General features: G+C 36.4%; 2 protein-coding genes, 1 long non-coding RNA gene and 2 pseudogenes across 7 annotated transcripts; 1 reads left to right on the plus strand and 4 right to left on the minus strand.

Moving 5' to 3' along the window:
- Positions 1-5,685: 5,685 nt before the first annotated feature.
- Positions 5,686-8,299, minus strand: LOC148266436 (uncharacterized; annotated as a pseudogene). Its single transcript, XR_015818495.1, has 2 exons — positions 7,615-8,299; positions 5,686-5,979 (listed from the first exon to the last, which is right to left on the minus strand). The product of XR_015818495.1 is annotated as an uncharacterized LOC148266436 (transcript).
- Positions 8,300-10,805: 2,506 nt separating this feature from the next.
- MAMYB (Duplicated homeodomain-like superfamily protein) lies at positions 10,806-35,761 on the plus strand. Of its 4 annotated transcripts, XR_015818496.1 has the most exons (5): positions 10,806-12,009; positions 18,360-19,568; positions 24,479-24,549; positions 35,138-35,241; positions 35,499-35,761. XR_015818496.1 is itself a non-coding variant. In XM_022051107.2 (2 exons), exon 1 carries the CDS (start codon positions 11,017-11,019, stop codon positions 11,968-11,970), a length of 954 nt encoding a protein of 317 aa, XP_021906799.1. In that variant the 5' UTR covers positions 10,806-11,016; the 3' UTR covers positions 11,971-12,009; positions 35,499-35,761. The 4 variants fall into 4 exon arrangements, 1 of the variants encoding a protein (XP_021906799.1); XR_015818497.1 differs by lacking the exon at positions 35,138-35,241; XR_015818498.1 differs by lacking the exons at positions 18,360-19,568; positions 35,138-35,241.
- A 1,334-nt stretch (positions 35,762-37,095) lies between these two features.
- Positions 37,096-48,853, minus strand: LOC110824930 (salicylic acid-binding protein 2-like). The gene is made up of 3 exons (XM_088218029.1): positions 48,445-48,853; positions 47,729-47,866; positions 37,096-37,467 (listed from the first exon to the last, which is right to left on the minus strand). Exons 1-3 carry the CDS (start codon positions 48,808-48,810, stop codon positions 37,186-37,188), a joined length of 786 nt encoding a protein of 261 aa, XP_088074155.1. The 5' UTR covers positions 48,811-48,853; the 3' UTR covers positions 37,096-37,185.
- A 2,909-nt stretch (positions 48,854-51,762) lies between these two features.
- LOC148266437 (uncharacterized) lies at positions 51,763-53,786 on the minus strand. The gene is made up of 3 exons (XR_015818770.1): positions 53,187-53,786; positions 52,846-52,942; positions 51,763-51,876 (listed from the first exon to the last, which is right to left on the minus strand). It is a non-coding gene; the product is annotated as an uncharacterized LOC148266437 (long non-coding RNA).
- A 15,837-nt stretch (positions 53,787-69,623) lies between these two features.
- On the minus strand, positions 69,624-70,247 carry LOC110806661 (methyl jasmonate esterase 1 pseudogene; annotated as a pseudogene).
- Positions 70,248-72,089: the final 1,842 nt, after the last annotated feature.

The following is a 72,089-nucleotide window of genomic DNA, read 5'->3' on the forward strand; positions in this document are numbered from 1 at the left end:
TATAACGCCTCATACGGAGCCATGCCAATGCTCGCTTGATAGCTGTTGTTGTAGGCAAACTCTATCAGGGGTAAATGGTCGTCCCAATGGCCCCCAGAGTCAAGGGCACAAGCTCGGAACATATCTTCCAGTGTACGAATTGTTCTTTCTGATTGTCCATTGGTCTGAGGATGGAAAGCAGTGCTGAGGGACAACTTTGTTCCCATGGCTTGCTGGAAGCTATTCCAAAATCGAGAAGTGAATCTGGGGTCCCTGTCGGATACCACTGTCACTGGGACTCCATGCAATCTAACTATCTCCCGGATATACATTCTTGTCAACTTGTCCAAGGAATCAGTCATTCTGATGGCCAATAAGTAGGAAGACTTAGTGAGTCGGTCAACAATTACCCATATAGCATCATGTCCTGATCGTGCCTTGGGTAGTCCCAATACGAAGTCCATGGTGATATGTTCCCAATTCCATTCTGGAATCGGTAAAGGCCGAAGTAACCCACCTGGGCGTTGATGTTCTGCTTTGACCCTCTGACATACCAAGCACTTAGATACAAAGTCAGCTATATCTCTCTTCATCTCATTCCACCAGAACCAAGGTCGCAAAGTTTGGTACATTTTGGTACTTCCTGGATACATGGCAAACTTTGAACTATGGGACTCCGTCAAGATGTCTCTTTTTAACTCACTGTCGTATGGGACACACACTCTGTCGTTGAAATTTTGAACTCACTCCCTGTTCTGCATCCTTCTTGCGGGTTACTAGGGCGGAGTCGACTGACTAGGCTTCCTTTATTCTTTGGATTAACTCGGGTTGGACTGCTAGGTGGCCCAAACATGTGGCCCTCTTCAGATCTCGCAGTCGAACCTGTTGCGTGGCCCCAATTGACCTGCATTCTGAAACCATCAAATGGGATAGGGTGCTTGCACTTTTCCTGCTGAGGGCATCGGCTACCACGTTGCCCTTACCTGGATAGTATAGGATATCACAATCATAGTCCTTGAGGAGTTCCATCCACCTTCTCTGACGCATTTTGAGATCCTTCTGAGTGAAGATGTGCTTTAAACTCTTATGATCGGTATAGATCTGAAAGGTCTCTCCATACAAATAATGGCGCCAGGTTTTCAAAGCGTGTATGATTGCGGCAAGCTCCAAGTCATGGGTAGGATAGTTCTTCTCATGATTCTTTAGCTGTCTGGACCCATATGCTATAACATTTCCATGCTGCATCAGGACACAACCCAGACCCAGATAAGAGGCATCACTATAAACTGTATACCCTCCTGATCCACTCGGTAGAGCTAGCACGGGTGCAGTAGTCAGTCGCTTCTTCAATTCTGAAAAACTCATTTCGCAGTCCTCATTCCATTCAAACTTTGCATTCTTCATTATGAGTCAGGTTAGAGGAGCTGCTAGGCTAGAGAACCCTTCGACGAACCGGCGGTAATAACCTGCCATCCCCAGAAAGCTGCAAATGTCCTTAACTGTTGTCAGCCTTTCCCAACCAAGTACCGCTTCAACCTTTTCGGGGTTCACTGATACTCCTTCCTTCGATATAACATGTCCTAGGAAGGCGGTTTGCTCAAGCCAGAATCCACACTTGCTCAACTTTGCATACAACTTCTTTTCCTTGAGGACCTGTAAGACTTGGGCAAGATGATGAGCATGTTCTTTTCTACTTTTTGAGTAGACTAAGATATCATCGATGAACACGATGACAAATTGATCCAAGAACACTCTGAAGATCCTGTTCATTAGATCCATAAAGATGGTCGGGGCGTTGGTTAGCTCAAACGGCATGACCAGGAACTCATAGTGTCCGTACCTGGTTCGGAATGCCGTCTTAGGGATGTCTTCTGTTCTTATCTTTACCTGATGGTAACCTGATCGTAGATCTATTTTAGAAAAGACTTGTGCACCCTGCAACTGATCGAAAATGTCATCAATCCGGGGAAGAGGATATTTGTTCTTAATTGTTACCTTGTTTATCCCTCTGTAATCAATGTACAGTCTCAACGTTCCATCTCCCTTCCTTGCAAAAGTAACTCCGGCACCCCAAGGGGAAACGCTGTGTCTAATGAAACCACTGTCTTGTAACTCAGTGATTTATTTCCTTAGTTCTTCCATCTCAATGCGGCTCATTCGGTAAGGAGCAACCGAGATGGGCTAGGTACCTGCCTGTAAGTCTATGGTGAACTCGACCTCTCTGTCCACTGGTAGACCAGGCAATTCATCCGGAAATACGTCTGAAAAGTCTCGGACTACTGGAATCTCTTGGATACAAACTTCCTTCTTGGGCTTACCTAGTTAGATAAAATACAAGATTAAGGCACTGGGAATTAAAAAAACTTGTCATCAGGGAAAATCAGTACTGAATGATTTTATTAACTTGTAAATGGCTCCTCGTTGGGAGGATTAAATACAACCTTTTTGTTAAAGCAGTCTATGGTGGCGTGATACGCCGCTAGCCAATCCATTCCTAGGATTACATTAAAATCCCCCGTGTCTAACCCTATCAGGTCTACCCTCAGTTTCCTATCTGCTATCTCCATGGCACATGCCCTGTAGATAATCTCTCCTAGCAATGTCTCTCCCCCAGCGGTAGATACAAGCAACAATGAACCAAGTCTATCAGGTGATACACAAATTTTGGAAGCAAGAACATGTGAAACAAAAGAATGTGATGCAGCAGTGTCAAACAAAACATGAGCAATGTGGCCAGATACAGCATACATACCATGTACCACGTCCGGGTCTGCGTCGGCATCCTTCTCGGTAAGGTTATAAACTCTGCCCTGGATTGGAGGCCTTCTTTGATTCTAGTTCCTCGGGCATTCCCTTGCATAATGCTGGGCACTGCCGCATATGCGACAGGTGTTGCTGAGGCAATAGCAGGGTCGGTCCCCGTGATCCCTGCCGCAGTGCTGGTAGATCTTCCCACGTGCTGCCCCCGTAGCCTGAGGAGGGGCCTGGATGGCGGGTCTGGGCCTCTTACTAGGTTGGACAGGCACGGTAGGTGCTGGCCTGCGGAGCGGGGCTGAGGGTCGAGAACTCCTCGTTAGCTGAGGGTGGGTGTCGAAGCTCCTTTCTATGATTTGCGCTTTTGCTAGGACTGCTGAATATGTCTCGAGCTCCATTACCAGTAAGTGCTGTCTAATCTCCGAGTGGAGACCCCACTGGAATTTCCTGGCCTTTCGGCCCTCATCCATCAATGTCTCCGGGGCATATCAGCCCAGCTCCAGGAACTTACGGGCATACTCCGACACTGTCATGTTTCCCTGGACCAATTGAGCAAACTCCATTTCCTTCAGGTGTCGGATGTGTTTAGGGAGATACTCCGCGTGGAAGGCAGCTAAGAACTGCTCCCAAGTAGCTGGTGTAGGCAGGGTGGTCCGCTTGAGCTCCCACCAGCGTACTGCTTCCCCTACCAGCATGTAGGAGGCAATGGCAGCCCTCTGCTCAGGAACTACTCCCAAGGTCTTAAAAGCTCTCTCAGTCTCTGCCAGCCAGTATTGGGCCTCTTCAAAAGAGGATCCCCCTGCAAAAGTAGAAGAGTTCAGTCTTCTGTACCTCTCTATGAAGCCGGGGTCGATCAAGGAAGGAGCGGGGTCCCGGGGTAGAGGGACTGGGGCCGGCTGAGGGTGAACTGGGGGGACCTGTGGTGGCACCTGCTGATGTGGTGGGGGTACTGGAATGTGCTGTGGTGGTGCCTGGTGGTACCGTGACTGGGGTACCGGGTCGTACCGCGGCTGTGGTGTCGGGTGGTACTGTGGGAGAGCAGGCTCCTGCCGGGGTGGCTCGGGATCAGCCTGCTGTAGCGGGGGCTCGACCAGCAATAGCGGAGGAGGTCCGGGTAACTCCCTTCTCTCCTCTCGCCTTTGCTGGGCAGCTACGAGAGCTTCCACCATCTCAAATAGTCTGTCTAAATCCTCCCGAAGCGAGTTATCTTGGGCCGCTCGGTTTAGTGGGGGCATTCCTCTCCTCATTTTCGTGTACCTGTATTCACAAGGAATGGTTGAGTAACGATCTATCGGTGAGTATTTCTATAAGGCACTATTGTGTAAGGGATGGGTCCGAGGAAATGCGGCTCTGATACCAACTGTAACAGCCCCGGAAATTTAGAATTGGAAAGGTATATATATAGATAAATAATCTGAATTTGCGGAAGCGTATTAAACATTGCAATTAACATCCCTTACACTAAAACAAAAAACGTGCTCAAAGTATAAAAGAACAAACTAACTAAAAGAGAAACTCGAAAATAAAAACTATAAATATAACTACGGAGTCTTTAGGCGTTCCCTTCGCCGTCTTCCTGCGGAACGGGCTCGGGAACAATGTCTTCCTGATCTGAAATGGTTAAATAAGGAATGAGCTACACCAGCCCAATAAAGACATCACACTATCTCACCGCCACGGAGGTAAATGTTGGTAGAAAACACAAAAAGACCAATGGAGCATAATTTATAACAAATTCTTTTATCAATAATAAAATCCTTTACTGTCCACTTACCTCGGTGAGATTCATAAAACAACATATGAAAGCAATAACATTATCATCATCATGAAATCATATGAACTTTATAACATAACATACATCACACCTTTACATTTCAATCATCAGAAAACAGATTTCATCTTTTACCAGCCTGACTAGATATCCTAGGAGATGGTGGACGGACCGAGTCCGTGGGGAACCCTACTGGGATTGTGGTCTCTCATACCGGACGGAGTATGGAGACCTTATGTGTTTTGGCGCCCATACCGGACGGAGTATGGGGACGGCCCGTTTCACCCTCATACCGGACGGGGTATTGAGGTTCATAATTTTAGCGCCCATACCGGACGGGGTATGGGGACGGCCCTGGAATCAGGTTATAAATGTTAAGGGTTCACGGGTAGCGGGACCCCTATGGATCCCCATGGATACTAGTAGGCTGGTAAAAGATGAAATCTGTTTTCTGATGATTGAAATGTAAAGGTGTGATGTATGTTATGTTATAAAGTTCATATGATTTCATGATGATGATAATGTTATTGCTTTCATATGTTGTTTTATGAATCTCACCGAGGTAAGTGGACATTAAAAGATTTTATTATTGATAAAGAATTTGTTATAAATTATGCTCTATTGGTCTTTTTGTATTTTCTACCCACCTTTACCTCTGTGGCGGTGAGATAGTGTGATGTCTTTACTGGGCTGGTGTAGCTCATTCTTTATTTAACCATTTCAGATCAGGAAGACATTGTTTCCGAACCCGTTCCGCAGGAAGACGGCGAAGAGGACGCCTAAAAACTCCGTAGTTATATTTATAGTTTTTATTTTCGAGTTTCTCTTTTAATTAATTTGTTCTTTTATACTTTGAGCACGTTTTTGGTTTTAGTGTAAGGGATGTTAATTGCAATGTTTAATACGCTTCCGCAAATTCAGATTATTTATCTATATATATGCCTTTCTAATTCTAAATTTTCGGGGCTGTTACAGAATAGATCTCCATGAACTGCACCTTCTACTTTGTAAATCATATAATTTATGAGGGTTTTTATTTCATATATAAGAAATAAGTAAACAAGGAATCAAATTATTTTTATGTAAAATGAGAGAAATTTGTAGAATGCGAGCAGTGAGAATGATTATTTAAATACCAAATTTAGAATTGAAATCTATTGATTACATAGAATATTTGCTAGACCAAAAACATTACTATATATGCAGTAGCTCAGAAACACAATGGTTTGAATGCTTTAATCGTCATTACACCTTTCATCATGTATATACTTTACTGATGTAGCCTTTGGAGTTGGTAATAGATGCACAAGTACCTATCTTTCAATTGTCCTTCAGTCCGGAGAGCTTAGCACCCCAAGTATATTAGTCACTTGAGCTTTCTGTATAAAGGAATGTCGATCGATGAATGAGCAAGCTATGTGATAATCATTCATCAGATATGACAGCTGCTTTGCTAAGTGTGAAGTGACAATGATCTGAAATGTTCATCTAAAGTTATAAGACAATTGTAAGAAGCTAAAGATATTTAATATTTGAAGAGTTTATTTCCAAATACAGTTCACAGAGTATCAATCAAAGAATTCACAGCACATGCTGAAAATTTAAAAATATCCCTTGGAGTAAAAATTCTAAAACACTTCTCAACTAAATTTGAAAAATAAGTATCATTCCTAGTAATGCTATGTTACTGTCTGCTTTCAGTTCCAGAGAAAAATCCAAATATAACAATGGAACAAACATGAAGAAGATCGAAGCAAAGAGGGGAAAGTTAAAGGTGCTCCTTAATCAAATAGAAAAGCAACTCACTTTTATAAGAACCCTGATTAAGTAGGCAAACCATACAAGAATTACAATGAAACGAGTCATGCAAATGGGGCTCCTTCAAATGATGAAAAAACTCTGAAAAATCAGAGAATAAGTACCTCAGTAGTGCTTCAGCACAAAATTACAAGCCAACCAATACACTGCTACTACGCCTGGTCACAATGCGCAGAAAATGTGAAACAAGGAACTACCGATTAGGCACACATCTTCACCTAATCGTTTTCATGGTGCACATATCCAGTAACTAAAAGCATAATATACTGACCTTCTATCTGTTATGATATTCTATCTTAGACAATCTAAATGTGTAGATATCTTTGCTGAATTTTTCCTTATTATGCCAGTTCTATGATTCAAACTGGCTGCAAGAGGTTCACTGTGGAACAATCAGGAGGATCTTTTCTTCTGAGAAACTTGCCCTATAAACGTTTCCTCTGAGCAGTACACTCTTGTTGGCCTCCTGAACATCAGAAGGATCTTTGCATAACAATTTCAGGTCAGCAGCACCCATCTTAATCGGCCAATGTAGAGGAATTCTTCTCCGACCGCATGTATCAATTCCAAAAAGCATAGTATACTGACTTTTTACCTGTTATGATATTCCATCTTAGACAATCTAAATGTGCAGATATCTTTGCTGAATTTTTCCTCATTATGCCAGTTTTATGAGTCATTGTACCAAGAAGAAAGATACTAAAACTGGCTGCAAGAGATTCACTTTGGAACAATCTTCTTAGAAAAGTACCTTTTCCTCCGAGAGCAGTGAGATTAATTATTCAAATACCAAATTTAGAAGTAAATTCATAAAACAAATCTAGAATGGAAATCTATTAATTACATAAAGTATTTGCTAGACCAAAAATATTGCCACTCAGAAATGGTTTGATACTTATGAAGTCTTATTACCCATTTCACCAACTATTAAAACAAATAACCAGCAAAAAATATAGAACAAGCAAGAGACTGTAATGAAGTTGAGCTAGCATATATAACAGAATTTTCTAATACATTAAATCTGTCTCTAATAGCCTATTCTGGTAAGAAGTTCAAGGGAGGATTACAAAATATGCAGACCCAGAAGACAAAAGTTTATACGGCTATATATATATATATATATATATATGCCATATAAAATTCATCCAAAAAGAAGCATCTTAACCCCAAACCCAAATCCTGTAACAAAAACAAAAGCATCAAGACTAATCATCATCCCTATCCCAATCCCAAGCCTGTAATTCCTTCCCCAGTAAGAAATTAACAAAAGCATCTACACAAGCATACTGAACCTGTTCATCACTAAGCCAGTAAGCCTCCCAATTACTCCTCCGAATCCGACTCGGTTTCTCCGCACCCTCGAAGACCAACAACTTCCTGCGCAACCCCCTCCTTTCCTCGGCAACATCCCGAAGCTCAATAACCCTCGAAACAGAAACTTCATGCACCGATTACCATAACAGAGACTCATCATTGTAATTCCGAACTCCCACAAACGTGTTTCTCTCATCATCGAGGAATCGACGGAGATAGGAGGGAACCGAAGAGGCATGAATGAGTTGAAAAACAAGACAATGACGACCAATGCAGAGTTGCAGGGTGGCGGCTTTAGGGTTACAGGAGGGAAACCATTGAACTCCGAGGCCTATGATAAGTTTGTGTCGGCGAGTTCGGTGTTTGCGAAGGAGATGATGGAGCCAGGATCTTGCGACAGAAGATTTTGAGGTGACTTTGGTGATGATGGAGTAACCGAAGAAGTTGACTGTGAATGTTCTTTCACGATGTGGGTTAGGATCATTGTGGGGTTGTATGTTTATGAACTGATCATTCATGGTGATTCTCTCTATCCTCTGGTTATGGAGTCGAGGGTTTGCAGAGAACTGGTTAATCAAATGCAAATGAAAATCCAATCCTCATATCCATGTATTAGAGTAGAGCTTTATAATTATATGTATAGTAGTTATATAGGAATAATGATTAAGAAGAAAACGTAGTAAACAAGAAATACCTGCTACTATTACAACTACAGAACATAAAACGACAGCGTTTTATTAATAATATTTATAGTTATATAGAAATAATAATAATTAAGAAGAGACGTTCGAAAATTAGAAAAACCTGCAGTAATAATACAGAAGACGGGACGACACAGTTTGCCGTTTCTTCTCCCCTCTATTATTATTTATTATTTGGCGTATATCTATATACATGTATATATATATATATATATTTGTTTCTCTTTTTCTTCTGTGGCGGGCTGGAGTTAGCCCTTGCCGCTGCATATACTATATATATGTATATATATTTTTTATCTTATTTTATTTTCTCCTTTTCTCTCTTCTTTAAATGCAGCAGGAGCCATGTTCTTCCTCCTATTGCATATATTGTATTTTTCTTTCTTTTTTTAACATTTTGTGTGTATATATATACACGTGTATATATATATATATATTTTTTTTTTTCTTTTTGCTTTTCAGCTGCTGCAGCCCACCCTTCCTCTGTCTTTTTTTATATATTTTGTTTTTTTTCTCCCTTTGGTATATATATATATATTTTTCCTTATTTTTTTTGCTTTGCCTTCCCTTTGTATCTACTTTTCTTTGGCATCAGGTGGGAGATATGTATGTATAACTATATCTATATATATATATATATATATATTTGGTGGCTTCGGCTCTTTGGTCCCCCTCTTTTTTTAATTCTTTCTAATTTTCAAATTTCATTTTACAAATTTGTTTACTGAATTTTTTTTAATTAATTTTTTATTGAAATATAATGACTTCACAACTCAAACTTTGTGATTTTTGTCCTTTCTAATTTTTATTTTTATTTATATTAATTTAATTATTTATGATTTAATCGTCAAATTAACATAACTACACACGCCAAATATTCGGGTTGTTACGTACTATTTATTTGAGTTATTTATTTAAGTAAAATTTAAATCCGTATGTTCACATTTCTTTTATGCCTCAATAAAACAAGATTAGTTGAAAGTGCACTTGTCTTGGCACTTTCATTTTTTTTTGTAATTTTCTCAAATATAATATCCTTAAATTGTACCATTAATGATGATAAAATTCATATGATTAGAACGATCTTACATCTTAAAATTTCTTTAATTATCATTAAAACTTTAAATTGTACTACTAAAAGACTGAGAATAATTATCATATATATATATATTTTTTTTTTTCAAATCTTAAAATTTGTGTCATTATTTAGCATAAGAATGAAATTGATATTTATAAATATGCTGGAACGGAAGAATTAATTGGGAGAATAACAAACCACAGTTAATACAACATGTGCATTGAACTAAATTATTAAATTCAAATTTCACCTCAAAACATTAAGTACAAACATTGGCCTTTACATTCTCCACGTAAATATCAACTTTTAAATCCGTAGTTTTAATTTAGTAATTAAAAGTTGACAATAAATTCTTTAAATAACAAATTTTTATTTAGACCGACATAAATTCACATAAAATACCATATGTGTGTATCTCATTCAACTTCTATAGATTCCATCAAATATCATACGAAAGACATACACACAACCATCTCATTTTTTTTTTTAAATAAATCAATGATAGAAGGAGTATTACTTTTTACGACATTATTTTTTTTATCAATTTATTTGAGAATGTTGGACATTCGCATTTAACAACAACATCAAAATTTGAATTTAAAATTTAAAATTTAAAATTTAAAAAAATTATTTAAAATTACATTAGTGAGACATTGTGGGCCATGGATAACACTTTATGGACAATGTGAAACTACCTTAACAAATGTTAGGTGTCGCGACGTCGCTCTTAACTTTAAGTGACCAAGTTATAAATTTATTTTTAAACTCAATGATATAATTTCATAATCGTTAAGTAATCAAAAAATCACAACACGAACCGTTTTAAAGAATCTATATTTACGGAGTACGCCCACAAGCATGAATAATAAAAGAATATATTTCTAAACCAACACTCAAATGATTTAACATAAAAAGTTGTTCTACTATATCTTACAAAAATAATTTAGGGATATCAAACTTTAGGGGTAGAAGATACTTTTCTAGCAAATCATAGGAGAGATATTAAAGCAAAAATATGTACGGATTCATAAAAGAATGCCGGTGTGTGTTGGCTTTGTAGTTTTTGATATCTCATTTTGATATATAGAAAATTTTTAATAAAGAATGAAAAATATATATATATATATATATTTTTTCTAATGATGAATTTTTAAATAAAAAATATTATTTTTTATTAGTTAAAAACTAATTATTCTTTTAACTTTATAATTTTTTTCAATTTTTAGTATGACCCATATATATATAAATAAGTTTGATAACTTTTTGAGACGTTATTAATCAATTTCCGAAAAGTTTTAGATTAAAAAACTCTTTAGCCGATGAGTCAGACACCATAGAAAACAAGTTTATATTATTAAAGCAGTCGTCAACATTCTTATAACACTGATCTTAAAAAAAGGATGTCGAAGCTCTATAAATTTCGGTTTCTACACTTTCTGTTTTGCCATTTTTTATTTATTGCTTTTAATTTATTCTAAAAGTTCAATTTAGTGTTAGTTTGTCCAAATAATTATTCCAAGTGAAAAGATTTCAAAACTCACTTCACCTTCTCTCTCTTCCGTTTAGGCCCAACATTTTCTCTGTATCAAAATTCAACAACCATGGAGTTCTTAGACGAGGACGCCAGACCTAGATTCCTCTACCAATCTCGTCCTGTCCCGTCTTCTCCCCACACTGATGATCAAAATCCCTCAAAGCCAAACAGGCTATATCTCTCCATTTTCCTCTCAATTTGTCTCCTTCTCTTCTTTCTCTCCCTTTTTTGTCTCCATAACGAGCCTTTCAAATCCCTCCTCATCTGGATCTCTCTATCCTTTCTCCTCGGCCCTTTTGCCCCATCCTCCCTCACCGGAGGTCACATTCGCGTCGGTCATGGTCCGATCCTCGAACAAGAATTCCCCGACCTCCAAACATCGGAAATAGATTCGGAATCGAAGAAGAAACCCGTCTACAAGCGAACAAAGCCGCAGAGATTCGAGTATCCGCTCGAGATTCCGTCGCAAATTGTCGAAAGCGCGAACAAGTCTTTGAAGAAAGATGGAAAAAGTGAATATACGAGTAGTGATAATGTGTTGGTGCGAAGCGAGGAAGAGGAGTGGAGTGAGGAGGATATGGAGATGTTGAAGAAACAGCTATTGAAAAATCCTGTAGGGAAGCCGGGAAGATGGGAGGTGATCGCCAAGGCGTTTAAGGGCAGATATAGAGTGGAGACTGTGATTAAGAAGGCGAAGGAGATGGGAGAGAAGAAATTGGATGATAGCGACGCATATGCTAGGTTTTTGAAGAATAGGAAGCCATTGGATACCAAAATTCACGAGACTGCGGATGACGGTGGAACCAAGAAAGAGAATGGCCGGGTTGGTGATGGATCAGAGTGGAGCTCAGGGGAGGATATTGCGTTGCTAAATGCCCTGAAAGCGTTCCCTAAGGATGTGCCGATGAGGTGGGAGAAGATTGAGGCCGCTGTGCCGGGAAAGTCCAAGGCGGCTTGTGTCAAGAGAGTTGCAGAGTTGAAAAGAGATTTCAGGAGCGGCAAAGCTGGTGCTGAGAGCTAGAAAAGTGCTCAGATTTTGTTCCCGTTTCTACTTGAGGAGGTATTTTCTTTACCTATACAGGATGGTTTTAGCAGTTTCATTCCTGGTTTATATTTGAGTTTTAAAGTGGAATTACGCATAATTCAATCTTAGAACGTGGTTCCACGGGCATTATTTTATTCTCACAGAAAAGAATTTGACATTTGGAAAAAATGAGATGTTCTCTATGTTGGTTGATCTTTTACCCTGTATCTTATTTCATTTGCTCATGAGAAACTGAGATGAGCTAATCACTAACTGGTTAAATGGCTAGTTGGCTTGTAATTCTTGCTTGTCTGTGCCAATACAAGAACTTTTCGCTTGTGCTTAATTCAACAAAATGATTTGTTTTTCTGTCTTGATGTTTCTTTTCCCATGTCTTACTATGTTACGCCTCTGAATTTGTCATTGTTGTTTAACTTTGCTTGAGCCTGTTGTGGGAGTTTCCAATGAATGTCTATATATAATTTCTATTAAGGGAAACCCTGTGTTTTGAAGTACCATGTATGGCTTTCTAGAGTTACCTAATTTCACCGCGTATAACTCCATTTTGTTACTATCTTTAGCTATATTTTCTGTCTTTAGCAATTAGAGTTAGTATTACGTGCTATCATTTTTACTGAATTTGACAATATTTTCTTAGTATTTTCCATTATCAACCATTACAGTCTTTGTTATTTTTGTTACTGTCTTTGGCTATTATTTGTAGTATCGTGTGTCTATAATTTGATACCATATATGGCCATCCATGATTGCTGATGGCTATTTACTGAATTTTATTTGACATTCAACCATGGCTATTGGTATTCAACAAATTGTGATGGATATATGTTGTAACAAATGGTAGGTAAAAAAGTAATAACTGATTATCAAAGATAGTACCTATTCATAATGAAAGACAATAACAATATAGTCATGTTGTGAAGAAGATAACAATAGTTGTTAAAGATGATAACAAATGATAGCCAATAATAGTTAATGATAATAACGAATGATAGCCAGAGATAATAAGAACTTAATAATCAAATATTATAACAATGAATAGCAGAAAATAGTAACAAAAAGATTGTAATATATTGTAATGTACCAGTACCTCAAGATACTTTGAGAATCAGGCTTGATTAGTCTGGAGTAAAGAGAAGAAAGAATCATAACATTGCAGAAATAGTTGGGCACACAACATATTAGTTTGTGGTTACATTTCCATAGGTTGATTATAACGTACAATAGAAAGCTTATTCTTTCTAGACTTTATACATACAAGTTCTTTTCATATTTCATGAGGAAATTGAGGTTTGATCTTAAATGCACAGACTACAATTTATTGACCTTAATCTTCTAAATTGTAGTATAGAAAATTCTGATATAGAAACTTGCAGACATTTGTAATTCTGCATTTGGTTGAATGCTGATTTAATTTCAATTTAATTCATAGTTTCGTATTGGTCTTAATATGCATAATTAGAGTATTACTTATTGTGTATGAGTTATCACCACCATTATCCCGAATTTTGTGATGATGAGAATTTAACTCTTCACGTGAAAAGTAGGAATTAGTCCTTACCATAAAGGAATTCTAGGTGAAGTGATAAGTTAAACACATTAGGTTCTAACTATGCACACTGAGAAATTTGTGAGTGGGTCTGCAGTGTTGGAAAGAGTATGGTAATTGGTAAGTAGTTGTAGTACAATTTCTTTTATGCATTATGAACTACAACTATTTACTTTGTCAAGAAAAGAAGTTGTAGCATAACTAGGTATCACTATGCAAGGTGAATTTTTACATGTTTCAGGTAGAACAATCTATATCTATGGACAAAACTTTATGAATAAACCGAGTATTATAGAGGAGCAGAGAACCAATATAAACACCTGGATGTAGTAAATGATATACCTTCTAGCTATAATAGCAAATAGCAAATGCTACCAAAGTGTCAATTCACATGGTGGAATTCAATATATATTTTGTAGTTAATAGTTTTCACAATGGCATAATAGCTATAGGGAAAGCAGGAAAGTTTGAGAAAGCATTTAATGCTCACATGCACATATCATAAATTTCTCTCAACTAAGCTGTGCATTTTCAGCAATAAACCTCTTGGACATATAAAGATGTATGTATTTGATATTGTCATTAAATTATAAATGACGGTTGCATTCTCGCCTCTCTTTTATTTGTTACTGTAATTTTCTTGCCCTTGAATTTTATCAAGGTTTTTTTTACGGGAAGGATGTAAAATAGTAAACTAGTGTAAAATAGTAAACTAGTTTCGAGGATTACTTGATGGACATTTAAATATGCCCATGGAGTGAGAAGTGAGGAATTGAAGACTTCAGCATAAGAGTACTCATGTTTAACAACCTAGGGAGATTTTTGTAATTAACTTTTGACTGAAGTTAATTCACATTAATCCGAGATCTTTCGAATAGTGTGATGAATGTTATAACTTATTGAAGAAATTGGTGGTATAATAAAAGTGGGATCTAATTTAAAGATAGAAAATTATCAAGTCTTTAGGTGATGAATGCAAGATATTTCCTATTAGACCATGAGTTGGAAGGAAATGGCACATTTCAATAGTCCTCCAAATGTGTGATGTACCTCAAAAGTTTTATCTCATGAAGATAGTGTTTTGTGCCACATTGAGTTCATATTGAGGCTATATCTTAATTTTATTTGCACAGAATGACTTTGAAAGGGTGTACCATTTGCGTTGTACCAAGAAAATATAGAGTTTAAAATTATATGCGAAAATGTATTCTTGGTACCAAGAAATTATATGGCCTTTTGATGGATTGGTTAAAGAAATTGAAATAGTCTTTATGGAACTTACATTATATTGATTAGAGTTTCATCCTCCATCAATTCTCCCAAGTCTTAAATATAGTCTAATAGAAACTGACTTTTTCTTTTTTGTGCTACGATATTGGTAGGATCACCTTTGGAAACCCATATTTTAAAGATAATCCACCATGTTTATAGATTTCATAATTAAAGATAGATTTGAATGACAATTCAATCACTAATAATTATGAATCCCTCTCGAAAATAATTAACTCGCTTGTTATTAATTTTGATGTGCTAATTTTAAAAATAAATTTGACTAATCTTGAAGATTTTGGAGAACACAAAGAAGCTTAGAAATTCTAACGGCTTGGTGGTGTCATAATCTTGAAAGCCTAAACTGAAGCCCAGAAAAGAATGGGAAGAAGAATGGCAAGGACATGTGAGAGAAGATTGACTAGAAAGATTTAAAAGAAAATTGGTAAAAGAGAAGACAGAGAGGGAACTTACAAGGGAACACTAGATTGTAAAAGAGGGACAACAATATGATATTATGTATCTTATATTGATAGAGATAAATCTTTTAACTAACAATTGATATCATTTTACTGGGTTCTTGGAGACACCTAATGACTAATTTGACCAAGGTTCATTAGAATAACTCCAGTCTCTTAATACTAAAATATAACTTATTTCATATAAGTTAAACTATGATGAAACTAAATTTAAGAGAACAACTCCTGCTATACTATTATGTTTAGACTCTCACTTGACACATAATAAAACTCCATGCAAAAATACTAATATTTAATAAGATCGTAGACTTCCTTATGACATTGCAATTTAGGATAACGACCTCATAAGGTTGCTTTATATACTCTGCAAACTTTTAATGTATACACTTACAGAAATATTAGTACAGATTAAGTCTTTGTTTATCTTATCAAAATCGATGCATTTAGTTCAACAAGAACGACATGCACGTAATGAAATTTTATTCATTTAGTACACCTCATGTAACATCTGGGTCCGAAAATTTGGTCCGGGATAATTTAGTATTAATAGAATAATAAATTAAAATAATTAAAATTTTAAATTTTTAATGAATTTTTGAAGAAAATTTGGTTTTGGATGTATTTAAAAATATTTTCGAAAATCAAGACCAAAGTAGAAATAATGGAGGACTTATTTGAAAAGAAATATGAAAAATTGGAGTAAAAATGAAATTAATGAAATTTTGGCCACATGAACCACCATGTCAGCAACGCGGCCGGTCTCCGTGCACCGTGTGGAAGGCACATGGACATGCGTCCACGGAGGCTATCTGTATGCCAACAGATCTAAAGTTCAGATCGCATCCCGCGCGCACGGACGACCCAGATCCGTTTCCCCTTCAGGTGTGATTGAACAGCTGGATTTGATCAAATCGTGCGGTCCAGATTAATTCTCCAAATAAGAGCGATCCAACGGCTGAGGATGAGCTACGTTTATTTGAATGGACAACTCAGATTTAATGAAGAGGAGTATTTAAACTCCCATTCATAAGAAACCCTAACCCTAACTGCTAAAGAGGAGATCGAAGAAGAAGAGGGGCGGCCGAAAAGTGAACTAGTTGTCGGAGAAGAAGATCGACAGCCATCGTCGCCGGACTGGAGCCACTACCGATGCCGAAAAGGTGAATTTTTTTTCCTTCTGTTTGAAATTGAATTTCGAACCTTCCCACACCCATATCAGAGCCAAAAAGCCAAAGAGTGAGCTAGAAAATGGGAGCGGAGCTTGACCGAGCCGCTGCAGTCGCGACTTGAAAACCCCTCGAATGAGCTCCTTACCGTTTCCTGTTTCTCTCACCTTTTTGACTTTCTTATTCCTCATCTCATTCTGTTGCAGGTTAGCCGAAAGGAAGCCCCAATCGCAAGAAAAGAACGGTGGAACCACTGCACCGAAAAATTCTTTCACTAGTAGGGTCTCGGTTCTTTCATTTTTCAGCCAATAAAGCTCTCTAACCCTGTTGTTTGTAGGTTTTCATGCAAAATCGGCAAAAAACAGTCAGACGGAAAGGAAGTGCCGCCGTGGGCGACAGAGTCGGCGGCGGAGCTTAGAGGCGGCGCCGTGCCGGAATCCTAAACAAGTCAAAAAGATTTTAAAATGCTCATTTAGGCATTTTTAGGGTATTTTATAATACGTAACGTGTTTTTTTGATTTTCGCATAAAAAAGTTGCGAAATCCGAGAACCGCTAGAAGGTGCAGTAAAAAAAAAATAATGTTTCAAATACCGATATGGGGTAAGAATCTCTCATCCTTTCCTCCCGTTACAATAAATTAAAGTTTAATAATTAATAACAATATATTTTGTAAAAAATTAGAAATCTCTAAATTAATTACAAGTCACTAGTGGAGCCGAAATCAGTCAGTGTATATTTGCCTTAGTTGTGTTGTCTATTTATTCCTATACTGCCTAAATTGCTTTTATTTATTGATTTAAATTACTTTCTCATTCATTAATTGCTGGCTGATTATTCTCACTTATTGACTGATTCGAAAAAAATGCCCTAATCACGTTTTCTTGATTTTTGTATTGTTTATTGGTATGACTTATTGTTTATATGTAAATATAAGATATTGGTATGTAATTGGTGATTGGTTGATAATGTGGATATATATATGAAAGGTTTATCGGGTACTCTGGAAAAAGGTGTACGGACTCGGTGCATAGAAAAAATCCTACCGTGGATATTTTCTTAGTCGAACAGGGTTGAGAAGTCCCATACCAGAAGGGTTAAGAGGTATAGTTCATCCTCATACCGGATGGGGTATTGAGGCGGTGGTATGTTTGGCGTCTATTGCTAGACAGGATATGGAGACGGTCGGTTAAATGATAAATTAGATATTAGGTCCACGCGTAGGGTGGATCCCTATGAACCCCCAGAGGTACTAGTAAGTGGGTAAGATGGTAAGTTTACTGCTATCATTCATTTAAATGTGTAATAAAGTGCTATCTTGGTTATTGTCTTCATAAGTCGGTTTTAGAAACTCATAAGGGTAAGTGTGAAAATAACAATTTTTATGTTAAATAAATTTATTTAAAAGGAGATAATGGCTTCATTGGTTGTTTTACGATTTTTACCAACATTTGGTTTTTTGTATCGGTATTAAACATGATATTCTTACTGGAGTAGTGTAGCTCATCCCCCTTATTTAACCATTTCAGAATAGAAAGATCAAAATTCAGATTCTGAACAATAAGAAGATTGCGAATAAAAGTTGTCTCTCGCATCCCATCAGAGTTACCCAGCGGAGGTTAACTCTATAGTAGTTTTAGTGTGTTTTCTTTTATTTATTTATTCCGTTAGTGAAAATTCTTTAAATGGACATTCTCGTAGCCCTATTGGACATCCTGATTTATTGTGTAAGGAATATAAATCCTAAACTCTTAATTGCTTCCACCATTACAATATGTATTCATTTCCTTAAGGTTTTTAGGCATTTACATTTGGTATCAAAGCCGTGTTCCTCAGAACCATTCCTTATATAAATATTAGAATCATTCAATATAACCCGACACTAAGCCTTTTCTTGTGGAATATAGGTACAAAGATATGAGGAGAGGAAGACCCCCACTAAATAGGGCAGCCTGGGATGGGTCACTTCGAGGGGATGTTGATCGGCTCTTCGAGATGTTAGAGAGACTTATCTTTGCCCAGTAGGCTCAAGAAGAGAGGAGGGAGTTGCCTGACCCTCCACCACTGCCACAGTATGAGCCACCCCTATAATGAAAAAATTCAGTGTCGCCACGATACAACCCTACTCCTCCATCGTATCATCTAACATCGCCATAGTATAATCCAATGCCCCCACCATACAATTAAGTGCCACCACAAGGCCACCCAGCCCTTCCCCAGCATAATCTAGTCCCTCTTCAATAGGATCCAGTTTCGCCCTTGATGGGCCTAGGCTATATTGAGAGGTACAAGAGACTTAGCCTATCTACTTTTTTAGGGGCATCCACTTTTGAAGAGACCGAGTATTGGTTAGCAAAGATAGAGAAGACCTTCGCAATTCTTGGGGTAGTTCCCGAACAGAAGGTTATACTTGTTACCTACATGTTTGTGGGTAAGGTAGGTCGCTAGTGGTAGCTAAAGCAGGCTACTCTGCCTATTCCAGTCACTTGGGAACAGTTCCTGACAGCTTTCAATGTAGAGTACCTCCTCAAGCATTTTCGACATTTGAAAGAGATAAAGTTTGCACATTTGGTTCAGGATGAGATGACAGTGTTTAAGTATGCCCAAAAATTTCTGAAGTTGTACTGATATTCTCCTGATAGCATGATGGACGAAGGCATAAAGGCAAGGAAGTTTGTATAGGGCCTCCGTCCTGAGATCAGACAACAACTGTATATATTCGAGCTCAACACCTATTCAGTACTTCTGGTTAAGGCATAGCTGATAGAGAGGAACCTTTGCATCTTTCTCCCAGCAATGGGCGATTCCAGACCCCCAGTTCCACACCACAGGCCAGCACTTGCTGTGCCGATTCAGCAGAACAAGAGCCCTAGGCCTGTGAATCAAGCTTCTCAATTTCTGGCAATAGGACGCGACATGACTTGCTAGTACTATGGCAACGATGATGAGGACCAACTTTGTTATTGCCTCAACAATACCTACCACATATGTGGAAGTGCCCAACACTATGCAAGAGAGTGCCTGCGGAATTAAAATCAGACTAGATCTCCAATTTAGGGTAGAGCCTTCACCCTCACCCCAGCAGGATGCTGAAGCCAATCCGGACATGATACATGGTACGTACACTATCTGTAATGACCTTGCACATGTTTTAATTGATAGTGATGCTTCACATTCTTTTGTTTCACATGCTTTTGTAAAAAAAATTGAATGTATTACTTGAAAATCTTGATTTTATACTGTTTGTGTCTACTCCTGTGAATGAGACACTACTAGAAAATGTCATATATAAAACTTGTATCATAGAAATAGTAGATAGAAAATTGAGTGTAGACTTGATAGCACTAGACACGAGAGATTTTGATGTAATTCTGGGGATGAATTGGTTAGTAGCGTATCACACTACCGTAGATTGTTTCATAAGAAGCTTGTATTCAATCTTCTTAATGAAGAGTCATTCACAAATTAATAAAATTTTTAGATATTATTCCCTCATGGTAACTTCATTATTTATATGATGCTTTAATTTAGTTCTTTTTTACATTAGACAAGTCTAAGAAAGAAATTTGTATTCAACAGATTTTTTTTGTCCAAAAATTCTCGAATGTATTTCTTGATGAACAACCTAGACTGCCGGTGGATAGAAAAGTTGAATTTACCATATATCTTCAGCCTGACACTCAGCCCATTTCAGTTGTCCCTTACCATATGAGTCGTGTTGAGATGTAGGAACTGAGGAAAAAATCAAAGAATTGGAAGATAGTGGGTTCATTCGATATAGTTTATCTCCTTGGGGTGCTAGAGTCATATTTGCAAGAAAAGTGGATGGGTCTCTGAGGTTGTGTATGGACTACAGGGGGTTGAATAAGGTCATAATCAAGAACAAGTATTCCCTCCACAGGATTGATGATCTTTCTGATCAGTTACAAGGTGCTAAGATTTTCACCAAGATTGACTTACGTTTGGGTTACCATCAGGTAAAAATCAGGACAGAGAACATCCCCAAGACGACCTTCAGAACCTGGTACAAGCACTATGAGTTCCTAATCATGCCATTTGGGTTAACCAATGTACCAACCATTTTTATAGACTTGATGAACAGGGTTTTCAAGTAGTTCTTGGATTAGTTCATCATAGTGTTTATTGATGATATCCTGATCTATTCAAAAAGCAGAGAGGAACACACTCAACATCTGACTCAGATTTTACAGGTTCTCGAAGAAAAGAAGTTATATGCAAAATTGAGCAAGTGTGGGTTTTGCCTTGAGCAAACTACCTTCTTAGGGCGCATAATATTAAAGGATGTGGTGCTAGTGAATCCCGATAAGGTTGAGACAGTAATGGGTTGGGAGAAATTGACTTCGATTAAGGAGATTTGTAACTTTTTGGGGATGACAGGTTATTACTGTAAGTTTTTGGAAGGGTTTTTAAGCCTATCCGCTCCCTTGACCGGACTTACAAAGAAGAACGTCAAGTTTTAGTGAAATGATAATTGTGAAATGAGCTTTACAGAACTCAAGAAGTGGTTGACTACCGCGCCAGTTTTAGCTCTGCCGAGTGGGACATGTGAATACATAGTGTACAGTGACGCTTCCTACCTAGGGTTGAGCTGTGTTCTGATGCACCACAGAAAGGTCATAGTATATGGGTCTGGGCAGTTGAAAAACCACAAAAAGAATTACCCCACCCACAACTTAGATTTTGTTGCTATTATCCACGTCTTGAAGATCTGGTACCATTACTTGTATGGGGGGACTTTTGAGATTTATACAGATAATAAGAGCTTGAAGCATATATTCATATAGAAGGATCTCAACATGCGTTAGAGGCGTTGGATAGAGCTCCTCAAAGACTACAATTGTAAGATCTTGTATCACCCAGGTAAGGACAATATGGTAGTCGACGCGCTCAGCAGGAAAAATACAGGTATGTTGGCTCACATATTGGTTTCTGAATGCATGGTAATAGAGGCTGCACAACAGATACAGTTTTAGGATTTAAAAAGGGCCACATACTTGGCCCATCTAGTTGTTCAACCTGAACTAATTCAAAGAATAAAGAAATCCCAACTGATTGATTCCACTATAGTAGCTCTTAGAAAGGATACAGAACATGGTGTAAATCCAGAATTTTGAGTCTCTACCGAAAGGTTGCTCAGGTTCTAGGACAAAGTGTGTTTTTCAAATGACAGTGAACTAAAAAAGGATATCATGACAGAGGCTCACAGTTCAGAGTTCACCATGCATCTTGAAAATACTAAGATGTATCAAAGCATGCGACCCTGATTCTGGTGGAGCGGGAGTAAAAAGAAAATTGCCGATTTCATCTCCAAGTGCCTTGTATGTCAGCAGGTTAAGGCAGAGTGTCAACTCCCAAGTGAACTACTTCAGCCATTACTAATACTAGAGTGAAAATAGGAACATATCACTATAGATTTTGTAACAGGGTTACTCAGATTTCAGGACAGGGTGTGTGTTCCAAATGATAGTGAACTAAAAAGAGATTTCATGATAGAGGCTCATAGTTCAAAGTTCACCAAGCATTTTGAAAGTACTAAGATGTATCAAAATATACGAACCCAATTTTGGTGGAATGGGATGAAAAGGAAAATTATCGATTTCGTCTCCTAGTGCCTTGTATGTCAGCAGGTTAAGACAGAGTATCAATGCCTAGGTGGGCTGCTTTAGCTATTACCAATATAGAAGTGGAAATGGGAACATATCATTATAGATTTTGTAATAGGGTTGCCTAAGGCACGCTCGGGGAATGATGCAATCTAGGTAATTGTTGATCGACTTACCAAATCTTCTCACTTCTTGACCATCAGAATGACCGACCCATTGGACAAGTTAGTAAGAATCTATATCCGAGAGATAGTCAGGCTAATGGAGTTCCGATGATAGTGATATCAGATAGAAACTCCAGGTTCACCTCTCAGTTTTGCTCAAGTTTTCAGCAAGCAGTGGGAACGAAATTGTCCCTTATCACAGCATTCCACCATCAAACAGATGGACAATCAGAATGAATCATTCGCACACTAGAGGATATGCTCAGGGCCTGTGTTTTAGATTTCGGAGGACATTAGGACGACCACCTATCCTTGATAGAATTTGCCTACAATAACAGTTATCAAACAAGTATCGGCACAGTCCTGTATGAGGCACTGTACGGCCGACCCTGTAGATCGCCGATTTGTTGGGAAGAGGTGGATGATAGGAAATTGATTGACCTAGACCTCTTAGATGAGACCACAACGAAGATAGTTAAAATCAGGAAGAACATCCAGACAACCTAGAGTAGATATAAAAGTTATGCGGACACCCAAAGGAGAGATTTGAAATTTGAGAAGGGCGATCGAGTATTTCTTAAGGTCACCCCCTTTAAGGGTATCAACAGGTTTGAAAAGAGGAAAAAGTTTTATCGGACCGTTTGAGATCTTGGATAGGGTTGGTACATCCGCTTACAGACTAGCACTACTTCCAAAGCTATCTAAAGTCCATAATGTATTCTATGTGTCTATGCTACACAAGTACAACCCAGATCCCTCATATATCTTATCTCATGAGCCACTTCCACTCAAGGAGGATCTATCCTATGAGGAACTACCGATTGGTATTTTAGGCCGGAAGCGCAGAGTGTTTCGCATTAGAGAAATTTTATTCGTCAAAGTCTTATGGCAGAATCACTCGAAGGACGAGGCCACTTGGGAGATAGAATTAGACTTCAAGGCTTAGTACCCCCAACTGTTTGACTAGTGAGATAGCGGCAAATTTGAGGAGCCAAATTTTTTCTTAAAGGGGGGAGAGTTGTAACACTCGACCTCAAAAATTTACTTCGGGATAATTTAATATTAATAGAATAATAAATTAAAATAATTTAAATTTAAATTTTTTGGGGTGAATTTTTGAAGAAAATTGGGTTTTGGATGCATTTGAAAATATTTTTTAAAATCAGGACCAAAGTAGAAATAAGGGAGGATTTATTTGAAAAGAAATCTGAAAAACTAGGGTAAAAATAAAATTAATGAAATTTTGGCCACGTGGACTACCGCGTTAGCAGCGCAGTCGGTCTTCGTGTGCCGTGTGGCAGACATGTGGACACACGTTCGCGCGAGAAGCCATGTGGGCGATCTGTGTCTAGTAGATCCAACTGCCCAAATTGAATCCTGTGTGCATGGACGGTCCATATCCGTTTCCTCTTCAGATACGATCGAATGGCTGGATTTGATAAGATTGTGTAGTCCAAATTAATTCTCCAAATAAGAGCGATCCAACGACTGGGGATGGACCACATCTCCTTGGATGGATGACCCAGATTTAATGAAGAAGAGTATTTAAACTCTTCTTCACAGGAAACTCTAACCCTAGCCACCAGAGAGGGGATTAGAGAAGAAGAAAAGGGGCGACTAGCAAGCGAATTAGTCGTTGGAGAAGAAGATCGACCACTGTCGTTGCCGCACCGAAGCCACCAACGATGCCGAAAAGGTAAAATATTTTCCCCTTCTGTTTGAAATTGAATTTCGAACCTCCTCACACCCATATCAGAGCCAAAAGGGCAAATGATGAGCCGAAAAATGCAAGCCAAGCTTGGTTGAATTGTTGCAGCTGTGACCCGAAAGCCTCTCTAATGAGCCCTTTCACTTTTCCCATTTCCCTCACTTTTTGATCTTTTTGTTTCTCGTCTCATTTTGTTGCAAGTTAACCAAAGGGAAGCCCCAATCGTAAGAAAGGAACGACAGAGCCACTGCCGAAAAACTCCTCTGCTGGTAGGGTCTCAGTTCTTCCCTTTTTCGACCGACAAAGGCTCTCTAACCTTGCGTTTTGCAGGTTTTTATGCAAAACTGGCCAAAACTAGTCAAAAACAGCGAGACTGAGAGTAAACACCGTCATGGGCAACAGAACCGGTGCCGGAGCTCGGCGGCGGCGCTATGACGGAATCCTAAATCGGCTGAAAAAATTTAAAAATGCTTATTTTGGCATTTTTGGGTATTTTGGAATACATAACTTTTATTTTTTTATTTTCGCAGAAAAAACTCAGAAACCAGAGAACCGTCAGGAGACACAGTGAAAAAGATGGTGTTTCGAACACCGATCTAGGGTAAGAATTTCTCATCTTTTTCCTCCATTACGGTAAATTAAAATTTAATAATTAATAACGGTATGTTATGTAAAAATTATAAACCCCTAAATTAATTACAGGTCAAGAGTGAAGTCGGAACTGGTTAGTGTATATTTCCCTAGCTGTGTTGTCTATTTATTTCTATACTCTCTAAATTGCTATTATTTATTGATTTAAATTACCTTCTTGTTCATTGATTGCTTGACTGATTATTCTCACCTATTGATTGATTTGGAGCAAATACCCTAATCACGTTTTATTTATTTTCGTATTGTATATTTACATGACCTACTATTGATATATAAATATGAAATATGGTGGTATGTAATTGGTGATTGATTGATAATGTGGAAATATGTATGAAAGGTTTATCGGGTACCGTAGGGAAGGGTGTACGGGTCCAGTGCATAGAGAAAATCCTACTGTAGATATTACCTTAGTCGAATGGAGCTGATAAGTCCCATATTGGAAGAGGTTGGGAGGTAAAGTTCATGTAACGGCCCCGGAAATTTAAATAAAATATATGTATTAAAAATCTCAAATGCATAAGCGTAATAAAAATTTGGTTAACATCCCTTACACAATAACCAAAACGTACTCAAAACATGAAAGAACAAACTAACTAAAAGAGATATTCGAAATAAGAATTATAAATATAACTATGAAGTCTTTAGGCGTCCCCTTCGCTGTCTTCCTGCGGAACGGGTTCGGGAACGTCTTCCTGATCTGAAATGGTTAAATAAGGAATGAGCTACACCAGCCCAGTAAATACATCACACTATCTCACCGCCACGGAAGTAAAGGTTGGTAGAAAACAAAAATGACAAATGGAGCATAATTTATAACAAACTCATTTATTAATGATAAAAATCTTTACTGTCCACTTACCTCGGTGAGATTCGTGAAAATAACATATGGAAATAATAACGCTATAACCATCATAAAATCATATATACTTTGTAACATAACACATGTTATACTTTTGCACTTTAGTAATCAGACAACAATTCTCCTCTTTTACCAGCCTATTAGTATTCATGGGGATTCATAGGGGGTCACCGCTACACGTGAACCATTAATATCAATAACCTGATTCTAGGGCCGTCCCCATACACCGTTCGGTATGGGCGCCAAAACCATAAACCTCAATACCCCGTCTGGTATGAGGGTGAAACGGGCCGTCCCCATACCCCGTCTGGTATGGGCGCCAAAACCATAAACCTCCATATCCCGTCCGGTATGAGAGTGAAACGGGCCGTCCCCATACCCCGTCTGGTATGGGCGCCAAAACCATAAACCTCTATACCCCGTCCGGTATGAGAGTGAAACGGGCCGTCCCCATACCCTGTCTGGTATGGGCGCCAAAACACATAAGGTCTCCATACCCCGTCCGGTATGAGAGACCACGTTCCCGGTAGGGTTCCCTACGAACCCGGTCCGTCCATCATCTCCCAAGATATCTAGTCAGGCTGTCTACATTATCCAATTATCAATTCACATAACCTTTTTGCCATTTTTCTTGGTCTCAAGCATCAAATCATACACAACATGTAAACTAATAATTGACACCAAACAAGACAACATAGTATCGGGTTAATCATAATATCAACCATAATAAAAGAAATCATGATTCATGCATACGAGACCATAAAATAAATACATCAGACATCATGCTGCATTTAATATTGAAAAATAGATCAAATAATAACAGACCAACACTGTGTCAGACTCGGGCTCCATTGGCAACCTTAATCAATTATACATCTATAAAGTCACAAAGTACAGTTTAGTTATTTATTTAGCTTTAATACCATGATAGGAAATAGGGTGAGGGGTCCTTACTTGTTTCGGGGTCTGAATTCGACTTTACAGTGCGTCTACAGGCTGTCCCTAATTTTTCTGAATTTTTTTCAAAAAAACTGAAACGCACTATCGGTACCTGCACGTGTCCCAAAAAATTCCAAATCAGACCTAGGGCCCCTTTTGGCCAATATCAGAATTCTGGCACGGCGGCTCCGCCATGCTCCGGCGACGGCGCCGCCGTCTGCGGTGGCGATCCGCCTCGGGTTGGCCGTTTTTGGCCGAATTCGGCTAACTTGCATTGGTCCCTACGACAAAACAACCCTAGGACCCTCGGTGGGCAAAAAAATCACGAAAAACCAAGACTTACCGACAGCGGTGCACTCGGGTGCGGCGGCTCCTCCGGCGTGAGTTGCGTTTTGATGTTTGGCTCTGATCAACCTGTAGAGAAAAGAACGATGATCACAATGGTATAAAATTTGCATCGAACGGAGGCCGGGAATGGCCTCATCAGAGGCAAAAACAGAGGGGGGGTTGCGGCGGCGCCGCTGGACTTCGGCTGGGTTTTCTGGCCGTTTGGCCATAGGCGGACTCAGCATCAAAAAACGAGCCAGGAGGAGAAAATTTACCTCGATCGGCGGCCGAAAACTTCCCTAGTGCGGTGGCGGGTGGCGGCGGCCGGCTCCTCCGGCGTCTGGTTCTTCTTCTCCAGCGAGGCACTGGCGGCTAGGGTTTAGTGGTCAGGTGTGGGTGGGGTTATTTATACCCTTTGCCTTTTAATCTCAACCGTCCATCAAGATTAAATATGGATCGTTCGATCGCGATTTAATTGGGAATAAATCTGGGCCGTCCATCGCTATGCAATCTGGATCATCCGTGCCTGATTGAATCTGGGCCGTCCGTACGCGTGAATCTAGGCCGTCCGTGCGCACGTTTGATTTGGGCCATCCGTGCACGCGGGAATGGATTTGGGCCGTCCGATCGCGCGCATGCGGATCACCCACGTGGTCCGTCCCCTAATCAGCGTTTCCTTGCCAAGTGGCGTGTCCTGGTTGGCCGGGGCTGCTGATCGGGCCGCTGACGTGGCTGCTGACGTGGCACAACTTTTTTAAATTACGTTTTGACCCCCGGTTTCCGATTTTCTTTTCAAAAACACCCCGAGAATTTAAATTTTCACCCTTTTTTCCCAAAATCAATTTCAATTAAATCCAAATAATATTTTTACGCAATTTTATCATTATTATTTTTTTTATTTTCATTTAATTAAATTAAATTAAATCAAATTAAATTAAATAAAAATCTAAAAAATTCAAATACAAAAAAAAAGAAAATAAAAATAATAAGAATAAAATTAAAATACTTGGGTTTTACAACTCTCCATCCCTTAAAGAAATGTGGTCCCCCAAATTTGCCTCTTACTCTTGGTCGAACAAATGGGGATACTGAGCTCTAAATTCTTATGGTAGCCTCCCTGGGTGTGTGGTTCTGCCACACTACCTTTACAAATGATATTTTCCAGTTGCGGAGTATTCTGCTCTTTCGGTCCGTGATACCGACTGATACTTCTTCATAAGACAAGTCTTCTTGGATTGGAAGCGGTTCATGAGCCAAGACATGAGAAGGGTTCGGGTTGTACTTACGTAGCATGGATACGTGGAACACGTTGTGGACTCTGGAGAGCTTTGGAGGCAGTACTAGTCTGTAGGCAGCAGTACCAATCCTGTCTAAGATTTCAAAGGGTCCAATATATCGGGGGTTTAATTTTCCCCTCCTGCCGAACCTACTAATTCCCTTGAAAGGAGTGACCTTAAAAAACACCCGGTCGCCTTTCTCAAACGCTAGGTCTCTCCTTCGGGTATCTGCATAACTCTTCTGCCTACTCTGAGCTGTCTGAATGTTCTTCTTGATTTTAACTATTTTGGACGTGGTCTCCTCTACTAACTCCGGGCCGAACAATCTTCTATTGTCCACTTCCTCCCAACAAATCGGTGATCTGCACGGGCGCCCATATAACGCCTCATATGGAGTCATGCCGATGCTAGCCTGGTAGCTGTTGTTGTAGGCAAACTCTATCAGAGGTAGATGGTCGTCCCAATGGCCCACAGAGTCCAGGACACAAGCTCAGAACATATCCTCAAGCGTACGAATTGTCCTCTCTGATTGTCCATCAGTCTGGGGATGGAAGGCAGTACTAAGAGACAGCTTTGTTCCCATAGCTTGCTGGAAGCTACTCCAAAACCGAGAAATGAACCTGGGATCCCTGTCGGATACTACTGTCACTGGAACCCCATGCAATCTGACTATCCCCCGGATATACATCATTGCCAACTTGTCCAATGAATCGGTCATCCTGATGGCTAGGAAGTGAGAAAACTTAGTAAGTCGGTCAACGATTACCCATATGGCATCATGTCCTGAACGTGCCTTGGGTAGTCCCGATATGAAGTCCATGGTGATATGTTCCCACTTCCACTCCGGGATCGGTAAAGGCTGAAGTAACCCACCTGGGCGCTGATGCTCTGCCTTGACCTGCTGACATATCAAGCATTTAGATACAAAGTCGGCTATGTCTCTCTTCATCCCATGCCACCAAAACCGGGGTCGCATGCTTTGGTACATTTTGGTACTTCCTGGATGCATGGCAAACTTCGAGCTATGGGACTCCGTCATGATGTCTCTTTTTAACTCACTGTCATCTGGGACACACCCTGTCTTGGAAACGAAGTAATCCATCAGCAGAGATTCAGAATTATGAGCTCCCTCCCTGTTTTGCATCCTTCTTGCGGGCTACCAGGGCGGGGTCAACTGTCTGGGCTTTCCTTATTCTCTGAATTAACTCGGGCCGGACTGTCAGGCGGCCCAAACATGTGACTCTCCTCAGATCCTGGAGTCGAACCTGTTGCGTGGCCCCAATTGGTCTGCATTCTGAAACTATCAAATGGGCTAAGATACCTGCACTTTTCCTGCTGAGAGCATCTGCTACCACGTTGCCATTACCCGGATGGTATAAGATATCACAATCATAGTCCTTAAAGAGTTCCATCCACCTTCTCTGACGCATGTTGAGATCCTTCTGAGTGAATATGTGTTTTAAACTCTTATGATCGGTATAGATCTGAAAGGTTTCTCCGTACAAATAATGGCGCTAGGTTTTCAAGGCGTGTATGATTGCGGCAAGCTCCAAGTCATGGGTGGGATAATTCTTCTCATAATTCTTTAACTGTCTGGACCCATATGCTATAACCTTTCCATGCTGCATCAGGACACAATCCAGGTCCAGATAGGAGGCATCACTATAAACTGTATATCCTCCTGATCCACTTGGTAAAGCCAGCACGGGTGCAGTAGTCAGCCGTTTCTTTAATTCTGAAAAACTTCTTTCGCAGTCCTCATTCCACTCAAACTTGGCATTCTTCTTTATGAGTCGGGTTAGAGGAGCTGCTAGACTGGAGAATCCTTCAACGAACCTGCGGTAATAACCTGCCATTCCCAGGAAGCTACGGATTTCCTTAACTGATGTCAGCTTTTTCCAGCCAAGTACCGCTTCAACCCTTTCGGGATTCACTGATACCGCTTCCTTCGATATGATGTGTCCTAGGAAGGCGGTCTGCTCAAGGCAGAATCCACACTTACTCAACTTCGCATATAACTTTTTATCTGTAAGGACCTGCAAAACTTGGGCAAGATGGTGAACATGTTCTTCTCTGCTTTTTGAGTAGACTAAGATATCATGAATGAACACGATAACAAATTGATCCAAGAACTCTCTGAAGACCCTGTTCATCAGATCCATAAAGATGGCCGGGGCATTGGTTAGCCTGAATGGCATGACTAGGAACTCATAGTGTCCGTACCTGTTTCGGAAGGCCGTCTTGGGGATGTCTTCTATTCTTATCTTCACCTGATGGTAACCTGATCGTAGGTCTATTTTAGAGAAGACCTGTGCACCCTGCAGCTGATCAAAGAGATCATCAATCCGGGGAAGGGATACTTGTTTTTGATCGTAACCTTGTTCAACCCTCTGTAATCAATGCACAGTCTCAACGTTCCATCTCCCTTCCTTGCAAAAGTGACTCCGGCACCCTAAGGGGACACACTGTGTCTAATAAAACCACTGTCTTGTAATTCAGTGATCTGTTTCCTCAGCTCTTCCATCTCAATGTGGCTCATGCGGTAAAGAGCAACCGAAATTGGCTGAGTACCTGGCTGTAGGTCTATAGTGAACTCGACTTCTCTGTCCACTAGCATACTGGGCAGTTCGTCTAGAAACACATCTGGGAAGTCTCGGACTATCGGAATCTCTTGAATACAAATTTCCTTCTTGGGCTTGCCTAATAAGAGGAAACAGCAAGATTAAGGCACTAGAAGTTAAGAAAACTTGCCATCAAGGAATAAGTACTGAATAATTTTATTAATTTGTAAATGACTCATCGTTAGGAGGATTGAATACAATCTTCTTGTTAAAGCAATCTATAGTGGCGTGATACGCTGCTAGCCAATCCATTCCTAAGATTACATCAAAATCTCCCGTGTCTAACTCTATCAGGTCTACACTTAGTTTTCTATTTGCTATCTCCACGCCACAAGCCCTATAGATAACTTCCCCTAGTAGTGTTTCACCCCCGGCAGTAGACACAAACAACAATGAATCAAGTTTATCAGGTGATACATTAATTTTGGAAGCAAAAGCATGTGAAACAAAATAGTGCGATGCACCAGTGTAAAATAAAACATGAGCAGTATGGTCACAGATAGTATACATACCCTGTACCACATCCGGGTCGGCGTCTGTATCCTGCTGGGTAAGGTTGTAAGCTCTGCCATGGATAGAAGGCCTTCCTTGATTCTGGTTCCTCGAGCATTCTCTTGCATAATGCTGGGCACTGCCACAAATGCGACAAGTGTTGTTGAGGCGGTAGTAGGGTCGGTCCTCGTGATCTTTCCCGCAGTACTGACAGATCTTCCCACGTGCTGCCCCTGGAGCTTGAGGAGGGGCCTGGATGGCTGGTCTGGGCCTCTTATTTGGTTGGGCAGGCGCAGTAGGTGCTGGCCTACGGAACGGAGCTGAGGCTCGGGAACTCCCTCCTGGCTGAGGACGGGTGCTGAAGCTTCTTTCCACGATCTGTGCCTTTGTTAGGACTACTGAAAATGTCTTGAGCTCCAGTGCTAACAAGTGTTGCCTGATCTCTGGGCAGAGACCCCACTGGAATCTCCTGGCCTTTCGGCCCTCATCCATCAATGTCTCCGGGGAGTATCGGCCCATCTCTAGGAACTTACGAGCATATTATGATACTGTCATGTTTCCCTGAACCAGTTGAACAAACTTTGTTTCCTTTAGGTGTCGGATGTGCTCAGGGAGATACTCCGCATGGAAGGCCGATATGAATTGCTCCCAAGTGACTGGTGTAGGCAGGGTGGTCTGCTTGAGCTCCCACCAATGTCCTGCTTCCCCTACCAGCATGTAGGAAGCAAGGGCAGCTCTCTGCTCAGGAATTACTCCCAAGGTCCTGAAAGCTTTCTCAGTCTCCGCCAGCCAGTATTGGGCCTCTTCAAAAGAGGATCCCCCTGCAAAGGTGGAGGGGTTCAATCTCCTGTACCTCTCTATGTAGCCCGAGTCGATCAAGGAAGGAGCGGGGTCCCGTGGAGGAGGGACTGGACCCGGCTGGGGATAGACTGGGGGGTCATGTGGTGGCACCTGTTGATATGATGGGGGCATTGGATTGTGCTGTGGCAGTGTCGGGTAGTACCGTGGCTGGGGCAGCGGGTTGTACTGCGGCAGTGGTGCCGGGTGGTACTATGGAGGAGCAGGCTCGTGCCGGGGTGGCTCGGGATCAGCCTACTGTAACGGAGGCTCAACCTACGGTAGTGGAGGAGGGTCGGGTAACTCCCTTCTCTCTTCTCGCCCTTGCTGGGCAGCTATGAATCCTTCCATCATCTCAAATAACCTGTCTACATCCTCCCGAAGTGAATTATCCCGGGTCGCTCGGTTTAGTGGGGGTCTTCCTCTCCTCATCTCTCTACACCTGCATTTCATAAGGAATGGTTGAGTAACAGTTTATCAGTAAATATTTCTCTAAGTATTATTGTGTAAGGGATGAGTCCGAGGAACGCGGCTCTGATACCAACTGTAACGGCCCCAGAAATTTAAATGAAATGTATGTATTAAAAATCTCAAATGCGGAAGCGTAATAAAAATTTGATTAACATCCCTTACACAATAACCAAAACGTACTCAAAACATGAAAGAACAAACTAACTAAAAGAGATACTCGAAATAAGAACTATAAATATAACTATGAAGTCTTTAGGCGTCTCCTTCGCCGTCTTCCTGCGGAACGGGCTCAGGAAAAACGTCTTCCTGATCTGAAATGGTTAAATAAGGAATGAGCTACACCAGCCTAGTAAAGACATCACACTATCTCACCGCCACAGAAGTAAAGATTGGTAGAAAACAAAAACGACTAATGGAGCATAATTTATAACAAACTCATTTATTAATGATAAAAACCTTTACTGTCCACTTATTACGGTGAGATTCGTGAAAATAACATATGAAAACAATAACGCTATAACCATCATAAAATCATATACACTTTGTAACATAACACATGTTATACTTTTGCACTTCAGTAATCAGACAACAATTCTCCTCTTTTACCAGCCTACTAGTATTCATGGGGATCCATAGGGGGTCACCGCTATACGTGAACCATTAATATCAATAACCTGATTCCAGGGTCGTTCCCATACCCCGTCCGGTATGGGCACCAAAACCATAAACCTCAATACCCCGTCCGGTATGAGGGTGAAACGGACCGTCCCCATACCCCGTTCGGTATGGGCGCCAAAACCATAAACCTCCATACCCCGTCCGGTATGAGGGTGAAACGGGCCGTCCCCATACCCCGTCCGGTATGGGCGCCAAAACACATAAGGTCTCCATACCCCGTCCGGTATGAGAGACCACGTTCTCGGTAGGGTTCCCTACAGACCCAGTCCCTCCATCATCTCCCAAGATATCTAGTCAGGCTGTCCACATTATCCAATTATCAATTCACATAACCTTTTTGCCCTTTTCCTTGGTCTCAATCATTCAATCATACACAACATGTAAACTAGTAATTCACACCAAACAAGACAACACAGTATCGGGTTAATCATAATATCAATCATAATAAAAGAAACCACGATTCATGCATACGAGACCATAAAATAAATACATCAGACATCATGCTGCATTTAATACTGAAAAATAGATCAAATAATAACAGACCAACATTGTGTCAAACTCGAGCTCCATTAGCAACCTTAATCAATTATACATCTATAAAGTCACAAAGTACAGTTTAGTTATTTATTTAGCTTTAATACCGTGATAGGAAATAGGGTGAGGGGTCCTTACTTGTTTCGGGGTCTGAATTCGACTCTACAGTGGGCCTACAGGCTGTCCCTAATTTCTCTGAATTTTTTCTGAAAAAACTGAAACGCACTACCGGTACCTGCACGTGTTCCAAAAAATTCCAAATTAAACCTAGGGCCCCTTTCGACCAATATGGAAATTCTGGCACGGCGGCTCCGCCGTGCTCTGGCGACGGCGTTGCCGTCTGCGGCGGCGATCCACCTCGGGTTGGCCATTTTTCGGCCAACTTGCATCGGTCCCTGCGAAAAAACAACCCTAGGACCCTCGGTGGGCCAAAAAATCACGAAAAACTGAGACTTACCGGCGGCGGTGCTCTCGGGTGCGGCGGCTCCTCCGGCGTGAGTCGCGTTTTGATGTTTGGCTTTGATCAACCTATAGAGAAAAGAACGGTGATCACAGTGGTATAAAATTTGCATTGAACGGAGGTCGGGAAGGGCCTCATCGGAGGCAAAAATAGAGGGGGGGTCGCAGCTGCGCCGCTGGACTTCGGCTGGATTCTCCGGCCGTTTGGCCGGTGGTTTGGCCATAGGCAGACTCAGCATCGAAAAACGAGCCAGGGGGAGAAACTTTACCCTGATCGGCGGTCGGAAACTTCCCCGGTGCGGCGGCGGGTGGCGGCAGCGGCCGGCTCCTCTGGCGTCTGGTTCTTCTTCTCCGGCGAGGCACTGGCGGCTAGGGTTTTGTGGTCAGGTGTGGGTGGGGTTATTTATACCCTTTGCCTTTTAATCTCAACCGTCCATCAAGATTAAATCTGGATCGTTCGATCGCGATTTAATTGGGATTAAATCTGGGCCGTCCATCGCGATGCAATCTGAACTGTCCGTACGCGTGAATCTGGGCCGTCTGTGCGCACGTTTAATTTGGGCCGTCTGTGCGCGCGAGAACGGATATGGGCCGTCCGATCGCGCGCACGCGGATCGCCCACATGGCCCGTCCTTTGGTCAGCGTTTCCTTGCCACGCGGCGGGTCCTAGTTGGCCGGGGCTGCTGACCGGGCCGCTGATGTGGCTGCTGATGTGGGTGCTGACGTGGCACAACTTTTTAAAATTACGTTTTGACCTCCGATTTCTGATTTTCTTTTCAAAAACATCCCCAGAATCCAAAATTTCACCTCTTTTTTCCAAAATCAATTTCAATTAAATCCAAATAATATATTTACCCAATTTTATCATTATTATTATTTTTATTTTCATTTAATTAAATTAAATTAAATAAAAATCTAAAAAATTCAAATACAAAAAAAAGAAAATAAAGATAATAAGAATAAAATTAAAATACTTGGGTGTTACAGTTCACCATCATACCGGATGAGGTACTGAGGCAATGGTTTGTTTGACACCCATTACAGGACGGGGTACGGGGACGACCGGTTAAATGATAAATTGAATATTGGGTCCACGCATATGGGAGATCCGTATGGGACCCCAGAGGTACTGATAAATGAGTAAGAAGGTAAATTTACTGTTATTGTTCATTTAAATGTATAATAAAATGCTATCCTGTTTATTATCTTCATAGATCAGTTTTAGAAACTCATAAGAGTAAATGTGAAAATAACAGTTTTTATATTAAATAAATTTATTTAAAAGGAGATAATGACTCAATTGGTTGTTTTACGATTTTACCAACTTTTGATTTTCCGTATCGGTGTTAAACGTGATATTCTTACTGAGATAGTGTAGTTCATCCCCCTTATTTAACTATTTCAGATCAGGAAGACCAAGATCCAGATCTTGAACAACAAGGTGGTTGCAAATAAAAGTTGTCTCCTGCATCTCATCAGAGTTGCCCAACGGAGATTAACTCTAGAGGATTTTTAGTGTGTTTTCTTTTAGTTATTTATTATGTTATTGAAACTTCCTTAAAGGGACATTCCCGTAGTCTTATTAGGTATCCCGATTCATTGTGTAAGGAATGTAAATTCTAAACTCTTAATTGCTTCAACAATTATAATATATATTCATTTCCTTAAGGTTTTGGGCATTTATACCTCATATCATAAGCAAATAATAAATGGAAGATTATTTGGAAACTCATTATCTTAGAATGAGTGCAACACTTCTATATGGCTTCTAGCATTTAATCACCTCTTAAAACAAAGAAAGAAAAAGAAGACACATTACTAGATAAGATCAATATGCCAATTTAAATAGCAAAAGTAGTTTGTTTGCATGTATTATAGGATTGCGGACTCTCATAATAGGTATAAGAAGGTTTAATTGGTGAAAAGCTCACTTTAATTACCTCTCTCATCAAGTTCTACACAAGAAAAATTCTCATTCTTTTTGTTTTGAATTTAATTCTTAGTGGATTAACTTGTACTTGTATCCATTGATATTGTATTTGATTCGGAGTTTAACCCCTGGTTATTCTCTTTACACTGAATTGTTTTTTACGTAAAATCTTGTGTTCACTTTTATTTTGTGGTTATTTTCTACTTATTATTTTTGTTTTCACTGTGCATTAATTTGGTTTGATAATCTTGTTATTAATTTATGCGAACTAATTTGAGAATTACCCTAATTTACGCAATTAATTATATTATCTATTCAGAATCCAACAAGTGGTATCCAAACTTGATAAATCTGTGGTATGAGATTAATTGGGTGTATTAGAATGGAGGAATGCACATGTACAATGATAAAATTGACAACTTCAAATTATTCAATTTTGAAGTTGAAGACGGAAGATTTTCTTTATTACAAAGATCTATGCAATCCTATTAAATTAAAAGCTACCAAACCATCTAGGAAATTAGATAATGATTGATAAAAAATGCACAAAAAGCTTTTGAACCATTCAGTGTTTACCACCACATAAGTAAAGAAGTTAATGCACATGACTTGTGAAAAAAATTAGATACTATGTACGATAGGAAAAATGCTCAGAATAAAGATTTTGTAATCAGAAAGCTAGTGAAACTGAAGTTGCAAGATAGACGATCAATAGCGAAACACTTGAGAGTGAGTTTCAAGATATGGTAAATCAACTAAATACCATGAAAGTAACTCTAGATGATGAAATGCAGACATTGTTGCTAGACAATTGGGAGACCTAAGTGGTGTATTTTAGTAACTCTACTTCAAATGGTGTTTTATCCTTAGTAAATGATACTCTCTATAATGAGGAGATTAGAAGGAATGACATGGGCATTGATACTTCATATGGTCTTGTCACAAAGAGCAGGGGTAGAAGTAATAATAGAAATCCTAATGCGAAATTCAGTTGTTATCATTTAAACAATCTCATTCACTTTGTAAATATGCAAAAGATTTAATGTCTTGAAAATTTTCATACTTGTTTAAATAAGAAGAAAATCAATTTATCACACCCTCAATATCATATATAGCTTAAATAAGCACTAGAACAAAGTCAACACTGAAATAGTAATGATAATCAACAATATTTATGTATTATTTGTGACAGGCAATCAGAAAGTTGTTGTGGTTTGGAAAACATAGGCATGTGATCTGAACCGTCGATTTCAATGACTTCTTTGACCCCACTTTTATTGATCATCCACCTTTGGAATTCCTTTGTTATTGCTTTGTCTTCATTGCAGACTATGAACACTCGTGTAACAGATCCGTACCCCTCATTAGAGAACTTCTTTGTCTTTGCCAAATCACTCATAAATAGTGATGATGGTCTAATCAAAGACTTTCCTAGCTCCAAATCCTTCAATTTAAATAATTTAAATCAAGAACAATGAAACATATTTAACATAAATATAATTGAAAGATTTTAGCTTATTTAAAAATCAATATTTTTTATAAAACAAATTTTGACAAATGCAATAAATATTAAAAATATTTCAACAATCATCTAACAATTAATTAATATATTACTTATAATTAAAAGAATCTTCTTATAATAAAATCTCTAAAATTATAATGAAGTTGTACGTGCTCATTTTCTGTTGCCTCGTTTTTAATGCGATGAATATCATCGTGAATTTTATATTTTTACTTCTCATATTTCCATTTGGTTGCAAACTAATATTAATATTTTAAAAGTTTAGTTAGATTCATACAGCTTAAGTAGTTATTAATTTTTTTCCACTAATTAAGAGGTTCATTTAGTTCTAGGAAAAATTACTCTCGTCCTTACATTGATTAATGGTATATAAATAAAATATATTGATTAAATTTTTATGAACAAAAGAAACAAAAATATAATGATTTTAGTGTTTTTATAGGAATAAAAATGATTAAATTAGAGTTTTATTGTTAATGTTTAAAACTAAATGAAAATTAGAGAGGATTTTGAGATTGTGTATGCTATACTTATAAGAATGCACTTTTCTTTACTCTTTTCATTTGGTAAAAGGTGTTTGCTAGATTTTTAAAACTGTCTTTAAAAAAATAAAATACGTGCAAGTTGTTCATGATATTTATATTCTTAACATTTTATCTTTAACAAATTTACTATGTAAAACACCATGGTGTATGCTGTACTTATAAGAATGCACTTTTCTTTAATCTTCCTATTTGATAAAAAGTGTTTGCTAGATTTTTAAAACTGTCTTTAAGAAAAAAAAATACATGCAAGTTGTTCATGACATCTATATTCTTAACATTTTATCTTTAACAAATTTACTCTTGATTTATTTGATCTGTAAAACACCATGGTGTATGTTGTACTTATAAGAATGCACTTTTCTTTAATCTTCCTACTTGGTAAAAAGTGTTTACTAGATTTTTAAAACTGTCTTTAAGAAAATAAAATATAAGCAAGTTGTTCATGACATTTATATTCTTAACATTTTATCTTTAACAAATTTGCTTTGGATTTACTTGATTCGTAAAACATCGTGGTGAATTTAAATGAAGTCTCATACCAGTCTAAAGAGCCCAAGTTAAACCGTGGAGAATCTGTACTACAAGATGGATAGATATTTTTTATATTACCGCTGCATGTGTCATTGTATTTATTAGTTCCACTAGTTAAAATGGTGTGCATACATCCTTAACTCATCAATGGGGTTCAGGGCATTACATTCTATTCCTTAATCCCTCTTTTTCTTTCCCTTGCACTATTCGTATATATTTACCTTTTATCTTCTTTGTCTTATTTCCATCTAGATTTGGTTCTTCATTGGATTTTTGTAGGGTGGTCCCTTTTGCAAGTGTGGGTTTTTATAGCAGGTGGGTCTGTAACAATTCAGGTTTCTTATGGCTACTCCAATGAGTTTTACTGGTCAGGAAACCAGTATCATGGATCTCACATATAAGGAGCATTCTATTTTCCTGGTTGTTAGAGTACCTATAAAGAGATGGGTAAGAGATGTGGCACAAAGATGGGGAAATACTTAAAAATAGATCCACTCTCCATAGGCTCTTCCCTCACGTATCTATGGGTAAGAATCAATTTCTGATCTTCGTCAGCCCCTTCTTTAAGGTTCCTTAATCTCCTTTGAGGGTAACATTAATGGGTTGATTTTAAATATGAATGATTACCATTATTCTGCTACTTGTGTGGTCAACTTGGCCATACATTAAAAGCTTGTGTCTATGAGGACCAGGATGATGAACTGGACACTTAACTTGGCCAAAATTTAAGATGTGCGGACATTCTGAGTTCCCACAAGTAATGGTTTTCTTGCTCTGATTTTTGTCCTGTTAGAATTATTTGGTAACCTTAATTCCCACAGATAATGGTTCAAAATCCCTAATATGGTCCAAACAAGCTTATTGAAGTTGACCCTTTTGTGAGAACTTGGCCTTATGGCTCACCTCTTTAGCTTTCTACAGTCACACTAGAGTTGGAGCATACTAATCCTAGTAAGGATCCCATCTATGTTTTTAGAAAATTTGATGTTATTGGGTCAATGTTACATGAATATAGACAAAAGTTCTTGAAAAACTATTTAGGAAAATCATCAACCCTTACATTTTGTTCTTGATAGAAATAAAAAAGTTGACATTGGAGATATACACCATTAAGAATAAGCTAGGATTCATTAAAATTAAAGTGATCCCAAAAAGGATTAATAAGTCTCAAAGAAAGAATCTCACAAAATGCATGAATCCCGCAAGAAGCAGGATTTCTACAATATAACTACTCACAAAGCCACAACAATTAGTAGCCCACACAACATGCATACGATGCCGCCCAAGAAACGCCCGTAAGAGGGGAATTTTATCTACTGGGTTAATGGTGTTTTTAAGGACTTCCACAAGTCCAAGTCCAAAAAGAAAACTGATTTCAAACTTCTTAAATTATCTCAAGAAATCCATTCCAAAGAAAGAAAGGATGAGACTCAAGAGGCTTTGGTCCCACTTTCAAAAGACTGGGTTAAAGTCCAACTAAAAGGCCCAACCTATGAGCCCAAGAGAGATCCAATGAAGGTGCATCCTTTTAAGGCCCAAGAAAGGGCGAGCTCAAGGCCTCTCGACCATGAAGGCCTACGGACATCACATGTCATGCATGTGAGTGTCTTTGTGCACATATGTGGGCAAACACATACAGGGGAAGGAGAACCTGCACCCGCGTGATTCTCTCCCACGTGACCTGACTACTCCTTTTCCAAATCGGTCTAAGAGTTCTTCTAGCAATTAAGGAAGCGGCATACAAAGGATGAGGAAGGAGAAGATGAGTCCTAAAGATAAAAAGAGTCTTGGGAAGATCATGACCACGTAGGAGAGACTCCCAATCGAGCGGGAGAGTCATAACCTAAGAGGGTCACTTTTCCCTCTTCCTTTTTCACATGTGTTTTTCATGATAATTTTTTTCTTCTAGATAAGTCTCATCTTAAGAAGAAGTCTACATCAATTTGAAGATAAAGTTCAAAGAAGATAAAAGTACATGGTTAAATTCTACTATGAGAGAAAGAGTTATCTAGATTAATATTTTATTTTTTTAATTATTCTATTAAGTTTAAGTTTAGGATAAAGTTAGGATTTGGATAGATTTTTAGTCTTTGATTTTGTTTGGAATAAGTTTGGTGAAAGTATATAAATAGGCCTCACCTTAGGCTATAAAAACAAGTTCAATTTAGATTAATGAAAATTCAGTTTATTCTTTACATTTAACTTTGCTAAATTGTGAGAGTGAGAGTTCTTCAAGTTGCGTTATTTTAACTATCTTGTTGAGCTGGGAAATTTGAATCGATGGGTAAGCTGTGACATTTTTTATTCATATTGTTATTCTTAGTTACCTTGGTTGATATTCACAGGTTGAATATAGGTCAAGTATGGAGGATTTAATTAAGTATTTAAGTTTTCTACATGATGATATATATGTGGCATTTTTTATCACGGTGTTGGTCCTGGGTTTCGCATCAATGATGTTTGTTATTGATTACATATGCTTTGCAAAAAATTGATTAGGTGGTCTCTATATGATATGGAAATCCAATATAGCAATTGATATTTTATCTTTATCTCTTCACCACATTAATGTTCAGATTATTGATGATAATGAAAAATGTTGGTAGTTCTCAGGAATTGAAGGATGGTGCGAAACTTCTAAATAGAATAGAGCATGGGACATTCTTTTGTCCTTAAAAGGTGTTATTATATACTATGTCAGGGGGGGAGGGGGTATCTCAATACAATTAGATTTACGGATAAAAGAAGGGAGTTGATAAATTCCTCATATTTAGTTGGAAGCCTTCCAAAGTACAAAAACAAATTGTGAACTGAATGGTTTGGACTTTAAAGGTAATTGTTTTACTTGGTACAATGGGTGAGGTGGCTCAAAAACAATACAAAAGCACCTAGATTGCTTCTTGGCAATGTCATCATGATAAGAACTCTTTCCAGATAATGTAGTGTATCGCTTACCTAGGTTTAGCTCCAGACTATTCGCCCCCTACTTTATTTTTATCTAAAACACTACCAAAATGCAACCTCCTTACCAAGATGTTACTACTGAGGCTTGGTTAAAAGAAGAGTTTACTCTCATGGGCAAAATACATACTTGTGGGGAATTTTTACAAAAATGGGACAAGAAAGTTCTTGTGAATATTCGTTCTCAAATAAAATGAAGTAAGCTAGACCTTGACAATATTAAAAAATTATGCTTTTAGGGATAACTTCTATCAAATGAAAGTTAGGGAAGTTTTCTTATATTAGTTATATAAAAAAGAAGAAATGCATTGGCAACAATGTTCCTTGATTGACTGGCTAAAATAGAAAGATAAGAATACCATGTTTTTCAAACTAACATCTCACAAAGAAAAACAAAAACAAAAATCAACCGTATGAAAAATCAAACATGCGTGTTTGGCTATCCAAGCTAGAGGAAATCATTGATTTATTGGTAGCCCACTTTGAGGCACATCGCAACTATGCAACTCATGATATTTTGAATGTGGTAGAGCCCTCGGTCATATGAACACCCACTAGTTGAAGCCTTATAAAGCGAAAGATATTCACCTAGAATTATAATAGATGCATCCAACTAAGGCATTGGGTCTTGATGGTGTATCCCTTTTATTTTAGCAAACATTTTTGTTTATTTTGGAATGATATTGATGTGAGCATGGATGACTTGGGCTATTCAAACAACCAAGTCAAGAAAGGAAACAACTCCTAAAGAAGTTAAAAGTCCATAGGAAATCTCTCCCAACACATGAGAGATTTTTTTTCCATTCAAGAGAGATTTTTCTCCATTCAAGAGAGATTTTTCTCTCTAGAAGGAAAGTTTTCTTTTTTTCTCCATATCTTTCTCAAGTGGCAAAAAGGAAACCGTGATCATGGAATTTTAAAAATCAATCAAGGGAGAATCAAGATCATATTTTTCCAAGTTTCCAAGTCAAGATCATATCTTCCTAAAAGAGGATATTAACATATGGGGAAAATCAAGGTAGATCATGGATGGATTTTAGGTATTTATCATAAAATCATAGATGGATTTAATTTTCTAAGGAATAAAAAGATTTTCTTTAAACTAAGAGATTTTCAAGAGATTTTCTTTAAATTAAGATATTTTCAAGAGATTTTCTTTAATTAAGAGATCTTCAAGAGATCTTCTTTAATTAAGAGATCTTCAAGAGATCTTCTTTAATTAAAAGATCTTCAAGAGATCTTTTTAAAATAAAGAGATCTTCAAAATATCTTTTTAATTTAAGAAATCCTCAATATTTAATAAGGTTTCTACAAAGGAGATCATATCTATCCAACTTTAGTTGTAATTCTTTTAATTTTTCTAGTTTTCCTATTTTATTCTAAATTTAATTTCCTATGTAATTTTTCTATTAAATTAGGAAATTATTTTCCTTATTATTCACACAGTCTACACTATAAAGAAGCCTTCAATTTAGAGTTGTAATTCATTCAAAAATATTTTAACTTGTTAATAAAATTCAATTATTCTTATTTTAAGCTTCCAAGCTTTTCAAGAGTGAGTGAGTGGGTCTTTGACCGACTTGTTATACAAGAAATTGGAATCAATTATTGAGGTAAGTCTCGTGGTGTTTTTACAATTCTAGTTCTTTGAATCTTTCCCAATTATCTTGGTTTTCACTCTCCTATTAAGTATAGGTCAAGTAGGGTCAGTTTACTTAGGGTTTTGAGTTTCTGATTGTTAATTTATATACGGAATTTTGGATTACGTTGTTGATCTCGAGTTCCACATAAGATATCCTCTATATATTTTGGCTATGTTAAATGACAAATCCTACTTATATGATCAAACTTATATTGTTTTAATCCCAAAATTTATTGCCTAAAAACTCCATTTAATTATAAACCCATCAGTTTATGCAATATTGTCATAAAAATGATTATAAAATGTAAATAGACCTACAAAATTTCTTCACACCGTTATTCATGTCTCACAATCTGCATTTTTTTGTTGGCTTATTACTGACAATGCTTTAATAAATTATAGGATTTTTCACTGTCTTAATAGATCTACTCAGACTAGATAGGGTTCCTTTGTTTTCAAATTAGATATAATAAAGCCTATGATCATATGTCTTGGGCTTTTTTATACGAGAGGTGATATTAAAAATGGGTTTTGATTTAGATTTAGTTGATTTGATTATGGGTTATGTACCTCAATGACATATCCAACACTCGTGAATGGCCAACCTAGATTGATTTATCCAAAGAGGGTTTTATGCTAAGGAGATCTATTCTCTCCCTTACATTTTTATCGTGTGTGGAAGCTTTCTCAACACTATTACGACCAGCACGTGACGAAGGCTGACTCCATGAATCAAGATTGCTCAAATAACACCATCAATCTAAAACTTATTTTTTTTGCAAATAATAATCTCATTTTTGGTACGCATCAATGACTAAAATTACTTTACTCTAAGATATCCTACACAAGTATAAAGAGCTTTAGGTCAATCAATTAATTTACAAAAGTCTGCCATTACATTTTCAAAAGGAGTTGACACTCAGTGGGGATAGGGACCTAGTCAAGTGTTGGGTGTAAAAAGTGGTTGAGAAGCATAAGAAGTGCCTACACCTTCCAATTATAGTGGGACAATCCCCCAGTGATATATTTGAATATATGGTTACTAGAGTTGTAAAAAGACTCTAAACTTGGCCGACTTTAACATTGTCTAGAGGAGGGCGTGACGTGTTGATAAAATTATTAGCAACTGTTCCTACATGTGTCATGGATATGTTCCTCCTAGCTAAAACAATTTGTGCCATACTTGAGAAACAAATTATCGAATTTTGGTGGAGAAAAATAGAGGACTCTAGGAAAATTTATTAGCTCTAACAAGATCTCATATGTTTATCTATTATAATCGGGACCTTGGCTTTTGAGGTTTTCATTATTTGAATCAAGCAATGTTGGCCAAGAAAGCTTGACAACTACTTACAGTTCAAGATTCTTTTTTTTATGCTTTGAAGGCAAGATACTTTCTCTACTATGAGTTTATATAGGCATAAAAACTGCTCAAGTTACACTTAGCACAATATCTTAGCTAGAAAACATTTACTTAATAATGGACTAAGATGAAATATCAATAACAGGCAAGCTATGTAGATTTGAGAGGATAATTGGTTGCCTGAAGCACTGCTGATGAGGATATGAACTGCTAAATGTCATCATAGTAAGGGCCATTTGGTCTCTAATTTGATTTAGACCCATAATTTGGAACACCACTTTAGTTAGTTTTTTATTTTTATCTAGTGAAGCCATTACAATTCTAAAAGTATCTTTGAGCTTTAGGAAGCCACTAGATAAATTGGTTTGGGCTTTTGAGCAGAATGATATATATTATGTAAAGTTCAGTTACCACTTAGCTTGGCAAAAACATATGTTATCCATATCTACATCTACACAATGTTATTTAAGGATGCAATAGAAGAAACTCTAGCAACATAAAGATATTTAAAGGGTAAAATTTTTTGTGTGGCATTTTGATGCAGAAACCAGGATAAACAATGGAATCCAAAATCTCACATATACATCAGCAATCAAAAATTTAAAACCCTAAACAAACTCTCCCTACTTGACCCACACTTAACAGAGGAGCGAAAACCAAGGTAACTGGAAAAAAAAAATAAAGAAATAGATTTGAAAAGATGCCACGAGACTTGCCTTAATAAATGATCCCAATTTCTAGCACAACAAGTTAGTCGAAGACCCGCTCACTCACTTTTGGAAGCTCGAAAGCTTAAAACAAGAATATCTGAATTTTATTAATAAGTTGAAAATTCTGAATTGAATTACAACTCCGAATTGAAGTCATATTTATAGTATAAGCCATGCGAATAATAAGAAAAAAAATATCCTAATTGATAATAGAAATTACATAGAAAATTAAATTTAGACTATAATAAAAAATTAGAAAAATTTAAGAAAATTACAACTAAAATATGGTACATATAATTTTCCTATGAGAAAAATTTTTTAAATACTGAATATTTTAATTAATTATGGCTGATTTAAGGGAAGAGATTCTACTAAGATATTTTTCTCTTTCTCAAGTATTTTCATTTTCTGCGAGATTTGATATTTAAGGAGTTTTTTTCTTTTCTCAAGATAGCTTGCAATTTAGGAGCAATTTTCCTTATTGGCTGATCTTTAATTGTGAAGATTTTCCACATGATTAGGAAATAAAATTCCATGGGAATTTTTCTTTTTCATGTCTTGTAAAATTTGTTCATTTTCTTACTTATTTTCCTCTTGCACTTTAGGTGAATAGTGTATACTATTTTACCATTGGATTAATGATCATGCTGTCTGTCTTCTTTCTTTAGACTTCTTTAATTGATCGAAACCCATGTTTTTCATTGATCTACACTTAGATAAAAAGTTTGAAGACTTGTTGTAATCTTTTAGCTCTCTCCCTTATAATGGGCCCACTTGACATTAAGATATCATTTATGCCAACTTGATCCATGTTCATGATGACATCAGATTTGATACAAGATATCTTGCCTGTTAGATCCCAATTATTTTATAAAGGTATTTCTTTAAATTCTATATGTCCCATGTGTGGTAAAGGGGTGGAAAATCTTGAGCATTTATTCGTACATTATGATTATTCACAGGACATATGGAAAGCTTGCTAGTTTAGGCCACAAGATAATCAACACGCTAGAATTTATGAATGGTTCAAGACTTATCCTTAGGACCATTTAAAAAGGTTACTTGGTTTCTATATACTATGGAGCTTTTGGTAGAACAGAAATTATTTACATTAGGATAAGTAGGTTCAACTTTTTAAACTAATCTAATAGTTTTATTCCCATATTTTTAAGCTTGACTTCTATGATGACTTCTCTTCTTCACATGTTGCTATGGATTCTGATCCCCCAAATGCTAGCCCATGCGCTCCACCATCATTGGGTACATTTAAAATAGATTGTGATGCATTTGTTGATAAAGTCAGGTGGGTTAGAGTAAGTGTTGTTTGGCGTGATCATTGTTTGGCATGATCATACAGGTGAAACAACATTTAAGGGGATGCATAGAATGCTAACTTTGCAAACCATTAAGATGGTAGAAGTTGATGCACTGATCTTCGAGTTGCAACTAATAGTTAGAATAGGTATCTCAATTGTGATGGTCGAAAGATACTCATAGAAAGTTATCAATATTATGACTTCTTCTTCTTCTTCTCATTCTTCTAATATTAGTTTGTAATTATTTTAATTACTTTAGATAGTTCATACAATGTAGTTCTATCTCTTCGACATATTGGCTATGTAATAGGACGGGTTATGCTCTCAAGCTCTTATCAACCCAAATGAAGAATATTTTCTTTAGGAATTTCTTCAATTTCTAGTTTTTTGGTTGTTATAGGGTTCTAAAAAGGATTTAAGTATTTTAGTACTCTAAAATACGTTTTTAGGAAATTTCAAACTTCTATTAATTTAAATTGAATGAGGATTTTATTTATTAATATTTGTGGGGATTAAGTATTTGGACTGAAAAGTCACAAAAGTAATCACATATACTAACAATGTGAGAGGGTATATTATACAAAATATATTTACTTACTAATTTATATGAATGGACGACATTGTTTTTTGTTTTTTTTTTTTATTGTAGTGGGAAAAAGAAAAAAAAAAGAAGCGAACGGAGTTGTTGATGATAAACAATTTTTAACATAATATAATTAATTGAAAGTCTTCAAAACACTAAACCTCATAATTAATGTGAAAATAATCTCAAACATTTTATATAATAAGTTCTAATTAAATAATAAGTTCAATGTTAATAAAAACTCACATATTTTCTAGTAGAAAAAAGATTTTTAAAATATATATTTTCTGTACAGGTGAATATAACGGGTTAATTATGTGAAACAAACAATTATAGCAGAACAAAAAAGACAATATTTAAAAAAAATAATAAAAATATGGCACTACTAAGTAGTAAAAATAAAATACTTTACACACCAAAAAGGAGTATAATTAGTTAAAAATAAAAATTGATTTAGTTAAGAATAATATCTTAAAACATTGTATGTATATGAAAAACTTATTATGTAAATAAATAAAGAAGTATTAGTTACCTCAAGAGATGATAACTGATATAATTTAGAAGACATGAAGTTCAGGCCAAATAACATTGACACTAGAGAGTCTTCATAGTTCCCATAAGATGCAAATTGGGTATCCAACCATTCTACTCGTGGGGTGAACTTCATGAACTATAAGAAAATAAAATTTAATTTTATGATATAAAAATTATTGTACAATATAAACAGAATAAATATCTTAAGTAAAAATCTAATTTTGTTGAATGCAATATTCAACTTAAATGAAGTATTTTTTTTTATTTTTTTAATTATTTATCATTCAAATTTCATTCTATAAAAATTGAAAATTTTCTCATTTTCTTCTTCATTCTAACAGTTAATAAATTATACCTGTAATATAAAACATTTCAAAAGCCTACTTAATTACACATAAAATTTCAATTTATTATGATGGAATATGTAACATAAAATGACATAAAGTTATCTGAGATAAATATTTCCTTAAAAATTATTTTGTATTACATACACATACATATATATATATTATTATATGTTATAAACTTTTCATTATTTGTATGATAAATATTTTTTTCCTATAATTATACTGATAAATTTATATTTTTGATAACCTAATATCTACTTACCACGTAAAATAATTCTTCTCGATTAAGTATTAAAATTTCAAAAAAAAAAAAAAAAATCATGGAGATAAATATAGTTAATTAATTTAAAATTAAAAAAACAGGTACCTCATCCAAAACGAAGGAGGGTTTGTTTACAGTATCCGGCATGAATGCAGTCAAGTAAACAGCAAGAGAGATTTTGTGAGGAAATTCTTCCATGGCTATAGCTACATTCAATCCCCCAAGACTATGTCCAACAAGTATGAATTTTTCATCTTCACTAAAACCAGCCAAGAGCTTCAATAAAGGCTCGGTGTATTCCCGAAAACTACAAACTTCTTCGATTACTTTCATGTTAATGCCCGAGGCTGCGAGGTCCAGCACCGTGACGTGGTGACCGGCCAACTCCAGCAGCGGCTTCACCTTGTGCCAGCACCAGGCGCCATGGCAAGCTCCATGCACCAAGACTATGTGCTTCTTTGGTTCCTCCATTTGAAGGTTCTCAAATGAATTGTAGTAGTAAATTATATAAATGTAAGTTATATATAAAGTCTATATCCTAGTGCCATAATTTTGTATATAAATGTAAGTTGGAATTTTCTTCTGTCTTTGGTGACTATCACCATCAATTCCATTAGTGGAAGAAAAACAAATAGAAAGTAGTTGTAAAATTGGAATCCAATTCTTTATTTGGGTCCACTCGGTCACATGGATTACTTTTGTTTCTTCTCCATTTTTTCACATAAATCTTATTTTTTCAATATAAAGTTATACCATAATCCTATGGTTATGCTGATTATGCTATTACGTAAATTCTATTAAAAGATGGTAAAAATTTATATCACATAAAATTTCGTGTAAAATTAAAGTATAAATTTATATTTTATTAAATTTAATAAATTCAGAATATATTATTCTAATTTCCCGCTAAATGTTTTATCTGGTCAAATTTTTATGTCATCTTCATATATGAATTATCTGTAAATTTATAAATTAATTTTAACAAATTTCTGCATATATATTTTTGAAAGATGAATATGTTATTAATGTTTAATTAAAGAAATAAATAGAAAAGAAATATCCAAAGAATCCCAAATGATCCATAAAAAATATATATATATATATATATCTCTTTTTAAACTAAAAAGTATAGAGTATCATTAAATCATATGATCCATATTAATATGAGCTAGCCTCCTACTCGACAACCAACAATCATCATTTAAAGCAAGTAAACAAGTTTTATGCAAAAAAAGGCAAATCATCAAGATAAATATATACACATTTGTATACACGTAACCAAACAATTTAATTACATGTCTTAGTATCAATCATAAAGGCAATATTTTAGACTCAAAGATAACTCAATCTCCCCCATCACAAGATTGACTAATGGTTAGCAAATTATATTTAAAACCTTTTACAAGCGACACATTTTCAATAGAGGTAGAATTATTAACCATTTTGCTTATTCCAACAATCTTGCCTTTGTAGTTATCTCTAAATGTCACATCTCCTCTTTACTTATCACTAGTCATGTGTCTTGAAGAGACATATATTTCTTTTCTTTGAGTGTTTTTTCGAATTGAGTATGATTGTGAAGCATGTCCATTTCTTTCATAAAAGTTACAAGCAATAATCGATGGATTGAGCTAATAAATTTCACAAAGAATTCTTTAAGATACTTTTGTTTCTTAGAAGGATCATATCAAAGTCCTACCTTATCATAAACGCTTATTTGATTTATTAATAGTATTTTTACTTTTTTCCTCTCCTTATATAAACATGGCAAGGATATTGTTTAGTTCTTTGATTTTTTCTTTCATGGCAAGATATTCATCCTTCAAGTTTCTATTTTCTAATTTGTTCATCTTTTATTTGAGTTCATTTTTTTTCTTAAGTTTTCTACTTCAATGGAGAGAGATTATATCTTTTTTTTTTTAGTTTTGTACTCTTTTGCACCTAATTTTATTAACTTATCATGAAGTTTTCTAAATGCATCTTGTAATTCACTACAAGAATAATCAAGATGACAGTGTACCTCATTTTTATCTTCATTTATGGCCATGAGGCATATGTTAACAACTTCAATTTTCTCCTTTTCACTCGGGTTACTTTCGTTGTTGTCACTCCATGTAGATAACATTGCCTTTTTCTTGAACTTCTTTTAGTTCCTTTTGCCTTGAGGACGATCGACTATGATATTTCCCACTTTTATGCAACTACAACAAATTGTTTCTCCAAAATTCTTTTACTTTTTAAAGCTTCGAATTTTTTTTCATCTAAAGTAGATGCTATGAGAGTAATAACCTTTTTTCTTTTTGTTTTATTCATCTCATTTGTTCTTCATTGTAAGCTCATGGATAATGAGTGAACCAGAAGTTCGTTAAGCTCAATTTATTGAGGTCTTTGGCTTCTTGCATGGCTGTCACCTTAGAATCTTATGATTTTGGAAGACACCTAAAAATCTTTCTCACTAATCTACCATTAATATATATTTTTTAAAGAGATTTTAAACCACTAATGATATTAGTGAATCTAGTAAACATGCCCATGATGTATTCATTCTCATGCATTTTAAAAAGTTCATAATTGCACAATAAAATGTTTATCTTAAATTCTTTAACTTGGTTGTTTCTTTCGTATCTAACTTTCAATTTTGTCCCCAATTTTTTTGACTGATAGTGCCTAAAAATGACATCATTATTACCCATTTTTGAGTTGTTAAACTTGGTGGTATGCTATCTAATCCGAAATATTTTCTATATTTTGTTGCAGAATAGAAAATAAAGACAAAATAAGGAAAAACAATATGAAAAGGGAAAGAGTTCGTGAAAAGAATCATCAGCTTAGAAACAAGCCTTGTCCAAGGCTTGGGTTATGCAATCAGTATCATGTCCTGCCCCAAACAACTTAGCCTTGGGCAAGGCTAAGGGTCGTGCACATCAGTTTTAAATAAAAATGGATGCTTTTTAAATCTAGAAAGGATCTCATTCCAGCTAAGATCTGGAACAAAAAATCGAGGAGAGATTATTTTGGAAAGTTAGAGATAAGCCAAAAATCAAGAAAAAAGATCATAATCAACAAAAAAGAAACTCCATCCCCTTTTTGTTATATAAATTCCAGCTGCCAAACAGAACCATGATCCATCATCTCTCTTCTTCCCGACGCCACACACAATAGCTTCTACTGCTTCTACAATTTTTTCTTTTTCATCTTTATTCTTCTCTTTACTCTTCGAGAACTCATTTGTGTTAAAAAATCTACCATGAGTGGCTGATTTATTTTTTTCTAGTTGATAGATCTAGCAAACTCCAGCTGTAGCAGCCTCGGAAATTTAAAATGGAATTTATATTATAAACATCAAATGTGGAAGCGAAGACAAAATTGATTAACATCCCTTACACTAAAACCAAAAATGTGCTCACAAAATATAAAAGATTAAACTACCTAAAGGGAAAACTTGAAAGTAAAAACTACGAATGTGACTATGGAGTCCTTAGGCGTCCCCTTCGTCGTCCTCCTGCGGAACCGGCTCGGGAACGATGTCCTCTTGATCTGAAATGATTAAATAAGGAATGAGCTACACTAGCCCAGTAAAGACATCACGATATCTCACCGTCACGGAGGTAAAGGTGGGTAGAAAACACAAAAGACCAATGGAGCATGATTTACGACAAATCCTTTTATCGATAAATAAAACCTTTACCATCCACTTACCTCGGTGGAATTTATAAAACAATATACGAAAGCAATAACATTATCATAATCATGGAATCATATAAACTGTAAAACATAACACTTATCATGCCTTTCATAATTCAATCATTATACAACATATCTTTCCCTTATTTACCAGCCTACTAGTATCCGTGGGGGTCCATAGGGGTCCCGCTACCCGTAAATCCGTAATACTCGAAATCAAATTCCAGGGCCGTCCCCATACCCCGTCCGGTATGGGCGCCAAACCATAGACCTCATTACCCCGTCCGGTATGAGGGTGAAACGGGCCGTCCCCATACCCCGTCCGGTATGGGCGCCAAAACACATAAGATCTCCATACCCCGTCTGGTATGGGAGATCACAATCCCGGTAGGGTCCCCTACGGACCCGGTCCGTCCACCATCTCTCAGGATATCTAGTCAGACTGATCACATTATACCATTATCCATTTACATAATTGTTCGTTCTCTTTTTCCTCAATCAGCATCATTAATCCACATACAAGCAAGCAAAACGATAATTTATGCTAAGCAGACAACATACAGCATCAATATCCCGGTCATTTAATCCATAATCAATAAAACAGTAAAACATGCACACGAAACTATAAAATGAAAACATCGAACCTCATGCTACGTTTAAAACTGTAAAACAGGCCAAATAACAATTAACCGACAAACACACTAGACTCGGGCTCCATTAGCGACCCTAAGCAATTTCACATATTCGTTGATTCATGAAATATCGTTTTATCATTTATTGAACTTTAAAACCGTGATAGGAAATAAGGTGAGGGGTCCTTACTCGTTTCGGGGTCCGAACACGGCTTCACAGTGCGCTTGCAGGCTGTCCCTAATTTTCCCTGAATTTTCCTCGGGGAACTGAAACGCACTACTGGTACCTGCACGTGTTCCAAAAAAAATCCCAAATTAGGCCCAGGGCCCCTTTCGGCCCTAATCGCAACTCCGGCACGGCGGCTCCGCCGTGCTCCAGCGACGGCGCCGCCGCTGGCGGCGGCGATTCGCCTCGGGTTGGCTGTTTTCGGCCGTTTCCGGCCGAATTCGGCCACACTCGCATCGGTCCCTGCGAGAAAACAACCCTAGGGCCCCCGGGGGGCCAAAAAATCACGGAAAAATGGAGCTTACCGGCGGCGGCGCTCTCGGGTGCGGCGGCTCTCTGGCGAGGTTCGTGTTTTGGTGATTCGGCTCCGGTCAACCTGTAGAGAAAAGAGTGGTGATCACGGTGATATAAAAATTGCATCAAACGGAGGCCGGGAAGGGCCTCATCGGAGGCAAAAACCGAGAAGGGCGCGGCGGCGCCGCTGGGCTTCGGCCGTGCATTCCGGCCGTTTGGCCGGGATTTTGGCTCCGATTTGGCCACAGGAGGAATCAGCGTAGAAAAACGAGTCGGGGTACGAAATTTACCTCGATCGGCGGTCGGAAGTTCCTCCGGTGCGGCGGCGGGTGGCGGCGGCCGGCTTCTGGTTCGTCTTCTCCGGCGAGTGGCAGGCGGCTAGGGTTTGTGGTCTGGTGTGGGGGTTCTATTTATAACCCCTTGCCTTTTGATCTCAGCAGTCCATTTTGTTTTAATCTGGGCCGTCCGTTTTTGATTAAATTTGGGCCGTCCGTGCGTTTAAATCTGGGCCGTCCGATCGCACGTTTGATCTGGGCCGTCCGATCGCACCCACGCGGATCACCAACGTGGCCCTTTTTAGAACGACGTGGTTTTGCCACGTGGCAGGTCCCGGTTGGCCGGGACTGCTGACCGGGCCTGCTGACGTGTTTTTTTTTTTTTTTTTTTTTTCCTCCTCGGTCCGGGCGCTACACCAGTAATGTATTTGTGAGATCTAATTGAATTAATTTGAGTTTTATTTCAGAACTGTTATTTATTTACTTATGCACCTATATATATCTACTGTTTTAAATCCGTTTGAACGGGGCCTATCATACGAGAAGAAAAACCACAAGCAGCTAGCCGAACCCCTCAAATCCGTAATTGTTTGAGTGATTCCAGCACCAAGTAGTGATCAATGTCGTATTGAGGAGGTAAGTAATCCAATTGACCAATTCACGCGGATGAATCCGGCAACTTGAATAAGGTCCTTATAGTTCTCAAGACCGTTGACTAGTTAAATTCTGTGAACGTCTCCAGGATTGCTTGGCAGTGAAAAATCAACTAACGAATGTTTCTTGATTGGTATAAGAATAAGGAAGAATATATTGTCGGAATGTTTCCAACAACTGTAACTGATTTGCCATATTTTGGGTAAAATGAATCCTGATATTTATGACCAATTACGTTACTGGAGCTAGCTATTTCATCAATCAAGAATCATTTCTATAATTATTTTATCCTTCAACTTACAGCTAAGTATTCGATTTGTATTAATTTACTTATTTCCTATTTCATATTTTGTATTGACGTTGAATATATAAAAACCCCATTTTATTTACTTTTCATTCATCGGTCAAGGAAGAAAATTAGTTTCCAATTCTCTATGGATTCTATCCTTCTTACCACTATTACAATTCAGTTTTATTGGTTAATTGGGATTTTATTTTTGGTGAACCCGACACCCATCAAATTTTGGCACCACTGCCGTGGAGTTAAGATTAACTAATTATTTTTCCTTTTTATGACCATGACCGATTACGAAGAACCTCTTCTTTACGATATGAAAATCGAAAAAACCGTAAAAAAACTTAAGGAAATAGACCCAGCTAAAGAGAAGAACGTGTCAGTAGGATACAATTTTTGCATATAGCAGCACAACCATTGAAATTGAAGCAGAAACTGAGCAAACAGCCGAGGAACTCACCTTAAGGGAGCTGACAGCCTTGCCTACCAACCAACAGCCCCTTTGCATCACTTTTCCTGTCTTGAAAGTTGCGTTTGAGCTAAAATCTAGGCTGATTCATTTGCTGTCAAAGTTTTGAGGATTGGAGAATGAAGACCCGCACAAGTATCTCAAGGAATTTCATATTGTGTGCTCAAGCATGAAGTCGCAAGGAGTCTATGAAGAATAAATAAAATTGAGAGCATTTTTTTTATGATGTAGCTAAAAATGGGTTATTTAATTTAACTCCTGATTCGATTACTACTTGAATTGATATGACAAAAATTTTTCTAGACAAATTTTTTTCCACCTCCAGAGCTGCTGGAATAAGGAGAAAAATATGTGGAATCAAACAAAGAGAATCAGAGAGCCTCTATGATTATTGGGAAAGATTCAAGCGCCCACAACATTACATCTTTGAACAATCTCTCATCCACTACTTTTATGTCGGGTTGTTACCTATGGAAAAAAGAATGTTGGATGCAGCTAGTGGCGTGTCATAATGAACAAAACGTCTCAAGAAGTTAGAGATTTGATAGCAATCATGGCTGCCACCTCACAGTAATTCAGAGAGCATGAAACACCCTAAAAAGGGTGAATGACATGTGATCATCCACTCTTCAGAAGCACTGCAACCTCATGGTTATAATTTCTTTTTTAAGGAAAAGAGAAGAAATCTGTCAAGCACAAAGTTGGAAGATATTTTCTCTTCCCTTATTTTAACAAATTATAAATAGCTCGTCGAGTTCAACAAAATAACTTAGGACTATTTGTTCATCCAAGAAAGCTTTTAGAGTTTTAGGAATTGACTATCTATCATAAAACATCAAATATAAAATTAAGTATAAATTATTCAAATGAAAGCTATACGTAAAAATTTAATATCTAATTATCTTTTGCTGTAAAACTAGAATGTTTTGCCACTATTCAAGAAGTTAGTCTTTCTATGCCAATGAAGTTAATTACAAAATTTCGTATTATTCACTCGATAATACAAAAGTTTGAGAGAGAGAGAGAGAGAGGGAGGGAGGGAGGGAGTGAGGGAGAGGGAGAGGGAGAGGGAGAGGGGGAAGGGGAGGGAGAGGGAGAGGGAGAGGGAGAGGGAGAGGGAGAAAGGGAGAGGGAGAGGGAGAGGGAGAGGGAGTGGGGAGGGAGGGAGGGAAAGAGGGAGAGGGAGAGGGAGAGGGAGAGGGAGAGGGAGAGGGAGAGGGGAGGGGGAGGGGGAGAGGGAGAGGGGAGGGGGAGGGAGAGAGGGAACGGGAGAGTCTCTCAATACCTCTTTCATGATTGCAGTAAAGCTTAGGTTAAAGCTAGGCATTACAGTAGTGACCAAGACAACAACAGAGATTTTTTGTGGAAATTATTCCATGGCAGCTGATATGCGAACCCCACCCATACTATGACCAACTAGAACCACCTTCTCTTATGGTAAAATTGAAGCCATGAAATCCATTAATGGCTCGACATAGTTCGATAAGGTATGAATCTCATGCAGTTGCTTTGGATGGACTCCATTACCAGCCATGTCAATAACTGTAATTTTGTAGCCTGCTTCTTTTAATAGGCTCACCACCTTATACCTACACCATGCTCCATGACATACTCCGTGAACCAACACAAAATGTCTCTCATTTTTCTCCATCTTTTGTCTTTCCTCGAACTCTACTTGTAATAATAAAAGATATGTCACCTTATGCAAGCAAGACTTATATAAAAAATAAAATTGAAGCTTATGTATATATATGACATTTTATAATTATGTCCACATGCACATGTTGTCATATGCACCAAGTTTATAAATTATATAAATAAACTATATATAAGAATTTTACTATATAAAACATATCTATATATGATTCGTTAAGGGACAATAATATAAAACAAGAAATAGAAATAGAAAACAAGTCTACCCTCTATTTTTAAACTCCATCACATGAAATGAATGTTGAAGATAATTTATAGCTAAAAAATAAAATAATAATTACAAAAGGGAATCAAATCAACAAGGTTAGCATAGCAGGTGTAACACCTCGCCCATCACTGTACCAAAATGATTTGGAAACTCTATTTATTTGGGCCTTTGGCCGCTTTGAACTTAATTAATTTACGTTGTTTAACATTTTTGGTGATTCGTAATTTTGGTTGATTTTTATTTAATTTTTATTTTAAATTATTTTATTTTATTTTAAATTATTTTAATTTAACTAAATTAAATTAAAAATAAAAATTTAGAAAAAAATCAAAAAACGGCAAAACAGGAAAAAAATGTTCCCACGGGAAAAATCTCACGAGAAAATTGGTCACCTGCGTGGGTGCTGGGCACTGTGCGCACAGCGCACACGCTCGGGTTCAAGACCTGCACGTGCATCGTGTCGCGCGTTGACGAGACGTCCACGCATTACCTCGTGCACGAACAGGCACCGCACACTGTGCGCACGCTGTTTGTGCAGCATGCCTTCGTGGGTAGGCCCTGTGCACCTGGGGCCTGTGTGCTGTAGGCCTGCGCGCGCGGCACCAAGCGCGTGCAAGCTAGCCCCTGCACGCACAACAGTAGGCTTGTGCACGCAGCAGGATGCCTATGTGCCTGCAGTGCGTTAGTAGGATCACTGCCACCTCAGGCAGTGTGTCGTCACTGCCTTGGGCAGTGCGCCGTCACTGCCTTGGGCAACGCGCCACCGCTGTCGGCAGAGGAGACCATCCTCCCTTGTTTACATGCCGATCATCTTTTTCTCCTCTTTCTTCACCGGATTTCACAACTGGGCTCGAATCCAACGGTTCTAGAATTCTATAAATTGCTCTCCCTTTTCCTTTCCTCTCAACACTTCCATTCTTCCATTTTTCAAAGATTTAGAGAGACAGACAGAAAGAAAGATAGTAGTCTAGTGAGAAAAGAAGAGGAAAAAAGAGAACGGTGAAGGAAAAAACATCAAGATTTTGGCAAGGAATCTAGTATTTCTTTCGACATCGTAAGAAATATTTTGATAAACTAATTTAATATGATTGTTAATTTGTCTGTTTTGTATGCTTCGATGTTCATATGAGTCGAATTTTTCTTATTTTCAAGCATGTTATTTGAATTACAGAAACTTGATGAATTTATATGTAATAAATATAATATGTAATCGATAACAGTAAAAAATATAAAAGAAAAAAAAAAGAAAGTAAAATGAAGCCTGTATGGTCCGAAATGTATATATATTGACATGCACATTGCATCAAATGTCTCGTTAGGTTTTTATCTTTGAGAGGTATCTATTTATCCATCCTCTATCTGGTTTGGAAAGACATAAGATGACCGCTCCTAGTGGATGACGACATATCATCTGACGAGAGTGGTGTCGTACTATATGTAGGGGTCACCTGTGACTAAATAATGTCGTGACTGTAGATATCTGTTAGGGCCAATATGGCTAGTACGACCATGGTCATAGATCGTACCATGGTTTGGCCAGTCGAAAATGGGCCCAAGCAAATTATTGTATCTATATCTGTATCTGCCCTCAGAAATGACTTTGCGAAACATGACATGAAAATATGAGCATTTCATGATTTATTTAATTTTCTCTATTATCTAGCATGAGTATGTTTGATGTTCTTTATTAACATATCATTTTTTTAACAAATAAATAGTTTTCTTAATGTGAGATAGGTAAACGAGAAAGTTAAAAGGTAAGATAAAATAATTAACTTTTGAAATATTACGATATTAATTTAATATTATTTTTCTTACTGAGTATATAGAACTTACTCTTTCCATGCTCCCCTAGATGAGGAAGAAAGTGAGGAACCACATGCTGACCTACCCTTGGAAGTCTAAGAGGTCTCATGGATCCACAAGTTTGAGTGCATGACCGTTCCCGCACTATGATGAGTCCAGTAGCATAGTGAAATAAGTGGTCCTTATTTTTTGTATTTTATAGCCACTTTTGGCCTCAATATATGTATGTATTGAAACTCATATATATTTGTATGGAAATTGTAATGATTTTGTTCCCTTGCATAAATTTTATCATGCACTCGTTATTCTGAATATGTATGTGACAATCATTTGCCTTAATTAGCACTTGGGATGTCACAACAGGGACATAATAAAATCAATAAAGTTGATTAAAATTCATTAACTAATTGTAATTACTAAAAATAATCAAAATATTAAATTTATTAAGATATATTTACTAGTTATTAAATATGATATATATTAATTTAATGACCGTGATATTATGATTTAGATAAACATTAGATATGAGCGAAAATATTAATGTTGTATGCATTAGTTTTCTTTGAAGGTGATCAAATTATTATAAAAATGAACAATTACAGCCGACCAATGGGGAAATAGGAGAAGATTTTATTAAGTTTCATAGGTACAATAATAAGAAGATATCAATTTGTACCTATCATCTACAAGAAAAAAGACATATATCATGAACTTATAAGAAGAAATTTAGTGACGTAAGCCCGAACACCATGGAAGGAAGCTTCAACCAGGCAGTTTTGATTCCTCATATAATTTTCAGCCAAGAAAGCATCAATATTCACCAAAAAGATGGCTTGGGAGAATTAGGAAGAAAAAATCAAGTTCTAGAAGGCCCCATTACTCTAGCATGAGCCAAGAACCTCCAGAAGGCCTTCAATCTCCTTGTCCAAGAGTGTATTACCTAAGAAGCTAATTTAGAAGTATAAGAAATAGCAAGAACAGGTCCAACAAAGTAAGAAGAACCTCGACCTTACCTTGTTCTGATTTGGGAGGCTCATGGCCAAGAGGAGGGAGGAGAATTCGTGCTTACCTATGTGAGTATCACACTAACTTAGGAGGTCGAGCTTGATTCTTTTTAGGGGGCTGGAAGACTTCAACTCAGATACCAAAAAATTAGAAGAAGGAAGATAGAAAACCAGAAGAAATAAGATAGAAAACCAAAATAAAGAAGACAGAAAACTAGAAGAATGAGAGTGCACCTGAGACCCGAGAGCATTTACAGAATCATCCAACAAGCTGCAACCATTTTGAGCATTTTTAGAATTTTCCAGCAAGCTACAACCATTCTGATGTTCCTAATATAGAACAGAATCGGAGTGTAAAAAGAAGTCTAAAGCCACCAAAGAGGAGAAGTTTCAGTTTATGTTTAATTTTAAAATTTTAAAGCATTTTTTTAATTAAGAGCTTGAGTTTTATTTTCAAATTAAATTTGGTTTTTAATTTGAATTAGGATTCTTATTTCCTAGTTTGATTCAAATAAGGATGACCAACTCTATAAATAAAGGCCACCACTCCCTATGTTAAGACAATTCAGATTTAAATAATATTTAAATGTTCTTACTTTAGCTTTCAAGCTTCCAAGAGTGAGTTTAGTGAGCGTGTCAGTTTATTGAGTAAGAAATTCGAATCACTTATCGAGATAAGTCTTGTGATGTCTTTTTAGTTATGAATTTCTTTCTTTTCCTGTTACCTTAGTTTTTACTCCCTTATTGAGTACGAATCAAGTAGGGAGGGTTTACTTAGGGTTTTGAGTTGTTGGTTGCTAATTTATAAGTGTGATTTTGGATTATGTTGTTGATCCCAAGTTTTGCATCATTTACACACTCATAAAGGTATTTAAATATAATCTAAACCATTTTACTCTTATACTACTTCACTTCAATTTTTTATATTTTGTATTCAGTTTGAGATACAGTTACGTGACATTACACGAAAAATATTTCAAGATTATATGACCAGTCAATGGAGGCATTAGAAATTAGAGTTGAAGTATAAGAGTTATGATCCATCAAAATAAAAGAAAAAATGACAACAACCATTATGGATACTAGGGTGGATGCAAATCAATAATATAAGCTCGTTAACTACTGACGCACGAAAAAAGAGACGGTATATTTGTTGGGTTTTGGGTTCCCTCCTATGTGGAAAAACCTAAATCTTTTTTCGTCCACTTATTTTTGGCCCATTAAGGCTATTTATAATATACCACAGAACATTGGAAAAGCAACTTTTCAGCCACAAAAAAGAAGTAGAACAAAAAGGGAATTTTTTGTTGGAAATATTACATCCAATGTGTTTTCGTTCTTCCCACGATCAGAGGACCATCTTTATTCTGACCAGACTAAAATTAGGTGGGTAATTAGAAGACTCATTGTTCTTCATTCTAATGGTGGAGATCAACTTTGGATGGTTGGATTTTTGGTATTTTCAGTTTGAAGTTACTATTCATATTTTTCTTCTCTGCACCGACCAATTTGACTTTCTCTGACGATTGGATGGTCATTTGTGGTCGGATGAGGCTGAAATTTGGTGAGCATGTTCAGGATAATTGTTCTTTGATCTAAACGGTGGAGATTGAATTTAAACAATTAGAATGTATCCATTTTGTTTGAATAGTAGCTATTTTTGGTGATATTTCTCCATTCCTTTATTTATCTCTTATTGTTTGGTTGATTTGTTATTGAGAATTTTTTTAGGATTATTGTGGTTGCTGTAAACACTAATGTTTATAGTGGAGCTCTTTTACTTGCAGCAGAAGAGGTCCCGTGGTTTTTATTCTTCACATTGAAGAGGTTTTCTACATTAAAAATTTTGGTATATTTGTGTGATTGTTTTTTAGTATCTTAGGGCATATTTTTTCATATTTATTTGGCTAAATTTTTACTTAGTTGTCACTCCTTATAGATTCATTCAAATGCTTCTCTTCAAGTGATATTAGATCTTAGTTTATTAAGTCATTGGTTGATTGTGGATTTTTTTTCTACCTGTTTGAATGACGGAGGTGAATTTGAGTAAAATAGTTTGTTTGGATGACACAAATTATTACAAGTGGAAAGGAAAAATGAGGGAACTTCTTGTTGTGAAAAGAATGCATTTATCTGTTTTGCTTATTAAAAATCCTAGTCTAAATCAGATAAAGATTGAAAATTTGAGAATTTACAAGTATGTGATTTTATTCGACAATGGATAGAAGATAATGTGTTGAATCATATTGTTAATGAAACAAATGCCAAAATTTTATGGGAAAAACTTGAAACCTTATATGCTTCAATGACTTGAAACAATAAGTTTTCTTTCTTAAACAAGTTATACACTTACCATATAGAGAAGGTAGTTCTATATTTGATCATGTGAATGAATTTCAAGGTATCTTTGATCAACTATCTGGGATGGGTGTTAAATTTAATTATTGGACTTTGGTTGTCGATTACACTTCCGGCCTCATGGGAAAATGTTCGTGTATCTTTAACTAATTTTACTCCTGATAGTGTTGTAAGCATACAGTATGTAAGGACTGGAATTTTGAATGAAGAGATGAGAAGAAGAACTCAGGGGACATCTAATTCACGATTAGAAATCTTGGTTACTAATAATGGAGTAGAAGTAAAAGTAAAGTCAAGATCAAAATAAACGCAAGAGCAGGAGTAAATCAAAATTAAGTTACAAGAACCTTGAATGTCATTATTGTGGTAAAACAAGACATGTCAAGAAATATTGTTACAGGTGGAAGAAAGAGAACAAGGTAAATAAAAGGAAGTAAAAAAAGAAGAGAAATGATAGCAATACTGATCGTTTTGCCACTACCACTTCAAATGATGATTTTGCTATAGTTTATTGAGAGAATATGATCAATGTTGCATATGATGACATTGTTTGGGTTCTTGACAGTGGTGTATGCCTTCATGTTACATCAAGAAGGGAATTCTTCACATTTTATACTCGGGGTGATTTTTAGATCTTGAAGATGGGTAATGATGGAGTGTCAAATGTGATAGGCATTGGAACTATTTGTTTAGAGACCCAAAATAGAACAAAGTTAGAGATCAAGAATGTTAGATATGCTCCCGACATTAGGTTGCATTTGATCTCTAATAGTAAGCTTGATGATAATGGCTATTGTAGCAGTTTTAATGATAAGTAATGTAAACTCAACAAAGTTCCTTAGTTGTGGGTAGAGGAAAGAAGGCTTCGGGCTTATATTAGTTACAAGCTTCAATCTCTATAGATATTATTAATGCAGTTGAAAGTGATACCTCCTTAGAATTATGGCATCAGAGACTGAGTCATATTAGTGAGAAGGGACTTCATTGTCTAGCTAAAAAGAATTTGTTTTCAGGAATAAAAGGTGCAAGGTTAGACAGTTGTGTTCATTGTTTGGCTGAAAAAAAAAAGAGGGTTTCTTTCAAACATATTCTCTTTTCAAGAAAGATGATTTTCTTGAGTTGCTATATTCAGATGTTTGTGGTCCTAAAAAAGGATAAGTCATTTGGTAGTGCATTTTACTTTGTGACTTTTATAGATGATCATTTAAGGAGACTTTGGGTTTGTACTGTAAAGTCAAAAGATTAGGTGCTTGGTGCATTTAAAAAATTTCAAGCTTCTGCTGAGAGAGAAACTAGAAAGAAGTTGAAATATATTTGCACTGACAATGGTGTTGAGTATTGTGGGCCTTTTAATGCATATTGCAGAAGACGAGATATCAGACATAAGAAGACACCTCCTAAAACTCTTCTGTTGAATGGTTTGGTAGAAAGGATGAAGAGAACATTGATAGAGAGAGTTAAATGCATGCTTTCAGAGGCTAAATTATCTAACTCTTTTTGGTGCGAAGCTTTGTATACTATCGCACATGTGATCAATCTAACTCCCACTGTTGCATTGGAAAATGATGTTAATAATAGGTTCTGGTATGGTAGAGATGTTTCCTATGAACACCTACGAGTGTTTGGTTGTAAATATTTTATGCATGTTCCTAAACGTGAGAGGTCCAAGTTAGATGCCAAGAGTAGGCAGTGTATCTTCATTGGTTATGGGTAAGATGAGTTTGGTTGTAGATGTTATGACTCAGTTCAAAAGAAAGTTGTTAGAAGTCGTGATGTAAATTTTATAGAAGATCAAACTATTGAAGATATTGACAAGGTGGAGAAATTTAAGTCTTAGATTAGTGGTTTGATTGATTTAGACCCATCTCGTATAACTCATATGCCTGATGTAGTTGAGGTTCAGAATCATGAAATGCAAACTAACAATCATAATACAAATGAGATTAGTGGTCCTGAATATGAAGCAGTTGATGTTCAACAAGAGGCACATGTTGAGGAACTTAAAATTTCACTTAGGATGTCTACTAGAGATCGAATGCATTCTACTAGGTATTCATTTAATGAGTACATACTCTTGACAGATGAAGAAGAACTTGAAAGTTATGAAGAGGCAATTGAGAGTGAGTAAAAGGTAGAATGAATTGAAGTTATAAAAGATGAAATGCAGTCTTTAACTGATAATCACTTTTGAATTGGTGAAGCTTCTTAAAGATAGACAAGCCTTGAAAAATAGGTGGATCTATAGAGTGAAGCAAGAATAGAATTCCTCATCTCCACGATAGAAAGACAGAGTAGTTGTCAAGGGCTTCAGTCAGAAAAGGGGAGTTGATTTTGAGGAGATTTTCTCACTAGTGGTAAATATGTCATCAATTCATGTTATTTTGGAGTTAACCACTAGTCTTGATTTAGAAGTTGATTAAATAAATGTTAAAACAACATTCCTTCATGGTGACTTAGAAGAAGAAATCTACATGGAACAACATGGAAGTTTTATGGTGAAAGGAAAAGAAAATTATGTTTGCAAATTAAAAAAGAGTTTGTATGGGTTGAAACAAGCACTTAGGTAATGGTATAAGAAATTTGAGCCAATTATAGTTCAACAAGGCTACAAAAATATTACTTCTGATCATTGCGTTTTTATGTATAGATTTTTTATAGTGATTTTATCATCTTGTTGCTATATATTAATGATATGCTATTGTTGGTTCTAGCTCTTCTAGAATTAATAGCTTGAAGAAAAAGTTGAATAAATCTTTTACAATGAAAGATTTAGGGCTAACAAAGCACATTCTTGGTATGAGAATCACTTGCGATAGAAAATGTAAGAAGTTGTGGCTACCTCAAGAAAAATACATTGAAAAGGTACTGCAACGATTTAATATGGTCAGAGCTAAACCTGTAAGTACACATCTTGCTATGTCTTTCAAATTAAGTGTCAAATAGTCTCTTTCTAGTGAGCAAGAGAAAGAAAATATACAAAAAATTCCTTATGTATCTGTAGTAGGTAGCTTGATGTATGTTATAGTTTGTACTAGACCAAATATAGATCATGCAGTTGGTACTGTTAGTAGATTTCTATCTAATTTAAAAAAAGAGCATTGGAATGTCGTAAAGTGAATTTTGAGATATCTTCGTAGTAATGCTAGTTTGAAGTTGTGTTTTGGGATTGAGAAGCTAATTCTCAGTGGTTATACAAATTTTAATTTGGCAAGGGATACAAATTCAAGAAAGTCTACTTTTGGATATCTGATTACTTTTGTAGGGGGAGTTGTAGCATGGCAATCTAGGTTATCGAAATACATTGCATTGTTTACTACATAAGCTAAGTTCATTGCAGTGACTGAAGCATCTAAAGAATTGCTCTGGATGAAAAAGTTTGTGAATGAGCTGGGTTTTACACAAAATAGATATGTCTTATTTTATGACAGTCAGAGTGCTATTCATCTTAGTAAGAATCTTATTTTTCATGGTAGATCGAAACACATTGATGTGAGGTATCATTGAATTCATGATGTTTTGGATTCTAAGCAGCTTGAACTTGAGAAGATACACACTAATGATAATGGTTTTGATATGTGCACAAAGGCTTTACCAAGAGTGAAACTTGAAACATGTCGATTGGTTACTAGTTTAGTGAATTCCTTCACATAGTTGAGAAGGGAAGAATTGTTGAGTTTTGGGTTCCCTCCTATGTGGAAAAACTTAAATTTTTTTGAGCCCACTTATTTTTGGCCCATTAGGGCTATTAGAGTTTTTATAGTATATCACTTTAACTAAATACCAATAGAAAAACAAATTTTTAGTCACAAAAAAAAGAACAAAAAAGAAATTTTTGGCTGAAAAATTACATCCAACGTGTTTCGATTCTTCCCACGATCAGAGGGCCATCTTTATTCTGATCTGGCTGAAATTTAGTGGGTATTTAGAAGACTCATTGTTCTTCATTCTGAATGGTGGATATCAATTTTGGACAGTTGGATTTATGGTATTTTCAGTTCGAAGTTATTGTTCATGTTTTTTCTCTATTCTGACCAGTTTGATTTTCTCCGATGATCAGACAGTCATTTGTGTTTGATGAGGCTGAATTGGTGAAAATGTTTGGGATAGATTGTTCTTTGATCTGAACGGTAGAGATCATATTTGAATAATCAGAACACATCCGTTTTGCATGAACAATAGTTGTTTTTGGTGATATTTTTCAATTCTCTTGTTTATCTCTTATTGTTTGGTTGTTTGAAGATTATTATAGTTGCTGTAAATACTAATTTTTATAATGGGGCTCTTTGACTTGAACCAGAAGAAGTCCTGTGGTTTTTATCCTTCACATTGAAGGGGTTTTCCGCGTTAAAAATTTTGGTATCTTTGTGTTATTGTTTTTGAATATTTTGGGGCAGATTTTATTACATTTATTTGGCCAAATTTTTACTTAGTTGTCACACCTCATAAATTCATTCAAGTGCTTCTCTTCAATATTTTCAACAATTTTTTGATTTATTCGTTTTCCAATGTTAAATTTAAATTATTAATTTCTTTATATGAGTTCAAGAATTAGATAGAGAAATTTAAAAAACAATAAGTTAAATATTAAGATTCCTCACTATATGAAAACAAAATGGCTCTACAAGAATTATCAAAGAAAAGATATTATTTGTCATTCTTATTATTTTGATATCTGATTCTATATTGATTTTTATTATTGTTGAGATGAAAAATAATAATGGAGCAGTTCCTAATCATGATTTTTTTTTAGCACAGTAGAACTCAAAAAGACAATTTTAATATATATGAAGGCAACTAAATATATTGTAAGTAATTATTAGTTTTTAGAAGAGTTTATGCTAGTTTTATAGTAATTATGTTGATAGTTGTAAATATTTTTTGATTAATAACTTATATTTTATTTTAAAAAGTATATTTCTCTTTTTTTTCTTATTATAAAGTATTACTTAATTAACAATTGTAATAATAGTTTCTTGAGTTTGTGTTCAGATTTTTAGAATATTGTAAGGATTACTAGTTATGGAGCTCGAGTTGTACATTTTAGATTATGAGCTTCGAATTTGTGCAGAAATAGAATAAATTGATATTTTATATACACAAAGATAAAATAAAAGTTATATGACTATAACTTGTAATTAAACTTTTATAAGTTGATATGTGTAAGGAAATATAATAGATATCGATAAACTTTGCATTTTATAGTTATATATTTGTAAATTTTGTATTCATAAAATTTTTGTTGGCCAATTATGTAAAACATTGGAAAATGAATTTAGCTTTTGAAAATTTTAATTATTTTGAGGTGAGAATTAATTAGTTCAACTCAACAAGGGATAAATGTTGAGAAAAAAATTATGAGGTGATGGGCAAGCTTTTAAACTAAGTACATCTTAAATAGGTAATAAGATGAATATTAAATTTGATTTTTAAATTTTTTTATTATTCTTGGCAAGCCAAAGACCAACAACAATTAGTAGGTCCTCCACCAAGAGTAAGTAGAAAGACTATACTAATGGAATTTGCCATTTTCCTAATAGTTACTTTGGTTTTATAGTGTGATGATGATACCACAGTCTATCTTATAGAAAATCCAATATTTCATGCCAAGACTAAGGATGTGAAGATTGACTACTACTTTAAGTAAGTTTCTTCAAATGAGTCCAAGTTTAATTTATTTCTTTGGTTGATCAAATTGCGGATACCTTCACAAAGTCATTATTAAGAAAAACTTTTAAAAAATTTATAGACTAACTTTGATTGCTCTAATAAGCCCAACATTATAAGCCTAAAAAAACTAAGAGGTCATGCATCTAAAAATCTAGAATTTCTACTTCTAAAATGTACATATAGTGTCGATACTTTAAAATGACATGAAATACTAAAGGAAAAATAATGTTCAAAATCTTAGCAACAAGAACCTAAATTGCATGCATGAGGAGAGTCTTGATGCTTTAAACGACAAGATAGTCCTCAAATTGAAAATGTGTGCTGCACACATATCTCTAATTTTCGAAGCCTAATTGAGCTTTATTTCTAGCAACTGAAGCTGACATAAAAGTCTTGTTTCACCAAAACATTGTGTCCTACTGTTTCCAAGTTTTTATTTGTTTAACTTAATTTTTCTAATTTAAATTAGAATATGTGTTATAGTTAAATTCTAAAACTGTACACTATAAGCATATCTTTTTATGGTTGAATAAAACCATTAAAGGAACTTTAATATATATATTTTTCGTAAATAATGTAGAAAATTGACCGATCACCTTTATTGGAGTGGTTGGTAGTTCCAATTCCCTTATAGAGAATTTGCATTTAGATAGTAAGCTTTATTTAAAATAACAATATAAAGGTAAAAACATTATATTCATTATGAAGAAGAGTTCACTAATTCCAATCTTTATTTAATTATCTTTATATTCATATAGAAATCCATAAATTTTTAAATAATCACCTTCAGTCTATCATTCATGAAACAAACATTCTTCAAAATTCTTTTTTTTCTCCCCACTTAATATCTGCGAGAGAATGCAATAGATCAAGAATATTTATCTGAAATATGTTTGAGACAAGAACATAGTTCTATAGGTTTAGAAAACATAACCATGTGATCAGAGCCAAAGATCAACATGACTTCATCCGTTTGATTTTTCTCAATCATCCACCTTTGAAAGTCCTCTTTTAGCACCCTATCTTTTTTACAAATGATGTAAACTTTTTGAACTGACCCAAATCTCTCCTTAGTGACTACTACACTGCCTGTAAGTGATGGATCAAGAAACAAATGCGCAGGTCTCATCAACATTGTTGCCAACAGCAAATCCTATATCAGTCACGATGAGAATAATCAACTAACTAATAAGTTACAAAATTATTATGACATATCTATTTTTTTTTAAAAAAGCTCACTTTATGGAAGTTATTATCCCCTTATCAACTTAATGCCAAATATAACAGTCCATAATCGCCTCAATAATAATGCCATATTTCGCTAGTCGAACTAAAGTCTTTAGCTCCTCAATCCAATGGCTTTCTACTACTAAGTTCACATCTTAAGTGATATAGCATGTAAAGTTAATGATAGTCTTTTCCATAGCACATATCTAAGCAAAGAATTATACTTCAAATTAAAAAAATTAAAATGATAAAAATTATGTCAAGCAATATCACCTCTGGAGGGGAGAGTTGATAGAGCTTAGAAGATAAGAAGTTAGGCCCAAATTGCACGCTTGTTGGGGGCTTATTATTCCCATCATCAAACATGTATTGCGAGTCCATATGATCCTCCACTCTTCGAAAGCACTGCAAGTTCATGATTTTAATTCTTTTATAAGGAAAAGAGAAGAAATCCCTCAAGGAGAAATTTGGAAAGTTGTTTTTCTTCCTTTATTTTATACCAATTACATATAGTGTGTCGAGTTCAAGAAAGTAGCTTAAGATTATTTGTACGTTCAAAAAAGCTTTTAGAGTTTTAGGAATTGACTATCATATCATAAAACATCAAATATGAAATTGAATATAAACTATACACAAAGATTAATAATTTATTTATCTCTTATTGTAAAACTAGAATATTTTGCCATTATTCAAGAAGTTACTTTTTCTCGACCAATGAACTTAATTATAGGGTTTCATATTATTCACTTATTCAAAGATTATGATACAACATAGAAGTATGGTAAAAATATTTTAATCCAGTGACTCGAATTCATTCAAAGATTATGATAAAACATAAGGGAGATAGAGAGATAGAAAGAAAAAAAGAGATAGATAGATAGAGAGAGAGAATCAATACCTCTTCCAAGGTTGCAGTTAAGCCTAGGTCAAAACTAGGCATTATAGCAGTGACAAAGACAGCAACAGAGATTTTATGTGGAAACTTTTCTATGGCAGCTGATATGCAAATCCCACCCATACTATGACCAACAAGAACTACCTTCTCTTCTGGTAAAATTGAGGCCATGAACTCCATCAACGGCTCGACATAGTCTGAAATGGTATGAATCTCATCCAGTTGCTTTGGGTGGACTCCAGAACCAGCCATATCAAGAGCCGTAACTTTGTAGCCTGCTTCTTTTAATAGACTCGCCACCTTATACCAACACCATGCTCCATGACATGCTCCGTGAACCAACACAAAATGTATCTCCTTTTTCTCCATCTCTTGTCTTTCCTCCAACTCTAATTGTAACAGCAAAAGATATGTCACCTTGTGCAGCCGGGTTTCATATAAAAAAAAAGTTAGACTTTGTGTACGTAAATAGCATTCTATAATTATGTCCACTTATGTTAATATATTAAGGCTTTTTTTAATACACATTTATATGCGTAAAATAAGTATATGAATTTTAAGATCATTTATTTGCGTAAAATAAGTATATGAATTTTAAGATGTACATGCATTAAATAGGTACATGAATTTTAAGGTGCATGTAAATATATTTACGTATAGTTTACCATATGCATGTATCTCCTTTCCTATATAAAGTCTTTTTTTTTTTTTTTTCGTATTTTGAAAACAACATATCAAAAAAAGTAATGTTCTATTAATATTTTTTCATTCTTAAATATATTTATTAAAATGCGACATTGATCAGACAACGTAATATTTTTTATGATAAAAAATAAGTAATATTTTTATAATAAAATAACGGTAATACTACAAACCAATTTTATTATATAAAACAGATTTGTATACAAATGGTTAAAATACAATAATATAAAATAAGAAATATAAGCACACAAGAAGTCTACCCTCCACCTTTCCCTAGAAAAAAAGAAAAAGGAAAGAAATTCTAGCCTCCGCCCACGTGAAATTAATGTTAAAAATAATTTATAACTAAACAATAAAATCACTATTAAAGGGGTCCGCACACACACAAACATGAAATTAATATTAAAAAGAATTTCTAACTAAAAAAAAATCAAATCATTATTAAGCCGGGACCGTGAAGTCAAATCTTAATAAATTAAAAAACGGGACAAGGTCAAGTCAAAAGTGACTCTCCGCATAGCAATAATTGTACAGTGATTTTTATAATTTCTATAGAGTCCCAAAAGCTTATATAATTTGATTTCCAAATAATTTGTAACCCGCAGCTCTTAAAATGAAAAAGAGATATTTTATATTGGATTGCCAGCTTAATTTTTTTTACCCTGAAATTGAAGTCAAAGCAAAATTATAATCATGTCATTCACAAGACAAATTTCCTCTCGCCCACATATGAGAAGGAGAGTTGTGGAGAGTTTATCGTGCTCTCAGCCGATCTGAAACACTGCGAAAGAGCTGCTCACCTTGTATGAGAAGAATCAGTGGCAGATCTTTGAAGGTTAGACTCTTCTGTAGAGGATTAACTGCTATAAGCTTGATTAAGCCTTTGGCATTGAATGCGGATGTCATACCCGTCTTACCCAAGGTACGATCGATGCACATTTAATATGATAAATATGAAATTATTAGTGCTTATACATCACATGGTGGAAATATGTCCCTTTTCAAGTATCAAAATACTGAGGCTCTAAAATTTTCAATATTATGTGATGCGAAATCTTTGATCAACGATGTAATTTAAAATCACATGATACTCAAATAGTATCAAAAACTTAAATAATAAATACATCATCTCTAATCAACCTACTATCAATTAAATGATATGAACTAAGATAATTGAGAAGTTAAAATAATTATAAAAACGGCACAAGAATACCTTGATGATGATGAGTTGATTCAATTCCTTATTCAATGAGAAGATTGAAGAACACTTCACTTGTTGAAGATAAAATTTTTAATTTTATTATCTTAAACTTGAATGATTACAACCATGAATTTGAAGACTTATTTATGGTTGTAGGTCATTTGAAATATAAGAAAATAAATTTCATAAATTAATTATAAAAATTACATAGAAAATTAAATTTAAACTAGAATAAGAATAAAATTACAAATAGAAAAACTAAAATTAAAATAGTGTAGAATATGTCATCCCTTTAAAGAAACCTCATAAATTGTGAGAATCTCTTAAAAGTAAAAAATATCTTAATTTAGAAAAAATATCTTGAAGATATTTTAATTTAATTAAGATATCTTGAAGATTTCTTAATTTAAAAAATATCTCTTGAAAATCTCTTAATTTAA

Source organism: Carica papaya, chromosome 4 (genome assembly GCF_054855325.1).
Source record: "Carica papaya isolate Zhongbai chromosome 4, ASM5485532v1, whole genome shotgun sequence".
NCBI classification, from domain to species: Eukaryota; Viridiplantae; Streptophyta; class Magnoliopsida; order Brassicales; family Caricaceae; genus Carica; species Carica papaya.

Excerpts from the sequence above, each read along its gene's own strand:
- MAMYB (XM_022051107.2), top strand. The coding sequence starts at position 11,017 with ATGGAGTTCTTAGACGAGGACGCCAGACCTAGATTCCTCTACCAATCT.
- LOC110824930 (XM_088218029.1), bottom strand. The coding sequence starts at position 48,810 with ATGGAGGAACCAAAGAAGCACATAGTCTTGGTGCATGGAGCTTGCCAT. Across the intron at positions 47,867-48,444 it reads CCTCCTTCGTTTTGGATGAG|TTCATGAAGTTCACCCCACG; the intron begins GTACCTGTTTTT and ends ATTTTCTTATAG. Across the intron at positions 37,468-47,728 it reads ATCAGTTATCATCTCTTGAG|GATTTGGAGCTAGGAAAGTC; the intron begins GTAACTAATACT and ends TTTAAATTGAAG.